The sequence below is a fragment of the Lepidochelys kempii genome, chromosome 24, assembly GCF_965140265.1.
Source record: "Lepidochelys kempii isolate rLepKem1 chromosome 24, rLepKem1.hap2, whole genome shotgun sequence".
Classification (NCBI taxonomy): domain Eukaryota; kingdom Metazoa; phylum Chordata; order Testudines; family Cheloniidae; genus Lepidochelys; species Lepidochelys kempii.
In genome coordinates this window covers 12,381,565-12,451,436 of record NC_133279.1, presented here as the reverse complement: position 1 = coordinate 12,451,436, position 69,872 = coordinate 12,381,565, and the positions used below count along the sequence as shown (strand labels likewise).

Below are 69,872 nucleotides of genomic sequence, written 5' to 3'. Positions count from 1 at the left end.
GATGGTGGGGATCACAGGGTCTCTGTGCTCAGGCGCTGGCCCTTGGATCTGCTGCTCCAACCTTTGCCTCACCAAGCACCATGGGGCATCCAGCCACCAGCCATGCATGGATGCAGAGACACTTGGGACTGGACCCACCAAGGGACTAAGGCCCATACCTGCCTCTTTGGGCGTCTTAATTCCAACACGCAGTCACTGCTGACAGCTGCAATACCCCGGTCAGCAGCCATCTACCCCTAGAGCCACCAGAGCCCTGACGCCGCCCTGCCCTCACTCATGCCTTTGTCCCCCACCCATCTGGCTTGTGGTCCCTGGGCTGAGTGGCATGCTCAGCACACCTCACCCCACACAAAGGGCGGGCAGCATGAAGCACGGCAGACATTTGGGGGTTGTGTCCTAACAAGGTGTTAGCAAAGCTGGATGAATGGCAGGCATGTTCACCTGAGGGGAATCAGAGACCTTATGTGCACAGAAATGTCAACGACAATGATACTTGAACTCATGGTCTCCTGGCTCCCAGCTCAGTGCCCCTTCCCCTGCAAGGGCTACAGGCATTTGAGGGGAGGGTCTCTCTGTCACTCAATATGTGGGATAGTTTACCACTGATACGGGCAAAGGCGTGAGTGTCATCTCTTGGCGGGTCTGTCACACACCCTGCCCCCGCATGCCCTACTCTCACACACCCTTCCCCCTCGTTCCCATTCAGCACAGATCCGGAGCTGGATCACGAGTCTCGCCATATTTGGGTTTCTCTTGATTTCTCGTGATCGCAAGGAAGTTGGTGAATTTTACGTCATTCAGAATGGCCACTCTCTCCCACGCAGTTCAGTGAGGCTCAATCCACTGGCTGCCTGGCTGCCCTGTCCCTGCCCCTGCGCAGATGGCAGGAAGTCTGCCCCAAGGAAAGATGAGCCCTGGCTCCCGTTGTTCGCAGTGGGACAGAAATGACAAGGTGCCCCCAAAGTCAGACGTCTCCCTGCACAGCCCATTGTGATGCAGCCAGGGTGCCTGGCCCCTGCAGCTGGCTGGCCTCCCCAGGGCCCTGGGGAGGAAAGGACAGCAGGGTTCAGTTTTCAGCCTGGGGGTTGGTTTTTCTCCCAAAATGACTTGCCACGCAGTTACTTGCTCTCAGATTCGCTCACTCTCCTTTCTGCGACACAGCTCTGTCTGGCTGCGAGTAATGGCCTCCGAGATTTCCCAGAGGTGCCCTCTGCCTCAGCACTAGCAGCCTAGCTGGAGCTGGGGAGGTAAACTGGAGGCTTTGTGGATGCTTGAGGGCATCCCCCCACTGCTAGGGGTGGTGTCAATCATGGGAACCTACTGAACTTGCAAAGCTGACCTAGCCGGCAAGAGCAAAGGTGAGACGCTGCTGATGTTTTCTCTGTCCTGGCTGATTTCAGGATCCTCTCTGGGTCTCTCCTGCCCTCGCTGGCATCGTGCTCTGTGGGGGTGTGAATGTGTTTAGATCACATCTCTCCTGCCCCAGGGTTCTTGCTGAGGCTCCGCAACCAAGGGCATTTGGCTGTGGCATGTGCCCCACTCAGAACTCTGCCTGCAGCCTCGTCTAGCTGGACACGGAGGACCTGGGGACATTGACAAGGTCAGCTGGCTGCTCCTGTGCTGCCAGGTCTGCATCAGGCCCCCGACTGCATTACACCCTTTACAGCCTGGCAGAGTGGGCACGAGTGCTGCCAGGCAGGCCAGGACCCTGTACCCCACTTTGCAGTGGAGCAAATGACTTCCCAGTGCCTCAGGCCTAGTACTGTCTGCTCCAGGAGCTGTTCTGCAGGCAGGTGGCTGGGATGGGTGGGCCAGAGCTGTGATTCCCCCTCCCCAACCTGCCCTTAGCATGAGGAGCCTTGTCTGTGGCTATTGGTGGTCAATTCCCACTTCCACCAGCCACAGGCAATTCAAGCCCTCTCCTCTCAGCCTAGGCAGGCCCTGCTGTCTCTGTACAGGTCAGCATTAGGGTCCCCAATCCCCGAGCCTCCAAGCATCCCCCTGGAACACCCACTGTGACGTCATTGACATGAACTGGGACCGTATAGATAATTGTTGCAACCAGGGTCCTGTAGTGGCACCAAATCTTGTGTAAAGGGGGTCCAATAAGGTGTCTAAGACAAGGTTATGGTTTGCTGGTTATGATTATGCTGTCTATATGTGTGTATCATTTTTGTAGTTAAAGTTATGAATATTGGCTCTATACTGTCTGTATTTCAAACTTATGCTATGCTTCTGGGTGACATCCCAGACAAGTTGGTGTCAGCTCTGCCTAGCCTGCTTGATGGCCCATTAAGGACCATCAGCTATACAACTGACCCATTGAGAGAAGGCAGATAGGCCTTGTGACTCAGCAAAGTATGCAGGGACTTGCCCATGTGACTCCAAACTCCATTTTGCTGTAATTTTCCACAGTAAGAACAAAGAGGTGTTCTTACACCTAGAAAAGACTATAAAAGGCTGATGCCTCATCTCCATCTTGTCTTCAATCCTGTTTCTTGCCTCTGGAGGGACTTTGTTACAAATGGAAGCTCTAAACAAAGGACTGAAAGACCCATCCCAGCTGCGGATGTTCTCCAGAGACTTGATTGGAACCTGCAGTTTATTCCATCACTGCTGCAAGCCTGAACCAAGAACTTTGCCATTACTGTATGTAATTGATTCTATTTAACCGATTCTAGCTCTCATCTGTATCTTGTTCCTTTTATGAATAAACCTTTAGATTTTAGATTCTAAAGGATTGGCAGCAGCATGATTTGTGGGTAAGATCTGATTTGGATATTGACCTGGCTCTGGGGCTTGGTCCTTTGGGATCGAGAGAACCTTTTTTCTTTTACTGGGGTATTGGTTTTCATAACCATTTGTCTGCATAACGAGTGGCATTGGTGGTGATACTGGGAAACTGGAGTGTCTGAGGGAATTGCTTGTATGACTTGTGGTTAGCCAGTGGAGTGAGACCAAAGTCCACTCTGTCTGGCTGGTTTGGTTTGCCTTAGAGGTGGAAAACCCCAGCCTTGGGCTGTAACTGCCCTGCTTGAAGCAATTAGTCCTGAATGGGCACTCTCAGTTGGGTCCACTGTTCCCTCTAAGCTGTGCACATGTGCACGCGCACACAGATCCTAAAGCCCGCGCACACAGCGAAACACCATGCGCACAAAAATGTGCACAGAAGCACAAAAATTTGCACAGAAGACATTTTTTGCGCACACGGCCTGTCAACAATTAGAGGAACCATTGGTTGCGTCCCACCAGGACCAGCATTGCTACACCCACCCCTGGTGCACTGCACACTCCCAGCAGTCACCAGTGCACTGCTCCCAAAAGACCAGGACATCCCAGCCTAGCAGCCACATGTCAGGTCACTGCTCTGCGTAACACCCAGCCGAGGCAGGAATTTAAATTGGACCACTTTTGGGAGGGCACATTTTGTGCTCCCGCCGCAGCCCCGGGGCCAGAGGAGTTCTGTGCCCCTGCTGATTACTGGGGGTCCATGCCCCTGCTTGCTCTCCTTTTGCATGGCCCTGCACCCAGCACTGTGATATGTTTATAGTGAAAGCAAGTAGAAGGTTATTTAACAAACCAAAGATTCAAGTGCTAGCAAGGAGGAGTGTTGGAAATAGAGGGTTACATATCAAATCCAACCAAAATGTGCACCCTAGAGCCTAGAGTTAATTACCTGGTGTGACGAAGTATGGGAGGGGGTTGAGGGCTCCAGCTGGGGGGTGTGGGCTTGGGGTGGGGCTGGGGATGAGAGGTTTGGGGTGCAGGAGAGGGGTCTGGGCTTGGGGGGGTGGACTCTGGTGTGGGGGCAGGAGGGAGCTGGGGCAGGGCATTGGGGTGTTGGGGGGGTGTGGGCTCCCAGAGGGAGTTTGGGTGCGGGAGGGGACCTCGGGCTGGGGCAGGTGGTTGGGGTGCGGGGGATGGGATGTGCGGGGTACCTGCGGCCCCTAGACACATGAGCAGTCAGGGAGGATCCACATGCTGCTCTTGCACCCACAGGCGCTGCCTCTACAGCTCCCACTGGTCACAGTTCCTGTTGTCGGTAGCCACCGGTGTGGTGCTCCGTTCTTGTTCGATGATGATAACAGTCGGCTGTGTGCATGTTCCCCCTGTGTGCTGCCCCAGCTCTGTGCAGATAGCTAACACAGCAGACCCCGAGAGAACCCCCAAAAACCACAGACTTCTAGTAAGATACGAAGGAACCCAAGCCAGGTTTATTGTCAAACGAAGGACAGTAATAGTTCCCTATAGACTCTACAGGGCATACTATGAATTTGTGCTCCCTGGCAATGGACACAGCTCAGTCAGTGGCGGGACACTCCACTGCCCCCTAGGCTGGTCAAAGATATGTGCTCCAGGACCTACTTTTATACCGTTACAGGACAGATTACTCACCCTAATTCAAACGAATCTATCCATCATGTTGTCCTTTTGACCCTGTCTTTAAGATGCACCTGCCTGTTCCTTGTTATGTCTATGGAGTGTCTTGCTGCCGTCTTGGCACAAGTTCCTCTCATTAGCACTTTCGTGTGTGTGTGTGTGCGCGTGCACACGTGCCTTTAATAACCTTTTCTTGCCAACTTCTGTGAGTGGGACCTGCCTCTGGCTCACAGTCCAGCTTTGCTTATCACTGCCTGGAAGTACTTTGGTTCAGGCTTTACTTTGGTTCAGGCTTCAGGCCTCAGACTGGGCCTCTGATACAAGAACTCATGTTTCAGGGCCTCCTCTTACTACAGTTCCCAGCCAAAGAGAGCAGCCAGAGCTCCCTCGATGCAGGAGAGCCCTAGATGTACTGTACTCAGGGTTGCTAGGACCGAGGGCCTGGAGAGTTTCCTGTGCTGGGTTCAGATACTCAATAAACCCTCCTGTTTTAGGTTGGCTGAGAGTCGCTCCAGTCTAGAGAACAGGGTTGCATTATTCCCTCTGGGAGTGGAGGCCCTGGGGGTCCAGAACAAGGGGACTCCCTTAGGGGGCCCACGGAGACAGACAGGTGTGCTGAAGGCTCAGAGATGTGCGGTTCCAGGAGGCAGAGGGGCCTACGGCTTAACCCCTGAGTGAGAGCAGACCCCCGAGAAGGGCTGTTGCACTGAAAGGGGTTCCTCCCAGGGACCGTACAGAGCCAAGAGAGAGCACGAGTCCTGTGAGTCTGACAACTTGGTAGCAGAGGATGAGTTGGCAAATGCACCCTGTAGACATTTGGCTGCGAGTGGAGGGGCTTTGCAGTGAGTGGCTGAGGGACAAGGGAAGGGAAAGACAAGGGAAATTGAAGGAACCAGCAAGGAAAGGGCCTATAACTAGCTCCCGAAAAGGGACATCGGACATCTGTTCAGAGAGAGAGGGCTGAGTGTCGGGAGGTTTACCCGGGAGCAGCTAATTGCCTGGCTGGTAGACAGTGACCAGTCCGAGGAGTTTCAGATTCCAGCAGGGCTCCTGGGATGCCCGGAGAGCCTGAGAGTAGCAGGGGGGCAATGGGGGTAGCAGCAGGGGGTCCACCAGACATGAGGACATCCCAAACTGGGTTCCCTCCAGTGGAAGTGAAGAGATGGAAACCGGAGCTGAGAGTGAAGGAGCTGGAGCTGGAGGAGCGGAGGCTAGCTGACCACTCGGATCCACGGAAACATGAACTGGAGTTGGTGGAGGCCAAGAGGACTTGCCTGAGGAAAGTGGGGAAGGACTCCAAGATGCCAATTCAGCAGGAAGCCTAGATTCCAAAGTGTGCCCTGGTGTAATGGGGGAGGGGTATCAAAGCCTTCCTCCCCGCCTTGGAGAAGGCTTCTGATTTGAACTCAACTGATCCCACGGACGAGCTCCGCTAAGTCCCCCGCTTGGTTCCGAGGCCATAAAGGCATTCAGAAACTGGGGCCTAGAAATGGTTCTTACAGGTGTGGCTGCTTAATTCTGAACTGATCCCTGAGGCAGGTAGGAAAAGATTCTGAGGTGTATGGAAGGCCCTGGGCGTCACCTACAAGGAGGTCACCACCCTGCTGGGAGAATATCCCCGCCAGTGGAGAAAGGGTGTGGGGCCACTTCCGCAGAGGACATGTATAATCTGGTGGGATTGGAGCAGCTGTATAACATCTGCCATCCAGACCTTAAAACAGGGGTGGGCAAACTACAGCCCACGGGACACATCCGGCCCAAGGGACCATCCTGCCTGGCCCTTGAGCTCCCGGCCGGGGAGGCTTGCCCCTGGCCCTCCCCTGCTGCCCCACTCCCCCGCTGCGATGCTGCCACGCAGGCGGCACGGCTGGCTCTGTCCATGCGGTGGGTCTGCGTGCTCCTGATGCTCTGAGTGGCATGGTAAGGGGCGGGGGTTGGATAAGGGGTAGGGGTCGCAGGGGGCAATCAGGGGACAGGGAGCAGGGGGTGGTTGGGGTGGGGGGTCCTGTGGGGCAGTCAGGGGACAGGGAGCGGGGGGGTTGGATAGGGCGTGGGAGTCCCGGGGGGCCTGTCAGGGGGTGGGGGGGTGGATAGGGGTCAGGGCAGTCCGGGGACAGGGAGCATAGAATCATAGAATATCAGGGTTGGAAGGGACCCCAGAAGGTCATCTAGTCCAACCCCCTGCTCAAAGCAGGACCAATTCCCAGTTAAATCATCCCAGCCAGGGCTTTGTCAAGCCTGACCTTAAAAACCTCTAAGGAAGGAGATTCTACCACCTCCCTAGGTAACGCATTCCAGTGTTTCACCACCCTCTTAGTGAAAAAGTTTTTCCTAATATCCAATCTAAACCTTCCCCACTGCAACTTGAGACCATTACTCCTCGTTCTGTCATCTGCTACCATTGAGAACAGTCTAGAGCCATCCTCTTTGGAACCCCCTTTCAGGTAGTTGAAAGCAGCTATCAAATCCCCCCTCATTCTTCTCTTCTGCAGGCTAAACAATCCCAGCTCCCTCAGCCTCTCCTCATAACTCATGTGTTCCAGTCCCCTAATCATTTTTGTTGCCCTTCGCTGGACTCTCTCCAATTTATCCACATCCTTCTTGAAGTGTGGGGCCCAAAACTGGACACAGTACTCCAGATGAGGCCTCACCAATGTCGAATAGAGGGGAACGATCACGTCCCTCGATCTGCTCGCTATGCCCCTACTTATACATCCCAAAATGCCATTGGCCTTCTTGGCAACAAGGGCACACTGCTGACTCATATCCAGCTTCTCGTCCACTGTCACCCCTAGGTCCTTTTCCGCAGAACTGCTGCCTAGCCATTCGGTCCCTAGTCTGTAGCTGTGCATTGGGTTCTTCCGTCCTAAGTGCAGGACCCTGCACTTATCCTTATTGAACCTCATCAGATTTCTTTTGGCCCAATCCTCCAATTTGTCTAGGTCTTTCTGTATCCTATCCCTCCCCTCCAGCGTATCTACCACTCCTCCCAGTTTAGTATCATCCGCAAATTTGCTGAGAGTGCAATCCACACCATCCTCCAGATCATTTATGAAGATATTCAATAAAGCCGGCCCCAGGACCGACCCTTGGGGCACTCCACTTGACACCGGCTGCCAACTAGACATGGAGCCATTGATCACTACCTGTTAAGCCCGACAATCTAGCCAACTTTCTACCCACCTTATAGTGCATTCATCCAGCCCATACTTCTTTAACTTGCTGACAAGAATACTGTGGGAGACCGTGTCAAAAGCTTTGCTAAAGTCAAGATACAATAGATCCACTGCTTTCCCTTCATCCACAGAACCAGTAATCTCATCATAGAAGGCGATTAGATTAGTCAGGCATGACCTTCCCTTGGTGAATCCATGCTGGCTGTTCCTGATCACTTTCCTCTCATGTAAGTGCTTCAGGATTGATTCTTTGAGGACCTGCTCCATGATTTTTCCAGGGACTGAAGTGAGGCTGACTGGCCTGTAGTTCCCAGGATCCTCCTTCTTCCCTTTTTTAAAGATTGGCACTACATTAGCCTTTTTCCAGTCATCCGGGACTTCCCCCGTTCACCACGAGTTTTCAAAGATAATGGCCAATGGCTCTTCAATCACAGCCGCCAGTTCCTTTAGCACTCTCGGATGCAACTCGTCCAGCCCCATGGACTTGTGCACGTCCAGCTTTTCTCCAACACCTTCAGTCGGCATCTTTGCCGGGGAGGGGCCTGGGACATCATTTGCCAGGAGACAGGGTGTTGGCCATTCTCTGTGTAAACGCCATCACACTGACCCTCTCAGGCTCTGCAACAATCACACACCCTTATACCCCCACCTAGTTACTTAAGAAATGCATAGGGGAAACTGAGGCACCCACACAGTATTCAGAGAAAGCATAAAGAACATTCCCACTTTGTCACAGAGATGCCTATCTACACTCAATGGACTTTCCTGCTATGACTAAGCGAAATCATGCATGGACATGTGAGTTGCCCATGTGACCCCAAACACCATCTTTTACCTGTAATTTTCCACAGTGAGAACAATAGGATTCCCTTCACCTGAGAGAAGCTATAAAAGGCACTGGAAACATCTCCATTTTGCCTCTTTCCTGCTCAGACCTCTGGACTATGACCTCACCTCAGTACCCTCAGTCTCCAGAAAAATCACAGAGCAGGACCTCAAGGAATCCATTTTGAAGCACTTGAAGGATAGGAAGGTGATCAGGAACAATCAACATGGATTCACCAAGGGCAAGTCATGCCTGGCCAACCTGATTGCCTTCTATGACGCGATAGCTGGATCTGTGGATATGGGATGTGATGTACCTTGACTTTAGCAAAGCTTTTGATATGGTCTCCCACAGTATTCTTGCCAGCAAGTCAAAGAAGTATGGATTGGATGAATGGACTATAAGGTGGATAGAAAGCTGGCTAGATCGTCAGGCTCAACAGGTAGTGAGCAACGGCTCGATGTCTATTTGGAAGCTGGTATCAAGCGGAGTGCCCCAAGGGGCGGTCCTGGGGCTAGTTTTGTTCAACATCTTCATTAATGATCTTGGTGATGGGATGGATTGCACCCTCCGCAAGTTCACGGATGACACTAAACTGGGGGGAGAAGTAGATACACTGGAGGGTAGAGAGAGGGTCCAGAATGACCTAGACAAATTGGAGGATTGGGCCAAAAGAAATCTGATGAGGTGCAGCAAGGACAAGTGCAGAGTCCTGCACTTAGAATGGAAGAATCCCATGCACTGCTACAGGCTGGGGACCGACTGGCTAAGCAACAGTTCTGCAGAAAAGGACCTGAGGTTTACAGTGTACGAGAAACTGGATATGAGTCAACAGTGTGCCCTTGTTGCCAAGAAGGCTAACAGCATATTGGGCTGTATTAGTAGGAGCGTTGCCAGCAGATCAAGGGATGTGATTATTCCACTCTATTCGGCACTGGTGAGGCCACATCTGGAGTATTGCGCCCAGTTTGGGCCCCCCAACTACAGAAAGGATGCGGACAAATTGGAGAGTCCAGCAGAGAGCAACAATAATGATTGGGGGCTGGGGCACATGACTTATGAGGAGAGGCTGAGGGAACTGGGCTTATTTAGTCTGAAGAAGAGAAGAGTGAGGGGGGATTTGATAGCAGTGTACAACTACCTGAAGTGGGGTTCCAAAGAGGATGGAGCTCAGCTGTTCTCCATGGTGGCAGATCACAGAACAGGGAGCAATGGTCTCAAGTTGCAGTGCGGAAGGTCTAGGTTGGATATTAGGAAAAAATATTTCACTAGGAGGTGGTGAAGCACTGGAATGGGTTATCTAGGGAGATGGTGGAATCTCCATCCTTAGAGGTTTTTAAGGCCCAGCTTGACAAAGCCCTGGCCAGGATGATTTAGTTGGTGTTGGTCCTGCTTTGAGCAGAGGATTGGACTTGATGATCTCCTCAGGTTTCTTCCAACCCTGATCTTCTATGATCAGCCCTTCTGTGGTATATGAAGGCCCATGTGAAAATGACAAGCTGGCATGTTGACTGGGATATAGGTGCTGTACCTAGGGGTGCTGGGGGTGGTACTGCACCCCCTGGCTTGAAGTGATTTTTGTTATATACAGGGTTTACAGTTTGATTCAATGGCTCTCAGCACCCCAACTATAAAAATTGTTTCAGCGCCCCTGGACTGGGAGGCATAGTGGCTCTGTGGCTGGGGTTGGCCGCCCATCAGTTGTTTTGCAGCGGCGGGCCCCCTGGTGGCCAGCAGAGCAGCAAACGGCTGGCAGGAGGCACTCGGGGGAGATGGAGAGGAGCAAGCACTGGGCACAAGTGGGGGCATCTGGGGTGGGGGCAGAGCAGGGGCGGGAAGAGGTGGAGCAAGGATGGGGCCTTGGTGGAGGGGTCAGAGTGGGTGTGGGGCCTCGGGATGGAGCAGGGGTGAAGCACCCACCAGGAAAAAAAAATTCTGTGACTGTGCTGGGGGGGATTTCCTGGGCCTGCTGTCAGTTAGGGGGCTCTGGCAGGAAGTGTGCAGTCAGTTACTCTGTGAAGAGCCAGCCTGGAACAAAGTGGGGTGAGCACAGGCTCTCTGCCTTGGGAGCAGCCTGCTTTGTCTCACTCTGGCTTTGGGCTCATGTTTTCAGGCTCTGCTGAGTAGCCGCAGGGGTAGATCACACTTCCCGGACTATGCTGTACACTGGGAACGTGGCTCTTGGGGAGAGCCAGCACTGTGGTGGGGCCTAATAATCATTCCTGTCCCCACACTTTTCACAGGTGATGATCATTATGGAAGACATCTTGCTGCTGAGGGTGAGCAGGGAATCAAAGGAGGGTCTTCTCCAAGCCTGCGGCTTCTGCCCTGGCCCCATGCGGTTTGCCTGTGTGCAGCAATGGTTCCCCCACCACCCCTGTGATGGCAGAGTGGCTCAGGAAAGTTACCATTAATGGGGCAAGAAACAAAGCAGCTCTGCCGCGGAACCTGCGGGAGTGGATTGCCCAGTATCTCCACAAGAGTTTCCTGGAGATCTCTGAGGGAGTTTCCCGTGAAGTGAGGGAGTCTATCAACAGCCTGTTCCACCGCTCAGACTAGCCATGCAGTGGGAGACAAGCCTGCTTTCTGCAACCTTCCTGCCCCCAACAACTCACTTTAACAATTCCCCAAATCAGGTCCACTTACCAGGGGCCTCCTCTCCTGTTTGTGCTTCTCCAAGATCCAATTGCTGTGAATGGCTAGGCTCCTCCAGGGTAGAAAAGAGCTCCTGGCTGCATGCATCTCTGCCCTCTGAGTCATCCTCTGCCTCTGGGTCCCCATCCCGCACCTCAGCCAAGATTTCCTCCTCCTGGCTTGGTCCACTCTCGACTGGCACGCGAGCCAACGAAGTATCCACAGGGGCTTTCGCAGTGGAGGTGGGGTCACCGCCAAGTATCGTGTCCAGCTCTTTATAGAACCAGCAGCTCATGGGCACAGCACCAGAGCGGCATTTTGCCTCCTGCGCCTTGTGGTAGGCGTTCCACACCTCCTTCACTTCTACCCTACACTGCAGTGTGTCCCAGTCATATCATCCATCGTGAAATCGCCGTAGGTATCATAATTCCTACAGCTGGAGCGCAGCTGGGACTGCACAGCCTCCTCTCCCCAAATGTCGATGAGGTCCAGCAGCTCGGCATTGCTCCAAGCAGGGGATCGCCGGGTGCGTGGAGCCACCTGGACAGATGCGCTGAGACCACTGTTTGCATCAGCAAGCAAACAGGAAGGGGACTTTCCAATTTTCACAGGAATGTACGGTTGGTCACCTGAGGGCAGGGCAGTAGAGTTCAAACCAATGGCCAGAGAGGTGAGAACAGGCAGTGTGGAACACCTCCTGGAGGCCAATCGCTGGGCTGTAATCACCACGGTGTCTACACTGGCACTGCGGCGCTGTAGACCTGGCACAGGACTAAGACTAAACGTTGTGTTACAGTGCACCCTTCCAGCACGAGGACTCGCTGTTTGTACCTGACTTCTCTGCGAGTGTGCCATGAACATAACACCCTGACTAGCCTCATGGCCCTTCTCAGGAGGGGAGAGAATTTGTCAGTGACCCAGCTTCCATGAATCCCGTCATTTCCCCGGGGGCCAGTGGCTTGATTCTTACCCTTCTGGGGCCAAAGAAGGGCCATTCCCACCATCCTTGCTTGCAGGTCAGGGATGGGCAAACATTCTGGCCTGGGGAGAGGATTCTGGCTCTGCCGTGCAGCCAAGTGAAGAGTGTGGCACAGTGTATCCTCTTCATCCCTCCACCGCCTCAGAGGGTCCCTGGTGAGCAGAGGGGGCGAGGGAGGGGAACACACAAGAGGACTCACACAGCCAGGCTGGAGTCAATAACCACTTTTGCCTTTGGGGGGGCACAGTGAGCTCATATGTTACTCTTCCTCCTTCACCGGCTCCCAGCCACAGACTTTCCCAAAGGACGGTCTCCTCATAGCCCCAGCCCTGAAGCCCTGGCTCCCAGTGTTGTTATTTATTCACTATGTTCCATCTTCTTTTGCACAAGGGGGTGGGCGAGAGTGGAGCAGCTGGAGAGGCAGCACCAAATGGCAGGGGCTGGAGGCGGACCTGCTGCTGAAGGATGAGCCGTGCACCTGCCAGAAGAACATTCAGCAGCTGGAAGCCACGATACAGGAGGAGGCTACCAGGATTGGGAGCGAGGCAGCAGGAGCCATGGAGAGGAAGCTGAGAGAGGCAGGAGATGCTGGAGAACGGCTACAGAGGGAGAGCTGACAGGACTGCAGAAGAGAGCTCCAAGCTGAGGCGGAGATAACCAGACACCCCAAGATCTGTCACAGATCCTAAGGTCTTTGGCATCATTAGCAAAACTCTAAGGCAGACTTTCCCAAACTGTGGTTTAAGACATATCTCTGTGGGGTACTCAGGAGAAATTGTGTAATGGGGGGGTTTATTTATTAACTGTTTTATTTATTGCATTTTCATAACAGGATACTCAGACAAAGCTTAAAAATTGTGGGAATTTGTTATATAAAATACGATAATTAATTTACTTCAAGATGTACCAGTGAGAACCCAGATACACAGAGCCTTCACCTCCAATCACCATACAGTATGGGCTCAGTTTCCCAGCAACTGTCCAGCCTAACTGAGCCCACAACTTAGTCTGGGTTTTTTTTTTTTTTTTTTGGTTGTACACGTCACATTGTAACTATATCTGTACATAACAGTGAAATATGGACAGATGGCTCAAGACAAGTACTGTGAAGAACATACAGAGTATCAGTGATGAGAAGGGTGGAGTACGTGGGCAGCTGGTAGATCTGGAAGGGGGTACACGAGTAGCTGGTAGATCTGGAAGTGGGTACACAGGTAGCTGATAGCTCTGCAAGTGGGTACGCAGGCAGCTGGTAGATCTGGAAGGGAGTCCGTGGGTAGCTGATAGATCTGGAAGGGTGTACGTGAGTAGCTGGTAGATCTGGAAGGGGGTATGCAGGTAGCTGGTAGCTCTGCAAGTGGGTACGCAGGCAACTGGTAGATCTGGAAGGGGGTACGCAAGTAGCTGGTAGATCTGGAAGGGGGTACGCAGGTAGCTGATAGCTCTGCAAGTGGGTACACAGGCAGCTGGTAGATCTGGAAGGGGGTACACACCCTGGGCAGCTGATAGATCTGTAAGGGGTATGTTGGCAGCTCGGGGTATGTGGGCAGCTCGTAGATCTGGTAGGGGGTACATGGGCAGCTGGTAGATCTGGAAGGGGTATGTGGGTAGCTGGTAGATCTGGAAAGGGATACGCAGTAAGAAAAGTTTAGGAACCTCTTGTGATGTTATCTATCAAAATATGATCATGTATATCATTGTTGCTACCACTGTTATAGAATTGAAAGAAATCTTGTACAAAGTATGTCATGTGAGGTGTCAATAGAAAAGTCATGATTTGCTGAATATTATTATCCTATTTGTGTATCCCATTTATGTATCATTTTTGTATCTGAAGTCATGAATATTGACTATGTACCTGTATTGATAATATGTTTGCTCCTGCGGTAACACCCACAAGGTAGTTTACATCCAGTGTAGCCAGCACACTGTGAATGGACTATTCAAGCTGATGGCCCATCAATGAACACAATGGCCCATGGAAGAAGCTTATCGCCACTTGATGGACTTTCATGTGGACTTACCAGCCAGAATATGGGTAATGGCCCCTACTACATAGGTGCTGGAACTAAGAGTGTAGGGAGTTGTAACAATGCTGGTTCTGGCGGGACCCAACTGAGAGTGCCAATTCAGGACAAACAACTTAAAGCATGGCAGTTACAGCCCAAGGCTGGGGGTTTTCCACCTCTAAGGCAAACCAAACCAGACAGACAGAGAGGACTTTGGTTTCACCCCACTGGCTAACCGCAAGTCACACAAGCAATTCCCTTAGACACTCCAGTTTCCCAGTACCCACCACCAGTACCCCTCGTTATGGGGCCAAATGGTTATGAAAACCAACACCCCAGTAAAAGAAAAAAGGTTCTCTCGATCCCAAAGGACCAAGCCCCAGACCCAGGTCAATATACAAATCAGATCTGACCCACAAATCACGCTTTAGATATCTAAAATCTAAAGGTTTATTCATAAAAGGAAAAAGATACAGATGAGAACTAGAATCAGTTAAATTGAATCAATTACATACAGTGATGGCAAAGTTCTTGGTTCAGGCTTGCAGCAGTGATGGAATAAACTGTAGGTTCAAATCAAGTCTCTGGAGAACATCCACAGCTGGGATGTATTTTCAGTCCTTTGTTCAAAGCTTCAGAGCAGCAAAGTCCCTCCAGAGGTAGGAAGCAGGATTGAAGACCTGATGGAGGAGCTGCAGCAGCTTTTTATAGTCTCTTGCCACGTGGTCTCTGCTTTCTTTGTTCCAAAGACAAGCTGTCCATCACATGGCCCGGAAAACCTCAGAGTTCTGTCCATAGGCATGTCCCTGCATACCTTGCTGAGTCACAAGGCGTGTCTGCCTTCTCTCAGTGGGTCAGTTGTGTAGCTGATGGTCCTTAATGGGCCATCAAGCAGGCTAGGCAGAGCTGACACCAACTTGTCTGGGGTGTCACCCAGAAGCATAGCATAAATTTGAAATACAGACAGTATAGAGCCAATATTCATAACTTCAACTACAAAAATGATACACATATATAGATAGTGTAATCATAACCAGCAAACCATAACCTTGTTTTAGACACCTTATTTGACCCCCTTTATACAAGATTTGGTGCGACTACAGGACCTTGGTTGCAACAATGATCTATACGGTCCCAGTTCATGTCAATAACATCACAGGGGTGTTGCAGCACCCCATGACTTGAAATGGTTTCCATTATATACAGGCTTACAGTACAGTTCAAAGGCTCTCAGCACCCCCACTACAGAAATTGTTCCAGCACTGCTGCCCTGCTATGACTCATCGAAGCATGCAAGGGAATGTGACCAGCTCATGTGACACTGGATTCCATCTTGTGCCTGTACTTTTCCACTGACTGTACTGAGAGCAAACCCACCATATGGCAGAAAGTATAAAAGGCCCTGGAAGCATCTTCATTTTGCCTCTTTCCTGCTCTGATTTCCAGACTATGTATTGATACTAATGGGAGCATTCTAAACAATGTACAGAGGACCTTGCAATCTTTTGAAAGCAGCCAGAGACTTAACAAGCCAGTAGTTTATTTCATCCCTGCTTCAGATCTGATCCAAGAACTTTGCAATTATTGTATGTATTTGATTCTTAACCAGTTTTAACTCTCATGTCTTTCTTTTCTCTTATAAATAAACCTTTAGGTATTAAATACTAAAGGATTGGCAACAGCATGATTATTGGGTAAGATCTAAGTTGTTTATTGACCTGGGTATGTGGCTGGTCCTTTGGAATCAGAAGAACCCTTTGTTTGATGAAATTGGTTTTAAATAATCACTCATCATTAAGTCTAGTGTCTGGGTGTTGAATCCAGGACTGGGATTTCAAAGGGGGCTGCAGTTCTGACTTCTTGTTAGCCAGTGTGGTGGTCATTGAACCAAACTGTAAACCCTGTATATGATGGAAACCACTTCAAGCCAGGGGATGTGGCAGCATCCCTGCTTCCAGCACCTCTGGGCCTGACTGGTAGACAGCATAACAAGGGGTTGATCCACCCCCACTGCATTCGGGGGTCTTTTGAGAGGGATTGGAGGGGAGGGGCAGTTCAGGGGCTGCACAGGGCAGCAGCAGTGACACCCTATGACCACTTTGGGGTCCATTGTATTGAATGCAACGCTCTTGTGTTACTGTGGGCCGGACGTCCCCTTGCTGGGAGGGACTGTGAGGGGCTGGGCAGCACACAGGATGAGCCTAGAAAAGTGTCCAACAAGACTGGACTTTGGGGACAATGCAGGGGCAGGGCATGGGCGGTGGGTATCCAGGGGCGGCCCTAGACTAGTTGCCAGCAACTGGTGCCCTAGGTGAACCATGCTATCGGTGACCCCCACCCCCAAACCCCAAGGACAGATCTAGGCTGAGGTTTTTGGTAAACTGGGAAACATTGTGCCTCTTTTTCCCTTTTAATGTTTTTTACACATTTTTTTTTAAACAGAGGCTTAATTATTTGGTTTGTCCATCCGTCCATCTGTCCAACCAACGTTTCTGAGATCAGATAAAATAGAGACACGAAATTTTCAGAATAGATTTGTACACGACAGCCAGATGATATTTCAGTCCGATTTCAAATAAAAATGCATTAAAAATGTTAATTATAATTTTTATTATTACAAATCCAAAATCATCCATTACACTATTCTGCTTTAACTGCCATTTCCACCACATCCAATATAGAAAGAAATAAGAAAACTCTCCAATGAACTTTAACCTGTATTTACAAAACACTCCGAATAAAAAACACTGGCTCAGGTTCAAATTCTGTCGGAAAGTCTATTTCTTCAGCAAGCTCAAGGGACTCTACCAGTGTTCTTTTAAACCCTTCACCACTTCTGAATTCCTCCAGAATATTTTTAGTTTGCTGCAGTTTTTGAATAGCAGAATGTATGTTCAAGTTCTTTTCCTGAAGTTGCTTACCAGTGAGGTTAATCTCGAAAAGGATATTATACCACAAAATGAGTGAAGTCACAAATTTAAACTTGGAAAGGCCATTTGCAAGAGCTTCTAAATGTGAACATGCCGTATTGCCAGATGATCCAATAAAGGTAGTATCATCAGAAATCCAATTAGGGCATCATGAATGTTTCCAAGTTCACAGCGAAGAGGCTTCAAAGCATCAATACGACTCCCCCATCTTGTCTGACTAAGTGGTTTCACAGTCAGAGAATTCATATGGCGAGTCAGAATCTCCCAACAGCATGTTGAGCCTGAGAAAAACACATAAACACGTTGCACCAGGTCAAAGAAACTGCTTTCCTCCAAACAGCATCTAGCAGCATGATTGACAACCAAATTCAGAGAATGCGCACTGCAAGGAACGAAAAAGGCCGTAGGGTTGATTTCCATCATTCTCCTTTGCACGCCTTTGTCTTTACCCTTCACATTACTCCCATTATCATAGCCTTGGCCACATAAGTTTTCAAAAGATAATGACATTGTTTCAAGCTCTTGTAGAATAGTTTCAGTCATAAATGCTCCAGTCAGTGGTACAAAACCCTAAAAATGTTCCTTTATAGCACTTCAACACTATCTTCATCTGCAGACTTTTCCATATCCTCAAAACGAATGATCATCGTCATTTGTTCAACATGACTCGCATCTGGTGTACAGTCCAGTATTATTGAAAAGTATTTTGCAGCTTCTAAAATTTTCTTTTTAATGACATTTGCTAGGATTTGAATCAGTTCATTCTGCATATTTTTTCCTAAATAATGAACCTGTGTTTCATGATCAGTTATTTTACGTAGATGCTTCTTCATGACTGGATCAAACAAAGCTCGGTATTCAACAAATTTTAAAAAGTTTCCATTATCTGGAGTGTATAATTTTTCATTTCTACCGCATCCACGGAATGCTAAATTATGCCCACCGAGAATTCTCACTAAAGCAATCAGACACTCTAATATTTGTTGCCAATATTCTTCTTTTTTCTTGATCACACGTACATTTTGTTCATCGATAGTTTTTCCTTTTTTTCAATCATAATTCAAGTTCTTTCCAATTTTGAAAACATTCCAAATGTTCTGTACTTCTTTCATGTGAAGAGAGAATTGAAGATATATTTTTCCAGCCTTTCGAACCGTTTTCAGTAAGTGATGTAGTGAGGTGAGGCCTCATCTGGAGTACTGTGTCCAGTTTTGGGCCCCACACTTCAAGAAGGATGTGGATAAATTGGAGAGAGTCCAGCGAAGGGCAACAAAAATGATTAGGGGACTGGAACACATGAGTTATGAGGAGAGGCTGAGGGAGCTGGGATTGTTTAGCCTGCAGAAGAGAAGAATGAGGGGGGATTTGATAGCTGCTTTCAACTACCTGAAAGGGGGTTCCAAAGAGGATGGCTCTAGACTGTTCTCAATGGTAGCAGATGACAGAACGAGGAGTAATGGTCTCAAGTTGCAGTGGGGAAGGTTTAGATTGGATATTAGGAAAAACTTTTTCACTAAGAGGGTGGTGAAACACTGGAATGCGTTACCTAGGGAGGTGGTAGAATCTCCTTCCTTAGAGGTTTTTAAGGTCAGGCTTGACAAAGCCCTGGCTGGGATGATTTAACTGGGAATTGGTCCTGCTTTGAGCAGGGGGTTGGACTAGATGACCTTCTGGGGTCCCTTCCAACCCTGATATTCTATGATTCTATGTACCAATTGCTTGATTTCTAAACAACTTGCAGAAAAAGCAAAACACAGAGTCCTTCAACACTGAATGTTATAACCAGTTTTGATTAATTTTTTCCCCATTAATGAGTTTCCTCTTGTAATGCTGAGCAGAGAATTTTCTTTTATTTCCATCCTTAGGGAAGGGAAATTCTTGAACTTGTTCGGGTCCACGTTCCATGAGAATTTGCTGCACACTGTCATCACATCTGGGCCATGAAGCTGGGTCCCCATACTGTAACTTGTTTGTAACTTCCTCATCCTTTCTTCCTTCTACTTCATTTACTTCAATTTCTGCATGTGTCTCTGAAAGTGAATAAATTTTCTCCACTTCCATATCAGTCTGATGCTGTGAGCTGCCTTCACCTGGAACAGAGGTAGGCAAACTATGGCCCGCGGACCACATCTGGCCTGTGGGACCGTCCTGTCCAGCCTCTGAGCTCCCCGCTGGGGAGGCTAGCCCCCAGCCCCTCCCCCACTGTCCCCCCTCCCCCTCAGTCATGCCACTGCCGGGGCAGCGCTCTGGCCTGCTGCTCCTGTAGGGCAGCGTGGCTGTGTGGCTGGCTCCAGCATGGTAAGGGGGCAGGGAGCGGGGGTGTTGGATAAGGGGCAGGGGGTCCTCAGGGGCAGTCAGGGGACAGGGGGCGGTTGGATGGGGTGGAGGATCTGGGGGGGCAGTCAGGGAACTGGGAGCAGGGGGAGTTTGATAGGGGGTGGGGTCCCAGGGGGCGGTTAGGGACCGGGGTCCTGGGAGGGGGTCGTGGCAGTCAGGGGACAAGGAGCATTGGATGGGTTGGGGGTTCTGAGGGGGGCAGGAAGTGGGAGGGGATGGATAGGAGGCAGGAGCCAGGCTGTTTGGGGAGGCACAGCCTTCCCTACCCAGCCCTCCATACAGTTGTGCAACCCCGATGTGGCCCTTGGGCCAAAAGTTTGCCCACCCCTGATCTAGAAGTAAATTTCCATCATCTTGAGTTTCCAAACTGCTTTTTTGTGGATGTGAGCTACCCTCATCTCAAAGTAATATACCTGCATCTTGATGTTCCAAACTGCTTCCATGCGGATGTGAGCTAACTTCCTCTCCGAGTAAAATTCCTTCATCTGGATTCTGTGAAGTGCTTCCATCTTTATTTGGATTAAAGAGAAGATATTTCAAGAAGGATCCCTGCTGTTTTGCTTGGTCCTTTTCCTTCTCAGCCTTTTGTTTCGGATACTCAGCTCCTGTGGGTTTTCTTTTTCCTCTTTCTGCCATGGGGCATTTGAATATTGTTATGTATTGTGCTCCCGACTACAAGCATTGTAGCATTAAGGGATGGCTAACGATTTAAACCACAAAAAGAAAAGGAGTACTTGTGGCACCTTAGAGACTAACCAATTTATTTGAGCATAAGCTTTCGTGAGCTACAGCTCACTTCATCGGATGCATACTGTGGAAAGTTTAGAAGATCTTATTATATACACACAAAGCATGAAAAAAAATACCTCCTCCCACCCCACTCTCCTGCTGGTAATAGCTTATCTAAAGTGATCACTCTCCTTACAATGTGTATGATAATCAAGTTGGGCCATTTGCAGCACAAATCCAGGTTTTCTCACACACACGCCCCCACACACAAACTCACTCTCCTGCTGGTAATAGCTTATCTAAAGTGACCACTCTCCTTACAATGTGTATGATAATCAAGATGGGCCATTTCCAACACAAATCCAGGTTTTCTCACCCCCCCCCAAACTCACTCTCCTGCTGGTAATAGTTTATCCAAAGTAACCACTCTCCTTACATCATACACATTGTAAGGAGAGTGATCACTTTAGATAAGCTATTACCAGCAGGAGAGTGGGGTGGGAGGAGGTATTTTTTTTCATGCTTTGTGTGTATATAATAAGATCTTCTAAACTTTCCACAGTATGCATCCGATGAAGTGAGCTTTAGCTCACGAAAGCTTATGCTCAAATAAATTGGTTAGTCTCTAAGGTGCCACAAGTACTCCTTTTCTTTCTAACACGGCTGTTACTCTGAAACCTGTCATTATGCAAGGCACTGCATTTAGCCGTATGGAGTGGAAATCTATCAACTGCATGAAAAAACTTGTACAGATACAGACAGACATCATCTTCCTTTCCAAATGCAAACAGATGGACCTCGTACCAAAAGGACTGAAGGTAAAAAATCCATTACAATGTACATACCACACAGACTATGCTGACAGCTTGTGCCACACACTCTCTAAGAAACTGCGGAATCACCTGATCAACATCCTCTACAGCAAACAGGGAAAGATTAAGAATGAGCTCTCAAAAATGGATACTCTCATAAAAAACCAACCTTCCACACAAGCTTCCTCGTGGCTGGACTTTACTAAAACTAGACAAGCCATTTACAACACACACTTTGCTTCTCTACAAAAGAAAAAGGACATTAAACTTTCTAAACTACTACATGCCACAAGGGGCTACAGCAATGGTTCCCTCAACCCACCCAGCAATATTGTTAACCTATCCAACTATACTCTCAGCCCAGCAGAAGCAGCTGTCCTATCTCGGGGCCTCTCCTTCTGCCCCTCCACCCCCACGAACATGATACAGTTCTGTGGTGACCTGGAATCCTATTTTCGACGTCTCCAACTCAAGGAATATTTCCAACATACCTCTGAACAACATACTAATCCACAGAGACTTCCCTACCAACACTACAAAAAGAAGGATTCTAGGTGGACTCCTCCTGAAGGTCGAAACAGCAGATTGGACTTCTACATAGAGTGCTTCCGCCGACGTGCACGGGCTGAAATTGTGGAAAAGCAGCATCACTTGCCCCATAACCTCAGCTGTGCAGAACACAATGCCATCCACAGCCTCAGAAACAACTCTGACATCATAATCAAAAAGGCTGACAAAGGAGGTGCTGTTGTCATCATGAATAGGTCGGAATATGAACAAGAGGCTGCTCGGCAGCTCTCCAACACCACTTTCTACAAGCCATTACCCTCTGATCCCACTGAGAGTTACCAAAAGCAACAACAGCATTTGCTCAAGAAACTCCCTGAAAAAGCACAAGATCAAATCCGCACAGACACACCCCTGGAACCCCGACCTGGGATATTCTATCTACTATCCAAGATCCATAAACCTGGAAATCCTGGGCGCCCCATCATCTCAGGCATTGGCACCCTGACAGCAGGATTGTCTGGCTATGTAGACTCCCTCCTCAGGCCCTACGCTACCAGCACTCCCAGCTACCTTCGAGACACCACTGACTTCCTGAGGAAACTACAATCCATTGGTGATCTTCCTGATAACACCATCCTGGCCACTATGGATGTAGAAGGCCTCTACACCAACATTCCACACAAAGATGGACTACAACCGTCAAGAACACTATCCCCGATAATGTCACGGCTAACCTGGTGGCTGAACTTTGTGACTTTGTCCTTACCCATAACTATTTTACATTTGAGGACAATGTATACCTTCAGATCAGCGGCACTGCTATGGGTACCCGCATGGCCCCACAGTATGCCAACATTTTTATGGCTGACTTAGAACAACGCTTCCTCAGCTCTCGTCCCCTAACGTCCCTACTCTACTTGCGCTATATTGATGACATCTTCATCATCTGGACCCATGGAAAAGAAGCCCTTGAGGAATTCTACCATGATTTCAACAATTTCCATCCCACCATCAAACTCAGCCTGGTCCAGTCCACACAAGAGATCCACTTCCTGGACACTACAGTGCTAATAAACGATGGTCACATAAACACCACCCTATAACGGAAACCTACTGACCGCTATTCCTACCTACATGCCTCCAGCTTTCACCCAGACCACACCACACGATTCATCGTCTACAGCCAAGCTCTGCGATACAACCACATTTGCTCCAACCCGTAAGACAGAGACAGACACCTACAAGATCTCTATCAAGCATTCTTACAACTACAATACCCACCTGCGGAAGTGAAGAAACAGATTGTTAGAGCCAGAAGAGTTCCCAGAAGTCACCTACTACAGGACAGGCCTAACAAAAAAAATAACAGAACGCCACTAGCCGTCACCTTCAGCCCCCAACTAAAACCCCTCCAATGCATTATTAAGGATCTACAACCTATCCTGAAGGATGACCCAACACACTCACAAATCTTGGGAGACAGGCCAGTCCTTGCCTACAGACAGCCCCCGAACCTGAAGCAAATACTCACCAGCAACCACATACCACACAACAGAACCACTAACCCAGGAACCTATCCTTGCAACAAAGCCCGTTGCCAACTGTGCCCACATATCTATTTAGGGGACACCATCACAGGGCCTAATAACATCAGCCACACTATCAGAGGCTTGTTCACCTGCACATCCACCAATGTGATATATGCCATCATGTGCCAGCAATGCCCCTCTGCCATGTACACTGGTCAAACTGGACAGTCTCTATGTAAAAGAGTAAATGGACACAAATCATATGTCAAGAATTGTAACATTCATAAACCAGTCGGAGAACACTTCAATCTCTCTGGTCACGCGATTACAGACATGAAAGTTGCTATTTTACAACAAAAAAACTTCAAATCCAGACTCCAGCGAGAAACTGCTGAATTGGAATTCATTTGCAAATTGGATACAATTAACTTAGGCTTGAATAGAGACAGGGAGTGGCTTAGTCATTATGGAAGGTAGCTTATTTCCCCTTGTTTTTTCTATTCCCCCCCTCCCCCCCGAGACGTTCTTGTTAAACCCTGGATTTGTGTTGGAAATGGCCCACCTTGATTATCATACACAATGTAAGGAGAGTAGTCACTTTGGATAAGCTATTACCAGCAGGAGAGTGAGTTTGTGTGTGGGGGAGGGGGGTGAGAAAACCTGGATTTGTGCTGGAAATGGCCCAACTTGATTATCATACACATTGTAAGGAGAGTGATCACTTTACATAAGCTATTACCAGCAGGCGACTGGGATGGGAGGAGGTATTTTTTTCATTCTTTGTGTGTATATAATAAGATCTTCTAAACTTTCCACAGTATGCATCCGATGAAGTGAGCTTTAGCTCACGAAAGCTTATGCTCAAATAAATTGGTTAGTCTCTAAGGTGCCACAAGTACTCCTTTTCTTTTTGCGAATACAGACGAACACGGCTGTTACTCTGAAACCTGATTTAAACCACATTGCAGCCATCCCAACAGGTCTTTTCACTGCTTAAAGGGTCACTGATTAGTAACACACACTCACTTACCTATTAAAACACTTAGTTACAGCATTTCCTCGGAAACAAAATGACCTTTTTTGACGTTATAACCCAACACTGGTTGTTTGGAAAGTAATCCCTTTGCTCATTGTTACCTGCTTGGAGTGTGACGTCATCACTTTCGTAGTCTATTAAGCATTAACGCTTGTTACTTTTCTTTTATGGACCTTATTTGCTACATGTGAACCAGTTATAACAAAGAAAAGTTCATAATTATACAGGCCGATAATAACGCTAAGGTTTAATAATGCTTAAAGAGACTCACATTTTGGATTTATAATGCCGAAAGACATTATTCTTTATTCTTTGGCACCAAGATACACAAATTTCCACAGTATTTGCTTGATTCTTAACCATCTACCTGTAACTTGTGTTAAAACGACCATTTGACATGTATCAACTCATGATATCTCCGTTCTACATGAATTTCTGGCTATGCGACCTTGATGTATATTCGAGTTAGGTGTCACTAGCATTGCAGCTCTTGCCAGTGGCGGATGTGTTTCATTGTGGCTGAGTTATTGCTTATCAAAATTGCAGAGTGGGTCATCTTGACCCTACGTTGCAAATTGAAAAAAAATTCACTAAAATATTATTTATTTTTGCAGTAAATAAAAGATTTGACATATTAATAAATTCTCAGAAATGTAGAGAAATGAATTATAATTCATATTCCTTCCATACATGCATGGGAATTGAAATAATGACATCATTATTTTATTTGTATTTTTTTTTCATCTTTTTCTTTTTTTTTATTTGATTTTTTTCCTCGAATTTGGTGCCCCATTTAACTTGGCACCCTAGGCGACTGCCTAGTTCACCTATATGGATGGGCTGCCCCTGTGGGTATCACAGGCCAGGGAATCCAGACTGCCAGGTGTGACCCTGTCCACACTTCACCCAAGGCCCCCTCCTGCTTCCCATTCTTCCCCTGTGGCCTGGGCTGGGGCTGGGGCTGGGGCTAGAGTGCTCTGGCCTGCAGCTCACCCCTCATGCCGCCAGGAACTCCACGGCTAGGAGCGCTTGTGTGGCCCAGGGCTGGGGCAGGGAGCCTGGCGGTCACAGTGGGGAGGCTCTGGGCTCTAGTGGGGGGTGGGAAGAATGGGTGGGAGAAAGTCAGGGCCTTGTGCAGAAGGGGTGGGTGCGGGGGCGGGGGCTAACCTACCTGAACATGGTTCATACGCTGCCCATGGGCAGGGGAGTATGGGGGGGTGGGAGTGGGTAATGTAAATTCCCCACCTCTGGTTACACAAACTGCCAGGCTTTTGGCCCACTGCCTGGGGAAGGAGTGCCGATCAGCTGGCCCCTCGTTCCCAGAGACTGGCACTGCGCTGCCCAGCCTGGGTCCGGACGCATTGCAGCAACAGGGAAAGCCCAGTGGGGGCTGAAGGCCTGACCTGGCATTTCACACAGTGCCTCAGGACAGTTACATTAAAAAACTAGAAAGGTACAAAATTAACATGGCCCCCAGTGATTGGATTAAAAACTGGCTACCTGATAGGTCTCCGCCCCACAGGTTCCCCTACGCCCCCCCCATATGCTGCCCCCCACCAGCCCACTCCACAGGCTCCCCTCTGCCTGCACCGCACTGCACACCCCACAGGTTCCCCTGCCCCCCCCCCACCATTCTGCCTCCCCCTTCTGGACAAGCTCCTTGTTGTTGAAGTGGTGGCCACCCTCTGACTCAGGGGGGCGAGGGAAGTGGCGGCTGGGCAGGGGGCTGCCCGAGGAGCAGGGGGTCGCGTGCAGAGCAGCAGGTGTGGGCTGGCGCTGGCATGGAGCCGGGCAGGTTGCTGCGCTTGTAGCCAAAGTGCTGTCAGGCTGCCAGTGCCCCCAGGAGCAGCCCTGAGCCACTCAGCACCTGAGCCACGGTCAGGGAGGCACATGGGGCAAGTGTGAGGAGCCAAGCGACCCCTATCAGCCCAGTGGGGAGCTGATTGCTGCTGCTCAGAGGCTGGGGGTGGCAGCTGCTTGGCCTGCTCATAGGTCGACTGGGGTGTCACCACAATGGTGCCTATGGCAAACAGGCCTCTGCAGGTTGGGTCCCCAGACCCACTCGGGCCTGGTCTGACAGCACCTGGGCGGGGACTGTGGAGGCCAATAACCCTGTGGCAGCCCTGGCTCTTGGGAGGCTTGGTGCCCCTAGCCCCATGCTCGCCTCCCCCATGTGTAAGTGTCAGGGCTCCCGGCTCAGGGCTGGATATGCGGCATCTGGTGGGGGCAGCTGATGCCAGGGGGCTTGAGGGGATGCCCCTTCTCCAGAGGTGGCTGCATCTGTGAGCATGGACCGGAGGATGCTTTGAGATCCGACGGGATGGAGGGCATGAGTGAAACATACAGACTCAGCCCTTGGGGGTGCAAGCTCCGATCCAGCCCCATGGCAGGGGACTGGTTGGCTTGAGGGAGGGGGGGACAGGGAAAGGGGTCCAGGGCCTGTCCCCTGTAAAGGGCCCCAGCTCCCATCCGGCCCCATGAGAGGGGACTGGCTGGCTCAAGGAATGAGAAATGGGCCATGGGGCCTTTCCCCCGCTAGGCCTGGCTGGGTCTCTCCCTGTGGTGTCTGCAGAGAGCCGGGTGCCTTGGCACTGTGCCCGTGCAGCTGGGTGTGGCTGGGCCGGTGCCAATGCAGTGTGTGCTGCCAGGCTGATAAGGGCTGGGTAATCTCAGGAGGTGTTTGCTGACAGGTGATTGGATTGCAAAGCAAACACAGGCTCTGCTCACTCCCTGCTGGGCCCTGGACAGGCACCTGGGACACAGACAGCTGCTGTTGCCCCTGTGTGCCCTTCCCCGCCGTTCTGGGGAGGGAAAATGGACCTAGAGGCCATTGGCAAGGACACACTGAACCACTGTCTGTTCAGGGCCTGAAGGGTGGGGGACAGTAGACTGAGATGTCCCAACAGCTCCCAGGCAACCCCATCGCCTGGGGCTGGGGATGGATCGTCCCCTCCCGTCTATTCCCGGGGAGGGAGGAATTGGCCTCTCCCATCCAGTCTATTTCCCGGGGTGGGGGGAGAATTGTCCCCTCCGGTCTATTCTGGGGGTGGGGGAAAGTCTTCCCCTTCGGTCTATTCCTGCGTGTGTGTGTGTGTGGAGGGAGCGTGGGGGAATCGCAGGGGAATCATCCCCTCCAGTCTATTCCCGAAGGGGGGAATCTTCCCCTCTGGTCTATTCCTGGTGGAGGAGGGATCGTCCCCTCCGGTCTATTCCCAGGGGGAAGCAGATGGGGTCTCAGGAATATGCAGGGAATGGGGCGTGGGACTCAGTAAGGTGCGTTGTGCTGCAGGGAACGGGGCCAGGGCTCAGTAGGGGCGCTGTGCTGCAGGGAACCAGGCGGGAGCTCAGTAGGGGGTGCTGTGCTGCAGGGAACAGGGCCAGGGCTCAGTAGGGGGCGCTGTGCTGCAGGGAATGGGGCGGGGGCTCAGTAAGGTGCGCTGTGCTGCAGGGAACGGGGCGGGGGCTCAGTAGGGGGTGCTGTGCTGCAGGGAACGGGTCAAGGCTTTCAGTAAGGGGCACTGTCCCCTGGCAGTCAGAGCTGGCCCCAGTGCTGTGCTGTCTGACCTACTTTGAGTGAAAGGCTAATTCACTCACTGACACCCACGGGCTCTTTCCCAGATGCAGGTGTTTCCCTGGCACCTCAGACCAGCACTCCCGGGTTGCGGTAGGACCTGCCAGGCTGGCCAGTCCTTAGTGTTGTTTGTATTATGTATGGCATTCTCGTTCCCTCCACACCCTGAGTTACAGGCACCAACTTCTGCTCTCGCTGGTGGGTGCTCCACCCCCCTCTACCCCCGGCCCTACCCTGACTCCACCCCATCCCAACCCCTTCCCCAAAGTCCCTGACCCAACTCCGCCCCCTCCCTGCCCCTATTCTGACTTCTTCCCCAAATCCCAGCCCTGGCCCCGCCTCTTCTCCGCCTCCTCCCCCCTCCCTCCCAGAGCTTGCTACGCCACCAAACAGCTGTTTGGCAGCAGAAAGCACTGGGAGGTAGGCAAAGGAGCAGGGACACGGCGTGCTCAGGGGAGAAGGCAGAGGTGAGGTCGGGGGGGGTGAGTGGAGCTTGGCTGCCGGTGGGTGCAGAGCACCCACTAATTTTTCCATTCTACTATGGATGTAGAAGCTCTCTACACCAACATTCCACACAAAGATGGACTACAAGCCATCAGGAACAGTATCCCCGATAATGTCAGGGCAAACCTGGTGGCTGAACTTTGTGACTTTGGCCTCACCCATAACTATTTCACATTTGGGGACAATGTATACCTTCAAATCAGCAGCACTGCTATGGGTACCCGCATGGCCCCACAGTATGCCAACATTTTTATGGCTGACTTAGAACAACGCTTCCTCAGCTCTCATCCCCTAATGCCCCTACTCTACTTGCGCTACATTGATGACATCTTCATCATCTGGACCCATGGAAAAGAAGCCCTTGAGGAATTCCACCATGATTTCAACAATTTCCATCCCACTATCAACCTCAGCCTGGACCAGTCCACACAAGAGATCCACTTCCTGGACACTACAGTGCTAATAAGTGATGGGCACATAAACACCACCCTATATTGGAAACCTACTGACTGCTATACTTACCTACATGCCTCCAGCTTTCACCCAGACCACACCACTCGATCCATTGTCTACAGCCAAGCTCTACGATACAATCGCATTTGCTCCAACCCCTCAGACAGAGACAAACACTTACAAGATCTCTATCAAGCATTCTTACAACTGCAATACTCACCTGATGAAGTGAAGAAACAGATTGACAGAGCCAGAAGAGTACCCAGAAGTTACCTACTACAGGACAGGCCCAACAAAGAAAATAACAGAACGCCACTAGCCGTCACCTTCAGCCCCCAACTAAAACCCCTCCAACACATTATTAAGGATCTACAACCTATCCTGAAGGATGACCCAACACTCTCACAAATCTTGGGTGACAGGCCAGTCCTTGCTTACAGACAGCCCCCCATCCTGAAGCAAATACTCACCAGCAACCACACACCACACAACAAAAACACTAACCTAGGAACCTATCCTTGCAACAAAGCCCGTTGCCAACTCTGTCCACATATCTATTCAGGGGACACCATCACAGGGCCTAATCACACCAGCCACACGATCAGAGGCTCGTTCACCTGCACATCCACCAATGGGATATATGCCATCGTGTGCCAGCAATGCCCCTCTGCCATGTACATTGGCCAAACTGGACAGTCTCTACGTAAAAGAATAAATGGACACAAATCAAACGTCAAGAATAATAACATTCAAAAACCAGTCAGAGAAGACTTCAATCTCTTTGGTCACTCGATTACAGACCTAAAAGTGGCAATTCTTCAACAAAAAAAACTTCAAAAACAGACTCCAACAAGAGACTGCTGAATTGGAATGAATTTGCAACTGGATACAATTAACTTAGGTTTGAATAAAGACTGGGAGTGGATGGGTCATTACACAAAGTAAAACTATTTCCCCATGTTTATTTCCCCCTCCCCCCTGTTCCTCACACGTTCTTGTCAACTGCTGGAAATGGCCCATCTTGATTATCACTACAAAAGGTTCCCCCCCACCCAGCTCTCCTGCTGGTAATAGCTCACCTTACCTGATCACTCTGGTTACAGTGTGTATGGTAATGTAACCCTTCTGCCCATCAGAGTTGGCAGCAACAAGGGCCGGGTTCAATATCTAGGGGATCCATTCCAATAACACAATGCAAACCGGCTCGAGCCATAGCGGCGCTCCGTTCCGCCAGCCGCCCCACAAACTCCTTCGCTCAGCTCCATGGCCCACAAGCAGCTCCTGCCATCCACAAACTGCTCCATGTCAAACTGCTTCACCAGCCATCCTGCAAACTGCTCCACAATATATCTTCAGGCTCCCCCACTACTTAACACAACACTCAGTGATTTCAGCTCTTAGGTGAAGTCAGCTTGTAGTAGGGGAGCCCCAGTGCTGGTGCACTATCAGCCCAAAGTGAGCTCAGCAGCCTATGACTAGACTTCTAATGAAATCAAAATTAGCTCTGATATTCCACAGTGGAGAGAGGAGGAAGTGCGATTAGCATGTAAGACCCCCACCAAGGGGCCCATACCACCAAGTATTAATACTTGTCCCCAACCTCTCTCCATTCACACAGTTTTGGAACCCATGACCCTTGCCTAGCGAGTGCTACTTAGTGGATGGTGAATCCCTCCATCATAACAAAAGGCCACGTACAGTTCCAAGCACAGTTCCCATAATCAGGGTAATAACAATTTATTCTTCCTGCCCCAATAACAGAGACACTGGGGATCCCACAGCAGCCAAAGTGACCATTTGGGCAGCTATGGTCTCATTCTATGCGGGGTGGGTGTGCCTATGCAAATGAGATCGGCCCCTGAAGTTCTTTTCCACAACTTGCCACTCCTCACCACCAGATGTCAGGGTGGAGCTCATCCTGACACTGCTTACAGTAACACCCATTGTTTCATGTTCTCTGTGTATATAAAATCGCCCCACTGTATTTTCCACTACATGCATCCGATGAAGCAAGCTGTAACTCACAAAAGCTTATGCTCAGATAAATTTGTTAGTCTCTAAGGTGCCACAAGTACTCCTGTTCTTTCCCCCTATGTGTTACTCAAGTATCTAGGTGGTGGGACAGTGTGTGTGATCATTGCAGGGACCCCTAGAGGGCAGGTCTGACTGCTGACTGGCTGCAGAGAACAGCTCACACTCTGGCCTGGCAACTGATGGCTGAGCCTCTTCCTCTGCCAGAATCAGCAGGAGGTGTTGGAGAACAAAGAGACCAGGTGACCTGCTGGCCAGGGAATGAGACAAAGGAAGGAGGAGGGGCGATGGGCCTGATGGAGGCCAGGTAGCTGGAAGGTCAGTCTCCTGTTTTGGGACTCAGGGGAACGGGCACCAGGGCCCTGGATGCCCTTCCCCAAGATGTACTTTGCTGAAAGTTCCTGCTCTCTGTGCTAACAAGCTCTGTTCTATGCTGTAATAAATCTTTTGTGTCAACACTGGCTGAGTCCCTGTGACTGGGGAACTGGGTGCATGGTCTCTTTGGGGGCATGTGAGGCTTACCCAGGTGTCCTAGTGGGGTGGACTCAGGTGAACAGGGGGCTGAACGCTCCAAGGTCAGACCCAGGAAGCACCGAAGCCGCAGAAGCTTCTTGCCCTGGTGTACGGGTGCCCTGATGGGGAGATGCTGCACCAGAGTCCGGGCTGGCTTCATTTAAAGCAGTTCTAGAGCACAGAACTTGTGACTCCTGGACACAGGGTGGGTGTGGGCTGCGTGGCAGCATGCATGGCAGCATGTGACTGTGGCAAGCCCCCCTGCCCGTTGGCAGGTGTGTTGCCACCAGCTGAGATGGCCCCATGGGGCCAGGGGCTGCTGAGCCCTAGGCCAGAGGTGCTGGTTTCTGACAGTGCCATCCCAGCCAAAGCCCTGCATGGCATGGATGTGTTCTCCCTTCGAGGTGTGGGTACCAGCTTCACTGGCGGTGGCAGGGCATTGGCTGCTCCCAACAGCCATCTTACCCAAGAACCCACTCGGGCCAGCCACCAGCCTGCTCCACACTTCCCAGCCCGGAATGGATTGTTTTCACCCCTGCCCGGCAGCGTAGTGCCAGCTGAAGAGCCATGTGGTTGCAGTTCTGCCAGCCCTGGGGGCTTTGCCACTAGGGGCCAGGGCCCCAGGGACATGGCTGAGCTGGGGGCACTGGCGCTGTCCTGCTGGGACACTCTGGGATGGCTCTATGGGAGCTCCGGTCCAGCCATGCCAGCAGATCCTCCCTGGCGCAGACTAGGCCCTGCTGGGTTTGTCCCGCTTTAGCTCTGGCCCCTTCCCCTGGCCAGCATCAAGTGCCGCCCATGTGACGCAGCGGGCAGCTGGGGTGGTGACAAAGGTCCCCTCTGGCCTGGGAACCACTCGGTACTGACCTCTCTGCCCGCACCGTGGCTGGGGGCAGCAGGAGCTAAGCAAGGCGGGGAACAGAGGGAACTGGGCATGATGGGAGTGAAGGCACAGAGTTGGGGTGGCAGGATTGAGGGTATGGGGCTTTCAGGGAGTGAAGGTGCAAGGCTGGGGGGTGAGGGTGCAGGACTGGGGGTGATGGGGTTGAGGGAGCAGGGCTGAGAGGTGATGGGGTGAGGGTGCAGGACTGTGGGAGGCGGGTTGACGGCGCAGGACTAGGGGTGGCAGGGGATGAGGGCGCAGGACTGGGGAAGGCAGGGTTGAGGGCATGGGGCTGAGAGGCAGCAAGGGGTGAGGGTACAGGGCTGATGGTGGCAGGGGGTGAGGGCATGGGGCTGGGGACGGTGGGGTTGAGGGCATGGGGCTGACGGTGGCAGGGGGGATGGCACAGGGCTGGCGGTGGCAGAGGATGGTGGTGCAGAAATGGACATGGTGGGCACCAGGGGCTGGGTGTGCTTGTGCTGCTGGAGCCAAGCCCTGCTCTCTGGCCTCCCCGGCGCCGGGGGCATTGCCGCTGTGGGGTTCGGCTGTGCTGGGGCCAAGCTGGTGCCAGTGGCTGAGGGAGCCCCATGGCCCATCTGATCCGGGCCAGGTGCTGCCATCGTCTGCCTTCCCTAGGGTTGTGCACCCCACCCGCATCCCAGGGCCTCAGGGTGGTGGGGGGCAGGGAGTGGAGCCCCTGAGCTGGGTGCAGCACCCGGCCCAGAGGGCCCCGCTCCCCGCTGGGTGCTCTAGACCCAGCCCTCAAGAGCAGCCCCTCCCTGCCATGGGGTGCGGTGCCTGGCCGAAGGGGCCGCGCGCGGGGGCGGGGGGCGGAGCTGGGTGCATGGCCGGGGGCTCTAGGGGTGCTGCTTCTCTCCCCAGTGACACCGGTGCTTGTATGGGGCCGGGGGGCCTTGGCGCATGACCGATGTGGCTGGGGGGGCTCGGTGCGTGGCCGGGGGCAGGACGGTGCGTCCCTCGGGGGGCTGCTCTGCCCAGTAACCCTGTCCTTGTTGTGGGGCGGAGGCTGCCGCCCGGGAGGCGGGGGCAGGTTTGAGGGGTTCTCCTGGGAGCCTCCGCTGCTTTCCAAGGGGTTGGGGGAGTTTCCAGAGCCAGAGAGAGAACCCAGGCGTCCTGGTGCCCAGCCCCCACCCCCATCCTTTGTGCAGCGGGCGGAGCGCGGAGAGGGGGAGGGGAGGAAGCCGCCGGGTCTCTGGCTCCTTCCTCTTCCTCCGCGGGGAGGCAGGGCCGCTGGCCGGCCGGGCCGGGACACGGGCCATGTTCGAGTAAGGGGGCGCCGGGGCAGGGGGTGTGGGGTGGCGTGAGTGGGGGATGGAGGTGAAGGAAGTGGGCTCTGGTGTGTTGGAATTGGGGGGAGGGGTGTCTGGGATCCAGGACTCCTGGGTTCTCCCTGGCTCTGGGAGGGGAGTGGGGTCTAGTGGTTAGAGGGGGGAGGGCCGGGAGCCAGGACTCCTGGGCTGTTATTGCCCTGCCCTCCCTGTTCCGTGCCCCCCAGCGGCCCGAACCCCCTTTTCTGCTCCCCAGCAGGTTCCCAGGCTCTGCCGAGCGAGTCCCCGGCCCTGAGCCCAGCGCTGCCCGGTGCCCTGCGCTGAGCTCCTGGCTGGGGATCTTGGGCCGGGCGCAGGCCTTTGGGATTTGCTCTAGCCCTGGGGGTCTGGGTAGCGATGGGCCCTGTGGAGAAACGGGCATCTGTAGCACCCTCCCCTGCACTCAGCTGAGCCGGACGCCTGGGTCCCCCTCCCAGCTTGGTGCCCGCGTCGGAGCTCACAGAGCTGCCTTAAGACAGGGGTTCTCCCTTTTTCTTTCCCAGCCCCCAACATGCTATAAAAACTCCATGGTCCAGCTGTGCCACAACAATTCTGCATATAAAAGCCAGGGCCTCGTTAAGGGATAGCAAGCAGTCTAATGCCAGCCATGCTTGATGGAGACCCTGAAGCCTGCTCGCGGCCCCCCAGGGGGCCCTGGTTGAGAACCAGTGCTCTAGGAATTGGTTTGCCAAGCAGTGCCCGGGGTCGTGGGTGCCTGCAGCAGGGAGATCCCAGAGAGCCTGGAGCCAACGGGCCATGGAGGATGCCAGCATCTCATCGGGTCTGTGCCGGCCCAGAGCACTGCAGGAACAGGGCAGGCCAGGCCTCACTAGCCCCCAAATCCCTCTGCAAGCCCGGCAAGGGCTGATGCCCTCCCATGGTGGGTGAGGGACCTGGGTGTCTTGAGTGCCCGCCCTGACTGCTCTGTGCTCCTGGAGATTCCTGGGAGGGCAATGGGCAGGGCAGGGGGCCCTGCGCTCAGGGGCCTCTGTGCCCAGCTGGGACACAGCCCCTTTAACAGGCTGAGTGTCTGCCCCCTACGGCATTAGAACCCAGGCTCAAGGGGCTCTGAGACAGGAAATGCCCATCTTCCCCTTCCCTCTGTGCCCCCAGGGCAGGGCAGAGTAGAGGGGCAGTGGTGGAAGTGTGGGGAGCCCAGGTCTGGGATAGCAGGGGCTGCGGGTCAAGAGTGAGGGGTGGTGACTGTTTAATATGAGTCGATATAACTGTCCAGCTAGGAACAAAGAGCGCTGGCCACACGTGGGGGACTCTGTCCTGGGGAGCAGGGACACTGAAAAGGACTTGGGGGTGGGTCATGCAGCCCTGGGTGCGCAAATGGGAATCTCGAGGAGGAGCAGGGAGGCTGGGTTTGTCCCTGGTGTGACGTTGCTGGGCCCTTGTGTCCAGTTCTGGTGCCCACAGGTCAAGGAGGATGGTGATGAATTGGGGAGGAGTCTGGGAAGAGCCCCAAGAATGAGGAAAGGGTCAGGAACCCTGCCTGAGAGGGAGAGGCTCCCGTTTGGCCATGCTGCAGGGGTGGGGTGGGGGGCTCGGCTCAGACACCCCAATCATGACCCGATGGCTGGAAGCTAAAGCTGTATGAATTTAGACGGGAAATGAGGCATTCATTTGAACAGGGAGGGGAATTAATTGTTCCAATAGTTCCGTGTCACTGGCCATTTTTAAACCATGAGGGGCTGTTCTTCTCAAAGCTCTGTGCTAGGGATTATTTTGGGAAATCTCTCTGGCCAGACTAGATGATCGCAATGGTCCCTTCTGGCCCAGGAATCTATGCAGCCCAGAGCTGGACTAGCAGGGGCTGCGGGTTGGAAGTGAGGGGCACCGGCAGAGCTGGGTCGGGGGAGCCCAAAGCTGTGCTGGAAGGGGGCTGCAGGTGAGGAGTGAGGGGTACCAGCAGAGCTAGGTCGGGGGAACCCAGGGCTGGGCTGGAAGGGGGCTGCGGGTTGGGAGTGAGGGGCACTGGCAGAGCTGTCCTGCATGGTCTGTCCTACCTGGGCTGAGGGATGCTCTCTGGGCTCCCCCCCAACGTCAGACGGGGCCAGAGGTTGCTGGCAGTCACTGGCCAGGCGTGCATCTCCTCAAGCCCAGCCAAGCTAGCAGGATCTGCCCCATATTTACCTCCCTCCTCCGCCAGCTGGCACCAGGTCTTGGGCCAGCCATTCTCCTGCAGCCAGGGGCCCCATGTGCCAGGGCTGGGACCGGCAGCATCTTGCTGCATGTGACAGGCCCCAGTCCCTCCTGTCACTTTGGGCCCCCAGGAGCCACCAGAGTCCTACAGCCCAAAGGCTCAGCCCAGCTGACAGCACTGGCTGGGGGAATCTCAGGTCCTTCTGGACCCTGGTAGGTGGCCAGGGAGTGGGGCCAGGGCTCAGCAAGGGGCACTCTTCCCTGGCAGTTGGTGCCAGCCCCAGTGCCCCAGCTTGGCACTAGGGGGCCTGTGCTGTAGGGGGTGGAGGGGTCAGCAGGGGATGCTCTCCCTACAGCCTGGCACCCCCCCCCCCGAGCCCCAGCCACATTCCCTGCAGCACAGCACCCCATAGCACTGTATGGGGGCATTAGGGCCAGTGCTGGCCGTGACCCCCTGCCTGCTTGGCCTGAACCCTGCTGGGGGGAGGCATGGGTGGCTCATACTGCCCCTGCCCCCCAGCCCTGGCTGTGTTGGGTGCTCTAGGCCCCCTCTCCCACATGCGCTGGCCCACAGCAGCTGTCTCAAGTCATGCTAGCCCTGGTCATCTGTTGGGGGGGAGGGGCGGGGCAACAGTAGCCAGATCTGGAGCTGCCCATGAAATAGCGTGCTCCCCCCATGCTGCCCTTGCCACTAGCCTGAGTCCCAGGTGGCCAGTAAGTGTCGGGCATGGGGGGGCATGTGATGGGCAGGGGGAGGGGGAAAGAAGTTTTGGGGGCAGCAGCATTGGTAAGTCTCATCCCTGTCCCCAGCTCTGCTGGTGCCCCTCACTCCCGACCTGCAGCCCCCTACTATCCCAGCTGTGGGCTCCCCTCCCCCCAGCTCTGCCGGAGCCCCTAACTCCCGACCTGCAGCCCCTGCCACTGCAGTTCTGTCTCTTTCCCCGGGCTCTGTGTGTGCTGTGGGGTGTCACTCTCCCAGTCTCCGGGCACCAGTGGGAGGCACCAGGCCCTGGGGGGCTGGGGTCAGGCTGGGGGTGGACGAGGGTGATCGAGCCATTTGGCTGCACTGGGGAGTGGAGTCGGGATGGAGCTCAGAACAAAGAGCCGTTTGTGAGATGGGTGGGTCGGCTCCAGCTCAGTCCCACTGCACTGGGAGTGGGGCTGACTCCTGCCCCCCCTCCCCAGCTGGCACTACCCCCATTAGACCCACGGCTCCCCCCCAGCTGGCACTACCCCCCATCAGACGCACAGTCTGTCCCCCATGTCTGGCATTACCCCCATCAGACCCACAGCCCCCACCCCAGCTGACACTACCCCCCATCAGACCCATGCCCCCCGGCTGGCACTACCCCCCCATTAGACCCACGGCTCCCCCCCAGCTGGCACTACCCCCATTAGACCCACGGCTCCCCCCAGCTGGCACTACCCCCATTAGACCCACGGCTCTCCCCAAGCTGGCACTACCCCCCATCAGACACACAGTCTGTCCCCCATGTCTGGCATTACCCCCATCAGACCCACAGCCCCCACCCCAGCTGACACTACCCCCCATCAGACCCATGCCCCCCGGCTGGCACTACCCCCCCATCAGACCCACAGGCTCCCCGCCAGCTGGCACAACCCTCCCATCAGACCCACAAGCTCCCTCACATGTGGCTCTGCCTCCTTGGGGGTCTCTTCTCCTGCTCTGAGCTGTCCCCCAATTTCGGGCATCCCCAGGTACCCCTTCTTTAATCAGAGTCATGTCACCCCATGGGGCAGCATTTCCTGTTTCTAGTCCCTGGCCCCAAGAACAGCCCTGTCTTGAGCTGGGGGAGAGTGGTTTACAGGATCCCCAGGGTACAACCTGGAACTGGGGTACCGCTGTGCCCCCTTCACTCTCCAGCCTGGACTTTCTCTCAGTATGCCTTGCTAGTGACAAGCGGCAACCCGCGCCCCTGTATCTAGATTGCATGGAGGCACCCAAAGCCTCTCATGACTCACACAGCGAAAGGCACCAGCCAGTTCCCCCCAGCTCCCCGACCTTGCCCCCCTGAGCTGCACTGTCCTGCCCTGGGCAGAGCCTGACCAGTGGAAGTTTATTACCCAGTCCGCCCCGCCCTCAGTGTGGAGAGCACACGCAGCAGCTCTGGTCCGAGCTAAGGTTTCCCCAAGCACTTCAAGCAAAACCCATTGTTTGAGGTAAAATATAAACCAGGTTTATTAACTACAGAAAGATGGATTTTAAGTGATTATAAGTGGTAGACATAAAAGGACAGATGGTTACCAATGAAAATAAAAATAAGCACACAACCTAAATCTTAAACTTATCATACTTGGTAGTATTTAGATCAGGGGTTCTCAAACTGGGGATTGGGACCCCTCAGGGGTTCTCAAGGTTATTACATGGGGGGTTGTGAGCTGTCAGCCTCCACCCCGCTTTGCATCCAGCATTTATAATGGTGTTAAATATATTTTAAAGTGATTTTAATTTATAAGGGGGGGGTCACACTCAGAGGCTTGCTATGTGAAAGGGGTCACCAGTACAAAAGTTTCAGAACCACTGATTTAGATAAAGCAATTTGTTCGCCCCACTGGATGTTACAGTTCATAATTAAAGCTACGATTTAGGCATGGTGTCAGAGTAACAGCCGTGTTAGCCTGTATTCACAAAAAGAAAAGGAGTATTTGTGGCACCTTAGAGACTAACCAATTTATTTGAGCATGAGCTTTCGTGAGCTACAGCTCACTTATTTGAGCATGAGCTTTTGTGAGCTACAGGCATGGGTATTTTTAGTAGAAGTCACTGACAAAGGTCATGGGCAATATCCAAAAAGTCATGGCCAGTGACTTGTCATGACTTTTACTAAAAATACCCCTATGTAAATCTTAGGTGCTGGGGGTGGGTGGGGTGTAGGGATGCTCCAATCGATGCTGCTGCTGGGAGGGGGTGCTCCAGCGGTTGCTGCTGCTCCTGGGGGTGGGTGGGCATCCTGTGGCCAGTTAGCTCAGCTGGATAGAGCATGGTGCTAATAACGCCAAGGTTGCAGGTTTGAGCCCCATACGGGCTGTAGTTGCTTTGGGGAGAGGGATAGCTCAACGGTTTGAACATTGGCCTGCTAAACCCAGGGTTGTGAGTTCAATCCTTGAGGGGGCCATTTAGGGATCTGGGGCAAAAATTGGGTTTTGGCCCTGCTTTGAGCAGGGGGTTGGACTCAATGACCTCATGAGGTCCCTTCCAACCCTGATAGTCTATGACCACCGCTGCTGTTCCTTCGGGCAGGGGTGGCCTGGGGCGCCACTGCTGCTTGGGGCAGCGCCTGGGACCAGTGGCTTGGGGCTGCCGAAGTAGCAGCTAGTGCAGCTGGCCCCAGGACCGCCCCAGCTGCTTGGGCCACACTGGGCTCAGCCGCATCAGCCACTGCAGCTGTGGAAGTCACGGAGATCCTGGAAAGTCACGGAATCCATGACCTCTGTGAAAGACTTGCAGCCTTATTCACAATACATAGGTTTCTCCCTTAAACCTGGGACCAGTCTCCTCTGCTGAAGTTCTTTGTCTTCTCAGGTCCTTGTTGCTTGTAAGTGGGGGAGGAGAAAGGCCAAAGCATGATGCCATTGTTCCCTATTTTATATCCTCAGTCCACGTGCCTGGAAGACACTTGCCTAGACGGGTCCTGGTGGGCTTTGCTGAGTCACAGGGTTGAGCGATCCCTTGGTGTGGTGCTTGCACAACTGTTGTTGAATTGTAAATTGCTTGATTACAATCCCCCTACTGATTAAAGGTCGATTAACACCCTCCTGGGCTGGGGTCACCACCCGTATAGTACAAACTCTCAAACTTAGAACATATTTCAGTAACAACCGTATAGCACAATCCCATAACTTCATACTCACTGAGAATATACATTTGTGGACAGAACAAGGGGTTTCAACAGATCATGACCTTTCATATGAGATCATACATGCCATGCTTTGTATGAAATATCACAACTATATATGAATGATGAATATGGGGGTTACAGGGTGCTGTTTTGAGGTACAGTGTGCCACAGGCGGAGATGGGGAACAGGGGATGAAAGGAGGCACTGGAGGGCCCAGCAAAGGGGAGCAAAGGGGGAGAAGAACCCTGGGAGGAATGGGGAGGGGAACTGAAGGAAAATGTGGGGTCCCCCTCACTCTATCTTCCCCCAGCACAGGCAGCCCCTCTCCCTGGAGCAGCCCCAGCAGCTCTCCGTCCTTGCGGAAGCGCGTACTGCTGACCCCCCGGACCTCCCCGGACCTCCCTGCAGATGCCATGGTGGAAAAGAGCACAGAAAGCACCCCAGAGCGGGGCCCCTTGTCCACCCCCCTCAACTACCCGCTAAGCGCCAGGAGTTTCATCCGCAACAACAAGGTGAGGGGGGCTGGATTCTGGGGGTCTGTGGGTGTCTGGGGGGGTGCCAGGGTATTGGGGACTTTTTGGGTGCCCCTGCTAGCCCAGCCCTGGGCTCCCTTCCCAGGTCTACCAGTGCCCCTCAAATCTGACCCGCAGTCCCTGCTATCCAGCCCTGGGCTCCCCCCAACTCTGCCAGTTTCCCTCAATCCCGACCTGCAACCTGTCAAGGTTCCTTCCCCACTCTGAACTCTGGGGTACAGATGTGGGGACCTGCATGAAAGACCCCCTAAGCTTATTCTTACCAGCTTAGGTTAAAAACTTCCTCAAGGTACAAACTTTGCCGTGTCCTTGAACCCTATGCTGCCACCACCAAGCGTGTTAAACAAAGAACAGGGAAAGAGCCCACTTGGAGACGTCTTCCCCCCAGAATATCCGCCCCAAACCCTACACCCCCTTTCCTGGGGAAGGTTTGATAAAAATCCTCACCAATTTGTACAGGTGAACACAGACCCAAACCCTTGGATCTTAAGAACAATGAAAAAGCAATCAGGTTCTTAAAAGAAGAATTTTAATTAAAGAAAAAGTAAAAGAATCACCTCTGTAAAATCAGGATGGTAAATACCTTACAGGGTAATTAGATTCAAAACACAGAGAATCCCTCTAGGCAAAACCTTATGTTACAAAAAGACACAACAACAGGAATATACATTCCATTCAGCACAGCTATTTTTCAAGCCATTAAACAAAAGGAAATCTAACGCATTTCTAGCTAGATTACTTACTAACTTAAGGAGTTCTGACCTGCATTCCTGATCTGTTCCCAGCAAAAGCATCACACAGACAGACAGACCCTTTCGTTTCCCCTCCACTTTGAAAGTATCTTGTCTCCTCATTAGTCATTTTGGTCAGGTTCTTAGCTTCTTAACCCTTTACAGGTGAAAGGGTTTTGCCTCTGGCCAGGAGGGATTTTATAGTTCTGTATACAGAAAGGTGGTTACCCTGCTAGCCGTGTGCTGGGCTCCCCTTCCCCAGCTCTGTCAGTGCTCCTAAATCCCGACCTGCAGCCCCTGCTAGCCCAGCCCTGGGCTCCCCACCCCCAGCTCTGCAGGGTATTGAGGAGTTTGGGGGACTCCCTGGATTCAGGGCTGTTGGGATCCCTGTGAAGAGGCTCTGCATTGCAGTACTGAGAGCTCTGTGGGGGTCCTGGGCATTCTGGGGAGTTATTCCCTGGGGGGCCAGCATCTGGGGCATGTTTGGGGGCCATTCCTGGGGGCCAGCCTCTGGGGAGTTCTGGGAGGTATCCCCTGGGGCATCATGCTCAGGGGAGGGCTCTCGGGGGGGGGGCAAGTACTCAGGGGCTTGTGGGAGTATCCCTGGGGGAGCAGGCTTTGGGATGCGTCTGGGGGTCCTGGGAGAGCAGGGCTTTGGGGGTACCGCAGGGAACTGGGGGGGTCTTGGTGGGAGCAGGATTTGGGGGTGTATCCCTGTGGGGAGCAGACTTTGGGGTTGTACCCCTGGGGGAGCAGGCTTTGGGGGTGTACCCCTGGGGGACTCCTGTTCTAACCCATCTCTCTCTTTCCCTTGCAGAAAGCACAAAGCTGGTACAGCGTGAGTCCCCCTGCCTCTGCCTGCAGCCCCAGCACCCCACACATTGCCCAGCTCCCAGGGTTCAGCCCGCACCCCCCACCCCGGTCTCCCCAATTTCTGCCTCTGGCAGCTGTGGGAGCGGGTGGCATGAGGGTCTCTGTGGACCTCCCCATCTGAGCACAGCCCAGAACTGGGCGCATCCCTGGGGTAGGGCAGACAGGCCCTACAACACCCTTCAGCCCTGCCATCGCTGCGCACCTCACCCCCTCTCTGGGCTTTGTCTTGCCCCCATTTGCTGGGGCTGAGCCTGGCCCCCCCTGCTCCCTTCAGAGACCTTCCTCCCACCACGCTCAGCTACAGCCCTACTGGAGATGGGGGGGCAGTGAGGAGGAGGAGTAAGAAGGGGGGTGGGAAGGGGCTTGGTTCATGTTCCCCTCTCCCCCCATGGTTTCTGATGTGGAGTTGGGTGTGGAGGGGCAGGGGGAGGAGCATGGCTGGAGCGGGAGGGGCAGGAGGTACTCTGAGCTCTCTCCTTTCCCTGCTAGCTCTGCTTCAGCCCCAGCCAGGGCCCAAGCCCGCTGTGGGTGGGGGAGCCACAGCCTGACCCTTCCCCCGCTTTGTTTCCTGTGACGGGGGAGGGGGAGCAGCCAATGGCTGGGCAGGGGGGGCCAACTTGGGCAGAACTTTCCTAGCCCCTCAATGCCGCCCTTCCCGGATCCCCCCACTCCCAGAGTCCCCCCTGCGCCTGGCCTAGGGACCCCCTGGGACCCTCCCCGGTGCTCCTGCATGTTCCAAAACCGTAGCTGAGGGCGGGGCCATGGAGGGGGCAGGGCATGGCCCTCTGCACCCCTGATGGGCCTGATCCCCCCACAGATGCTGAGCCCCACGTACAAACAGCGCAATGAGGATTTCCGCAGGATCTTCAAGGGGCTGCCGGAGAGCGAGCGGCTGCTTGTGGGTGAGGAGGGGCCATGGGGGAGGGGCACCAGGGTGGGGCTGGCATGGGGGGGTAGGGCCAGGGGAGGGGTGCGGGACATGGGAGGGGCAGCAGGGGCCAGCAGGGCGGGGATGCAGGAACAAAACAGTAGGCTGAGCAGGGAGGGGGGCCGTGGAACGAGGCCCCCGCATCTTCTCACTCGTCCCTCAGCTGTTTTCACAACTATTCCCCACCCTCCTCCAGTCCCTGGTCACTCAGGGGGACTCCCCCTGTGTGTCTGGGGGGGCTGTGCTGGCACTTGGCCCTGTGGTTCCTGCTGTACCCACTCCGCACCACCTATTGCCCCCCCTTTCCATAGGCCCCCCACACTGGCAGCTCCCTTCCCCCCATAGACCTGACCTGCTCCCTGCGCTGTCAAATGGGAGTGTCTCTCTCCTCTCCCCCCAGCTCAGCCAATGCCCCTCACTCCCGACCCGCAGCCCCTGCTAGCCCAGCCCTGGGCTTCCCCCTAGCTCAGCCGGTGCCCCTCACTCCCGACCCACAGTCCCCCGCCCCCTCCCCCCCCGCGGCTGGCTCTGACATCTCCCCTCTCCCCAGATTACTCCTGTGCGCTGCAGCGTGACATCCTGCTCCAGGGGCGGCTCTACCTGTCTGAGAACTGGCTCTGCTTCTACAGCAACATCTTCCGCTGGGAGACAGCAGTGAGTGACCCCCCTTGGGCGCCCTGTGGCCCTGCTCCCGCCCTGCACCTCCCCCACTGTCCTGGTCTCTGCTCCTGCCCCCCTGTGTGCCCGTGGCCCCACCCTATCCCCCCAGGTGCCCCCGACCCTGCACCTCCCCTCGCTGCCCTGGGCCACTGCCCCTCCCCCCCCGGTGCCCCTGAACTCTGCCTTGCCTCTAATGCCCTGGACTGCCTCCAGCTTCCCATCCCCCAGGGGACTCCAAGCCCGTACCTCCCACCACTGCTCTGGGCCCTGCCATCTTCCCTTGCCCTCCCCAGCTACGCCATGGCCCTGCTTCGCCCCCCACCAGGCACCTCTGAATCCTGTACCAACCCCCACTGTCCTGGGGCAGCCAGCTTCCCCTGGCCCCCGCAGCATCCCCAAATCCTGCACCTTCCCTGCTGCCCTGGGCCGCTGCCCCTCTCCCCCCAGTGCCCTGAGCTCTACCCTGCCCCATCTGCCCTGAGCTGCCTCCAGCTTCCCATCCCCTCAGGGGACCCCAAGCCCTGCCATGTCCCTGCTGCCCTGGGCCACCTCCAGCTTCCCCTGCCCCTCCACCTAGGGGCCCAGAACCCTGCCCCTTCTTGTCACAGGTGCACAGTCTGGGTGCTCTGGACAGCTCTGAGTGAAGTTCAGCAGGGCCCTCAAGTAGTGTGACACCCTCAGGCCACCAGGGTCAGTTTCTTCAGCTTCAGCGCCTGCTGGGTCTGACCTCAGGGTGTTCAGCTCCTGTTCACCCCATGAGCTCCCTGCAGGGAGTCTGCCCGACTAGGACACCTGGGGAAGCCTCATGCCCCAAGGGGCCCTGCACCCAGCTCCGCACTCAGCAGGGACTCAGCCTGACACAGTGTGTGACACAGAAAGTTTAATAGCCACCTGAACACAGCATAGGACAGATCTTATTAGCACAGAGTGCAGCAGAGTCCATCTGGGGGAGACGCAGAGCCTGGGCTCTCTCCCAAGTCCCAAAACCAGGAGACTCCCCAGTTTCAAGCAGCCCAGCCTCAGTCACGCCCAGCTGCCCTCCTCCATCCTTTGTCTCTTTCCTGGGTAAACTGGCCACCTGGCCTCCACCTCTCGCTTTTCTTCAACTTCTTGTAGCTGGCTCTTGCAGAGGATGGGCCCCGGCCATCAGTTGCCAGTATACAGAGTGTCGGCCATTTTCTGTGCCCAGGCAGCCAGATGGCAGTCACGCCTGCCCACTAGGGGGCTCTGCAAAGATCACACACTTTTGTCCCACCACCTAGAAACTTGTGCCACACGTAGGGGAAATGAGGCACGCATAGTATTCATACAAACCATGAAGATCATTCCCACTTTGTCACATCTCTACCCCCTTTGAGACCAAATGAGCGGGGTCACTTCAGCCAGTGACCTGGGGAAGTTTGAATCCACCGTTCCCATAGATGCCCCAGCACCTCTCCCATTCCTTGGTGTGAGTTACACCAGTCCCTTCCAGTTCCACGCCCTCCCTTAGGTATGGTCTGCTTGATGACACTCGCAGGCCACATGTGGGGAGGTTTTATGGGGCTCGTGCCCTTTTGCCACCCCAAAGCCTTTGGGATTCAAACTGGAATCGGGATGTCTCCTGGCCCTCCGTCTGGAATGCTGGGATTCGGGCTCTCAGGGTTAATTGCTCCCATCTTTGCCTTGACCCCACCTCTGACCCCCATCTGACCAGCCCTTCCAGTTGCTTCCCCCTTCCCTGGGGCCTCTCACACCTCTGAACAAGGCAACCTGGGTTGGCAGCTGTCCTGCTCTGGCTGTGGTTCCCCGTGCTCAGCTTCTCCCCGCTGTCCCAGTGAGGGCAGGCAGCAAGCCCGCTGCTTTGCTCACAGCATTGCTACGGTGAGTTATCTCTCCCCTGCAGTGGGCTGCTGGACCAATCCTCTGTCCCATCCCACTCAGCTCCAGGGCTCTAGTTACAGACAGGCAGGTATCCTGAGCTTAGCAGCTCCTCCCCTCCGCCAGCCGGGTCATCTGCATTTTCACTGACTGCTTCAGTCTCAGCCACTTGGTTCCCTGGATTCAAATTCCGCTCTTTGGCCCTTACAGGAGAAGGGCCTGGATCCTGTCTCAGAGACACAGTCATTCCCCAAGAGTATGTCAGAGCTGATGTCCTGGAGAACCCTAACTACTAGCCACCCCAGTCCCTCCTGTGGCTGCCCCAGGGTCTGAGCCGTGGCAGGGTGAATGGCTTCATCCCTGGGACCTTCACCCTGGTCACGCAGCCCCTCAGCATCGGGGGGGCTGCACCCCCAGGGCCTGATAACCGTTCTCTCTGTCCCAGAGTCTCACCACACCAGGAATGTCTCCCCATTGACCACCACCTTCTGCTGCACTGGGGATCAGAGGGGCCTGAGCCCAGTAGAATCCAAGCAGATATACATGCTGGGGTCTGTCAGAGAGACAGCCCGCTCTCTGAGCCTGCCTTACAGGCTGTCTTCCCTTCACCAAGTTAACCCTTTGAGGGGTCTTGTGACCCATGCTTCCTTGACCTTTGGGCACTGCGTAGCCTTATGGCCATCCTGCCTGCCGTAATTAAATCTCAGGTCCCTGAGGCCCCCGGAGGAGGTTCACCTCCTCAGCCTCTCCCACAACACCAGGTTCACACTGGGGATGCCTCCATGGGCTCCCCTTCCTCGGACTTGTCCCTGGGCTAGTCCCCTAGTGGTCCCTTCCCATACTCAGACCTGCTGTCCACAAACTCATCGGCCAACCTGCCTGCCCTCCACAGGTCTTGGGGCTTCCTGTCCACTAACCAACTGTAAGATCCAGAGAGCAGATCTACAGCTGCTCCAGCCCCACCAGATCCTATACGTTCTCCATGCTGGTGACCCTGGGACTTTTCCCCATTTGCAGAGAGATTTTCCCAGCAGGGTGGTGATTTCCATGGAGGTCACCCCCAGGGTCTCTCGTACCTCCTGGAGCCTTTTCCCGTCCACCTCAGGGCTCAGCCAAACTTAAGCAGTGGAGCTTTCTTGACCAGTTCCTGGTCTCCTGTTTCCACCCCATCCACTGGCTTGAACGCCTCTATGGCCTTGGGACCCAGTAAGGGAGTTAGATACTGGTGCCTTTCTGCAGGGTCAAGCTAGTTCACATTACAAGCCTTCTCGGAGGCAGTGAGATCAGCATCCATAGCCCCCCTCCTTAAACTGGGGCAGCAAGTTAGTATCTAGGTTCCCTAAGGAATTAGCATCCCTGGGTCTATCCCCACTCACCACTGGCGGGTCCCTCTGCCTCAGTTCCAATTCCATCCATTTCAGATCCACCAACGGGGGACCCTGTCATGAAGACCCCTTGCTGGACAGGGGAAGTGGGTCTTAGGACCACCCTGCCGCTGCTCCGGCTGCTCCCAGTCCCTCTTGTAGCCCAGTTTGTGTCAGGAACTGGCTCCTTAGATCTATCATCCTCCTCCAGCTGCGCAATCAGCTGCGCCTTGGTGAACTTTCCAATGCGTAGCACTCTCCCTCTGCACAGCTCGACAGTGCCCGTCTTATGGAGGTGGTTCTCTATCATTTTCATAGAATCATAGAATCATAGATTATCAGGGTTGGAAGGGACCCCAGAAGGTCATCTAGTCCAACCCCCTGCTCGAAGCAGGACCAATTCCCAGTTAAATCATCCCAGCCAGGGCTTTGTCAAGCCTGACCTTAAATACCTCTAAGGAAGGAGATTCTACCACCTCCCTAGGTAACGCATTCCAGTGTTTCACCACCCTCTTAGTGAAAAAGTTTTTTCTAATATCCAATCTAAACCTCCCCCACTGCAACTTGAGACCATTACTCCTCATTCTGTCATCTGCTACCATTGAGAACAGTCTAGAGCCATCCTCTTTGGAACCCCCTTTCAGGTAGTTGAAAGCAGCTATCAAATCCCCCCTCATTCTTCTCTTCTGCAGGCTAAACAATCCCAGCTCCCTCAGCCTCTCCTCATAACTCATGTGTTCCAGTCCCATAATCATTTTTGTTGCCCTTCGCTGGACTCTCTCCAATTTATCCACATCCTTCTTGAAGTATGGGGCCCAAAACTGGACACAGTACTCCAGATGAGGCCTCACCAATGTCGAATAGCGGGGAACGATCACGTCCCTCGATCTGCTCGCTATGCTCCTACTTATACATCCCAAAATGCCATTGGCCTTCTTGGCAACAAGGGCACACTGCTGACTCATATCCAGCTTCTCGTCCACTGTCACCCCTAGGTCCTTTTCCGCAGAACTGCTGCCTAGCCATTCGGTCTCTAGTCTGTAGCTGTGCATTGGGTTCTTCCGTCCTAAGTGCAGGACCCTGCACTTATCCTTATTGAACCTCATCAGATTTCTTTTGGCCCAATCCTCCAATTTGTCTAGGTCCTTCTGTATCCTATCCCTCCCCTCCAGCGTATCTACCACTCCTCCCAGTTTAGTATCATCCGCAAATTTGCTGAGAGTGCAATCCACACCATCCTCCAGATCATTTATGAAGATATTGAACAAAACCGGCCCCAGGACCGACCCTTGGGGCACTCCACTTGATACTGGCTGCCAACTAGACATGGAGCCATTGATCACTACCCGTTGAGCCCGACAATCTAGCCAGCTTTCTACCCACCTTATAGTGCATTCATCCAGCCCATACTTCCTTAACTTGCTGACAAGAATACTGTGGGAGACCGTGTCAAAAGCTTTGCTAAAGTCAAGAAACAATACATCCACTGCTTTCCCTTCATCCACAGAACCAGTAATCTCATCATAGAAGGCGATTAGATTAGTCAGGCATGACCTTCCCTTGGTGAATCCATGCTGACTGTTCCTGATCACTTTCCTCTCATGCAAGTGCTTCAGGATTGATTCTTTGAGGACCTGCTCCATGATTTTTCCAGGGACTGAGGTGAGGCTGACTGGCCTGTAGTTCCCAGGATCCTCCTTCTTCCCTTTTTTAAAGATTGGCACTACATTAGCCTTTTTCCAGTCATCCGGGACTTCCCCGGTTCGCCACGAGTTTTCAAAGATAATGGCCAATGGCTCTGCAATCACAGCCGCCAATTCCTTCAGCACTCTCGGATGCAACTCGTCCGGCCCCATGGACTTGTGCATGTCCAGCTTTTCTAAATAGTCCCTAACCACCTCTATCTCCACAGAGGGCTGGCCATCTCTTCCCCATTTTGTGATGCCCAGCGCAGCAGTCTGGGAGCTGACCTTGTTAGTGAAAACAGAGGGAAAAAAAGCATTGAGTACATTAGCTTTTTCCACATCCTCTGTCACTAGGTTGCCTCCCTCATTCAGTAAGGGGCCCACACATTCCTTGGCTTTCTTCTTGTTGCCAACATACCTGAAGAAACCCTTCTTGTTACTCTTGACATCTCTGGCTAGCTGCAGCTCCAGGTGCGATTTGGCCCTCCTGATAACATTCCTACATGCCCGAGCAATATTTTTATACTCTTCCCTGGTCATAAGTCCAACCTTCCACTTCTTGTAAGCTTCTTTTTTATGTTTAAGATCCACTAGGATTTCACCATTAAGCCAAGCTGGTCGCCTGCCATATTTAGTATTCTTTCGACTCATTGGGATGGTTTGTCCCTGTAACCTCAACAGGGATTCCTTGAAATACAGCCAGCTCTCCTGGACTCCTTTCCCCTTCAAGTTAGTCCCCCAGGGGATCCTGGCCATCCGTTCCCTGAGGGAGTCGAAGTCTGCTTTCCTGAAGTCCAGGGTCCGCATCCTGCTGCTTACCTTTCTTCCCTGCATCAGGATCCTGAACTCAACCAACTCATGGTCACTGCCTCCCAGATTCCCATCCACTTTTGCTTCCCCCAATAATTCTACCCGGTTTGTGAGCAGCAGGTCAAGAAAAGCGCCCCCCCTAGTTGGCTCCTCTAGCACTTGCACCAGGAAATTGTCCCCTACGCTTTCCAAAAACTTCCTGGATTGTCTATGCACCGCTGTATTGCTCTCCCAGCAGATATCAGGAAAATTAAAGTCACCCATGAGAATCAGGGCATGCGATCTAGTAGCTTCCGTGAGCTGCCGGAAGAAAGCCTCATCTACCTCATCCCCCTGGTCCGGTGGTCTATAGCAGACTCCCACCACTACATCACTCTTGTTGCACACACTTCTAAACTTAATCCAGAGACACTCAGGTTTTTCTGCAGTTTCGTACCGGAGCTCTGAGCAGTCATACTGCTCCCTTACATACAGTGCTACTCCCCCACCTTTTCTGCCCTGCCTGTCCTTCCTGAACAGTTTATAACCATCCATGACAGTACTCCAGTCATGCGAGTTATCCCACCAAGTCTCTGTTATTCCGATCACGTCATAGTTCCTTGACATCACCAGGACCTCTAGTTCTCCCTGCTTGTTTCCAAGGCTTTGTGCATTTGTATATAAGCACTTGAGATAACCTGTTGATCGCCCCTCATTCCCAGTATGAGGCAGGAGCCCTCCCCTCACAGACATTCCTGCCTGTGCTTCCTCCCGGTATCCCGCTTTCCCACTTACCTCAGGGCTTTGGTCTCCTTCCCCCGGTGAACCTAGTTTAAAGCTCTCCTCACTAGGTTAGCCAGCCTGCTGGCAAAGATGCTCTTCCCTCTCTTCGTAAGATGGAGCCCGTCTCTGCCCAGCACTCCTCCTTCATGGAACACCATCCCATGGTCAAAGAAACCAAAGCCTTCTCTCCGACACCACCTGCGTAGCCATTCGTTGACTTCCACGATTCGATGGTCCCTACCTAGGCCCTTTCCTTCCACGGGGAGGATGGACGAGAACACCACCTGCGCCTCCAACTCCTTTATCCTTCTTCCTAGAGCCACATAATCCGCAGTGATCCGCTCAAGGTCATTCTTGGCAGTATCATTGGTGCCCATGTGGAGAAGCAGGAAGGGGTAGCGATCCGAGGGCTTGATGAGTCTCGGCAGTCTCTCCGTCACGTCGCGAATCTTAGCCCCTGGCAAGCAGCAGACTTCTCGGTTTTCCCGGTCAGGGCGGCAGATAGATGACTCAGTCCCCCGGAGGAGAGAGTCCCCGACCACCACCACCCGCCTTCTCCTCTTGGGAGTGGTGATCGTGGAACGCCCAACCTCAGGACAGCGCATCTCATGCCTTCCAACCAGCGGAGTCTCCTTCTGCTTTCTCGCCCCAGACATATCATCTGGTCCACTCTCCGCAACGATACCTGTGGAGAGAACATGAAAGCGGTTAGTTACCTGTGTCTGTGTTACTGGAACCCGGACATTCCGCTTACCTCTTCTGGAGGTCACATGTTGCCAAGCTTCTTCACTGGCCTCTTGGCTCCTGTGTGCAACCTGCTCTATATCTGTAGAGCTTTGTGCCCCTAGAAGCCTATCTTGAGTTTTGTCCAGAAAATCCTCAGTTTCTCGTATGCAACGCTCTTCCCTCTAATTCCCTGTGTTTTTCTGCACCCAGCCACTTACTGCAGGATGCTCCCAGTGCCTTCAGAAGCCAACCGTCCACGGGGTGCAGCATATCCCACCTCACCCACCAACTGCCACGGGAGCAGGCTCAGTGCTCTGAAACCGCTCTGAGTGAAGTTTAGACAGGACCTTCTTGTAGTGTGACACTCACCAGGGCCAGTCTCCTCGGCTTCAGCACCTCCTGGGTCTGACCTCAGAGCGCTCAGCACCCCTGTTCCATGCTGTGAGCTCCCCGCAGGGAGTCCACCTGACTAGGACACCTGGGGAAGCCTCACATGCCCCAAAGGGCCCTGCACCCCAACTCCGCACTCAGCCGTGACTCTCAGCCAGAGAGCAGGAAGTTACAGCAAAGTCCATCTTGGGGGGATCCAGAGCCCTGGGCTCTCCCCCCAAGTCCCCAAACCAAGAGACTGACCGGCTTCCCTCAGCCCAGCCTCAGTCATGCCCAGCTGCCGTTTTCTGTGCTTTGTCTCTTTCCCCAGCAAACTAGTCACCTGGCCTCCACCTGTCTAACTCCTTCGCTGGCTCCATGCAGAGGATAGGCCCCAGCCTTAGTTGCCAGGATACGGAATGTCTGACCATTGTCTGGGCCAAGGCAGCCAGTTGGCAGTTGCACCCACCCCCTAGGGGCCTCTGCAACTATCACCACCTAGGTACTTATGTGACACATAAGGGAAACTGAGGCACACACACAGTATTCATACAAAACATTAAGAAAATTCCCACTTGGTCACTTCCCTGCTACCCTGGGCTGCCTCCAACTTCCCTTTTACCTGCCCCCCCAACACCAACCCTGTCACTTCTGTCCAGCTTCCCCTCCCCATAGGCACTGCCCTGGGATGCCTCCAGCTTCCCCTCCACCCCCAGGCGCCTCCCTGCCCCTCCCACTGCTGTCTTGGGCCACCTCCAGCTTCCCTTTTATCCCCCCAACCCCACATTACCTGCATCTTCTGCTGTGCTACACCCTGACCGCTGCCCCCTGCAGATCTCTGTCCCACTGCGGGAGGTGAAATGTCTGAAGAAGGAGAAGATGGCCAAACTGATTCCCAACGCCATCCAGGTCTGCACTGCGGCCGACAAGGTGAGACAGGGCTGGGGCTCCCCCCCACCCCAGGGCCCCTCTCCTTGGGGGGCAGCCCCATGCCCTTGTCTGGCCTCCGCAGAGCCCCTCCCCGCAGGACTATGGCATCCCAGGTGCCCCTGCCCGATGCAGGGTAGACGCAGAGACAGCCGGGTGGGTCCCCTGGGGGCAACCCCACAAGGAGAGGGGACAGGTCCTGCCTGCCACTTTGTGTGGGTGATGGCATCCTCACCTGAGGAGGGGTCAGGTGGGGACCTGATCCTCAAGAGGCGGGGCTGGGGAGTACCAAGGGGCCAAGCCCCATCCCTGCCCCTCACAGAAGTGCTGCCCCAAGGACACTGAGTCTGGCCACTCCCGGGTCACTCTGAGTTGGGACCTGGGGGGAGGGGGCTTTCCTTGCCCCTGGAGGCCACTGTCTGAGCAGCATCAGTGCCCTGCTGGGCCCCCTTCTGGGCAGGAGTGGGACAGGTGTGGGGGAGCCCAGAGCTGGGCTGGCAGAGGCTGCGGGTCAGGAGTGAGAGGCACCAGCAGAGCTGTGGAGTGGGGGAGCCCAGGCTGGGCTAGCAGGGGCTGTGGGTTGGGAGTGAGGGGCACCAGGAGATCCAGGAGTCGGGTCTCACTTCCCCCTCCCCCCAGCATTTCTTCACCTCATTTGGAGCCCGAGATCGCTGCTTCATGCTGATCTTCCGCCTGTGGCAGAACGCGCTGCTGGAGAAGGTACAGACGCTGGGAGGGGGTGGGGGGGTAGTTTGGGGATGAGGAGCTGGGGATGGGATTCTGGGGGGCGCAAACGCTGTCCCTTTCCCCAACACTGCCCCCCCCAGATGCTGTCCCCTCCCCCGACGTTGTACCTTCCCCCCGACGCTGTCCCCCCCTCCAGATACTGTCCCTTTCCCCTGACACTGTCCCCTCCGACACTGTCCCCCACTCCAGACGCTGTCCCTTTCCCCCAACGCTGTCCCTTTCCCCCAACGTTTTCTCCCCCTCCAGATGTTGTTCCCCCAGTGCTGTTCCTTCCCCCCCAGAAGCTGTCACCTGCCCCCAGATGCTGTCTGCCCCCAACGCTGTCTATCTCCCCTGCAGACGCTGTCACCTGCCCCCAGATGCTGTCTGCCCCCGACTCTGTTTCTCTCCCACCTCAGATGCTGTCTGTCCCCCGACGCTGTCTCTCTCCCCCCCAACACTGTCCCCCGACGCTGTCTCTCTCCCCCCCAACGCTGTCCCCCCAACTCTGTCTCTTTCCCCCCTGACGCTGTTCCCCCCCGACATTGTCTCTCCCCCACCCCAGACGCTGTCCCCCTGACGCAGTTCCCCACTGCAGACACTGTCTCTCTCTCCCCCAGACACTGTCCCCCCAGGAGCTCTGGCATATCGTCCACCAGGGCTATGGTGCTGAGCTCGGCCTCACCAGCGAGGACGATGACTACGTCTGTCCCGTCCCCACTGACGAGCTCAATGGCCTGGGGTGAGTGTGAGCCTCCCCCACCCCTGACTTGCGTGGGGCCAGCCACAGGCCTCCGACCTCTGCTGCAGGTCCCTCAGGTCTGGCTGCCCCTCCCTGCACCTTCCCCCATCGCCCCATGAGAGAGTCTGGGTCCTCTTGCCCAGGGGGAGCTGGGAGGGCGTTGTCTCCCCAGGAATAGGTTGGCCCCACCCGAGTGTTGGGAGTGCTGGGACCCCTGTAGACTGGGAAGCGTCTGCCCTGCCCCCCCCAGGATGAGCTGGTGCCTGACCTTCCCCCCCCACCCTGGGACAAACTGGCACCCTCCCCCCCCACCCGTGTGTCTGACCCCGAGACTTGCCCTGGTGCGATCCCCGACCCTACGGGACCCAGTGACCTCAACACTTGTGCGACCCCTGGCACCCCAGTGACTGCCCCCCTCCAGGCCAGCCAGGGAGCTCAGTGACATCATCGAGCTGAGAGACCTGGCCTTGCCCTGCACAGCTGACCTCAAGGTGGACCCCAGCCCCAAGCTGGCCAGGACAGCTGCCAGTCAGAGCTTCCACTCACTGGCCAGCAGCAGCGATGGGGCCGCCTCGGTGAGTGGGGGGAAGGGTTGGTGGGGGCGGATTAGGGAGGTGTCAGGACTGGGGTGGTTCGGGGGATGGGGTTGGGGGAGGTGTCAGGTGCCTGGAGTGACTCACAGCTGAGAAAGCCAAACTCAGGACAGAAACCCCAGGCTGGGGGTGTATTCTATCATTTGATTTCACCCAGCACTGAAATGTACCCCTGGCTCAGTCTACCCATTTTACCATGGAGCACAGACGGCCCCTTGGCATTCCAACCCCTCATTACCCCCCAGAGAACCTGCACTTTGTGATGAAAGGTGATTAAATCCACATTCCCCACACATTAGGTTCATCCAGTCCCAAAAGACTCGTCACTTACCTCAGGTCAGATCTCCCCATAGACAGCACAGGTAACCGCTTGCTTTAGTGTCGAAAGCTAGCTAAGAAAATAACCGAGCATTATTCAAAGTCAGAGCAGATAAAACACATTACAGGTGAATGAGACTGTGAGAGTCCAGTTGTTAGCAGAGATTTAATGTCGGCAAATTCTCCATAAGTCTCTTAGAGTCCTTCCACGAATCTTTCCGGGTGTCCTGTTCTCTGACCAATGGCTCAGACTCCCTGGTCAGTTCAGCAGATCAGAGGTACTGGCTCGGGCCAATGAATGGGGTATTTATGGCTCTCCTGTGCACAGAGCCAGCGGACAGGTGTCCTCACAGAAAACCTGTCACAGCATGTGATGGACACTTGAAGCTGTGAAAAGTCCCAGTAACGCTTGCTTTGAAGATCAAATGCTTCAATCTGAGGCTTCAGTCTTGTGAACACCCTATAGCCATGACATGCCCTAGCCAAACGGTTCTCTGGTCAGTGAATTCACCCTCCATGCTAGCTACAGGCCTTTGCATCTACTGACACCTGAGCACAGCTGCATACAGGATGTGCAGGTAATAAAGAGCGACAAGAGGTGAAAAGGATTTTGCAGGTAACAGTTCTTTGGTTACAGCCACCAGGATGTAGGTAAATACAGTTCTTGGTTTCTGTCAACACAAGTGCATGGGCTTGTCTTAGTTAGCCTAGTTAACAGACCTTTGTTACCCACACGCAGTAAATTAACCCCTCAGGTTAATTAATCAGGTCCTGCCCTGAGCTGGCCAGCTGCCAGCGTCATAGGAGGTGTGTGTGTGGGGGTGTTGGGGAGGAGGCAGGGGCTGGGAGACCTTCTGGGGAGTTGGGGAAGGGAAGGGGCAGGGCCGGGGGAGGTTTTGGGCCCAGGTTGGGCCCCCTCACTTTCCCTTCTCCCCAGCTGGCAGATGACCCAGAGGAGAATGTGGACAGCCGGGCGGATGCTGTCTCCAACTGCGCAGCAACACTGGGGCTGGAGCCTCCGAAGGCTGCGGCACTGGGGGGGGGCCCGCTGCCTGCCCTGGGGGACCTGCTGCCCCCTGAGGAGCTCCCCACTGACACCAGCAACTCCTCCTCCTCCTCCTCCTCCACACAGGATGAAGGTAACAGCCCAGCATTGCCCAAACATACCAGCCCTCAGCTTTAACCACTAGGCCCCACCCGTCTCCTAGAGCCAAGGAGAGAACCCAGAAGTCCTGGCTCCCAGTCTCCTGCTCTAACCACTAGGCCCACTTCCTTCCCAGAGCCAGGAATAGAATCCAGGAGTGCTGGCTTCCAGCCTGCCTACTCTGATCCCATTGTCCTCCCAGAACTGGGTTAGGACCCAGGCAGCAACTCACCCCTCTCTCCCCACAGCGGAGGTGGACGCCTTCTCGGACCTGCCCGGGCGGCTGCTGCTGAACTGCGTCTATTGCCTGGGGGCTGAGCGGCTGCAGCAGATGCTCTTCACCGACTCGCTGTTCATGCAGAGTTTCCTGGGCCAGCGCAAGTTCACAGGTGGGGTGGAGCAGGGGCTGAGTCTTCCCTGGGGCTGCGAGCTGGCTGCCCCCTGCCACCCGCCAGATGACGGCTGGGTTGGGTCTGGCTCACTGCCCAGGACACCCATGGGGCGCTGCTGGCCTGAGTCGAGGTGTATGGGGCAGGGGACCCGGTAGCTCCAGGCCAGGCAGCCTGGCGGAGATCCCAAAGCTTAGCGGAGGACACACACCCTGTGCTGGCCAGGCCGAGGGTGTTGGGCATGTGTGTGATGGGCACAGGAAGGCAGCGTGGTGGGGGGGGGTCACCCAACACCTGGGACTCGCTGCCCTCGGAGAGTCTGGGCTTGGTGCTCAAGGGAGCTGCCAACTGCAGCGCGGGGGAGGCCTTGGACTGGGCACCAGGCCCACGCCTGGCACTGCACACAACCCGTGTAGCCTGTGCCGGCTGGAGGACATGGGTCTCCAGCCCTGGCAGCTGCTGCCCATGGCAGCACTAGCCAGGCGTTTGCTCTGGCCGGAGGGGAGCAAACTTGCTGCAGGGCCCAAGAGGGAAGGGGCCATGGCAGAACACTGGGTCAGGTGTTCGTGCTGCTGGACACCCCACTGGGCCACACCAGTTTAATGCCACCAAGAGCAGGGCCCTGCAGCTGGGAGTCGGGGATAAGAGGGACGTGTGGGGGGACATGGGGGAGGCCCCTGAGTGGGGGATCCCCCTGCCCTGAAATACCCCCTGCTCTCCCCAGACGTGACCCTGACCTCATGGAGCGACAAGACCAAATGCCGCCAGCGCCGCGTCCTCTCCTATACCATCCCCCTCAGCAACCCGCTGGGCCCCAAGGCAGCTGCTGTGGTGGAGACACAGGTGAGGGAGGGGGCAGCACAGCCCCAGGAGGGTGTGAAGGAGCAGATACAGGGAAGCTGGATGGGAGGGCTGGACTGCGCGGTGGGGGGCGGCAGGTCAGGGGTGGGGCTGGACTGCATGGTGGGGGGCTGCAGGCGTGGGTGCTGGACTGCGCGGTGGGGGGCGGCAGGTCAGGGGTGGGGCTGGACTGCATGGTGGTGGGAAGCAGGCATGGCAGCTGGACTGCGTGGTGGGGGGCAGCAGGTGCAGGATGGCAGCAGGTGTGGGGGAACAAAGCGGGGCTGTCTCTGGCCTGTGATGGGATGAGTAGAGCTGGCCTCCCCCCAGACCCTGTTCCGTGCCAGCCCCGAGAACGGTGCCTATGTGGTGGACTCGGAGGTGATCACTCAGGGCATCCCCTACCAGGATTACTTCTACACTGCTCACCGCTACTGCATCAGCACACTGGCCACAGGCACGGCCCGCCTCAGGTACCGACTAAGCTAAGAGCCCCTCTGCAGTGCGGGTTTGGGGGGTTATTCCCCCCCCATCCAGAGAGTGGTGCTGGGAATTCCTCTGGTGGCTGGCTCTCTTTGTTTCATGGCTGCTCCACACTATGAAAGTCAGACCCTTTGAAATCAGCAGGTCAAGATAACTTGCATCCAAGAGTTTGAAAAGAGCTGGCTTAGGAACTCACTGGCCCATTAAGGTTGATTTTCAATGAGTCTTAGAGCACTGGGGAAGTTCCAGAGGCCTGGTAGAAAACTACTATTGTGCTACTCTTTTAAAAAGGGTAAGGGGGATGGTCTGGGTGATTATAGGCCTGACAGCAATCCTGGGAGAGAGAAAGGAGCAGCTGATATGGACTCAGTTAATAACAAATTAAAGGAGGGGGATGGAATTAATGTCAGTCGCCATGGGTTTATGGAGAATAGATCCTGTCACTAACTTGGTCTCTTTGCCAAGGCTGGTGGCAGGAGGGAACAGTGTTGATGTAACACACTTGGGTCCTCTACAGCCTTTGACGTGGGACTACATGACATTTAAAGTGACAAACCGAGACTGATATGAAATCGGGACGGCTTGGTGAGCTGGCCATGAGCACACAGTGTCTTGTAATATGGTTCCATGTAACTGTCCAGCTAGGCACAAAGAGCGTTGGCCACACACTCAGGCCAGAGGGACTCTGTCCCTCCTCTGTGTGGAGCATGGATGGTGAAAAGATTTCGTGGAGTCCCCCATCCCAGTGGCTCTGTGTCAGTGACCTGGCCCCTGCATTATTTCCTGCTCCCCCAAAGTCTGTGTCTTCTGCTAACGCTACCAGGGACGAATTGATATTTTCTTTCAGGTCACTGTGATAAAGCTGCAAATAGCACAGGCCAAGACCTGATCCGTACAGGACCACCCCAGAGACACCCCCGTCAAGGTCTGGTCCCCCTTTACAGGTTCATTTTGGGCCCTCTCAGTTAGCTGGCTGTGAATGCTTTCAGTGTGGGCCATGCCGATTTCGTATCAGTCTCGGTTTGTCATTCTAAATGTCGTGTGGTCCCAAGTCAAAGGCTGTAGAAGATCTAAGTGTGTTACGTGAACAGTGTTCCCTCCTGCCACCAGCCTTGGCATCTCCCAAAGAGATACCAGCTGAATGCGAGCTTCCCATGCAACACTGGGGCCAGAGGAACTAATGCAGCCCTGGGTGCACAAATGGGAATCTTGAGGAGGAGCAGGGAGATTATTTTCCCTCTGGGTTTGGTCCTGGTGTGATGTAGGTGGGCCCCTGTGTCCAGGTCTGGCGCCCACAGGCCAAGGAGGATGGTGATAAATTGGGGAGGGGTCCAGAAAGAGCCTCGAGAATGAGGAAAGGGTCAGGAACCCTGCCTGAGAGGGAGAGGTTCCCGGAGCTCTAGCTCTTTCACTTAACCCAGAGTAGGATCAGGGGTGAGGCTCCGGTCTGGCTGCGTGGGGTCAGACACCCAGTGCTGGGCTTGTCTCTCTAGCAGACGAAAGTCCAACACAAGCAGCCAGCGGCTGGAAGTTGAAGCTGGACTAAATCAGCCTGGAACTGAACTGTGCCCAGAACTCAGCCCTGGAACAATATCCAAGGCCGTGCAGATTCCCCCTCACTGCCCATCTGTAAAGCCCACATAGGGCTGGCAGGTCCCCAGCCCAGCAGGCAGTCCCATCTCAGCACCCCTTCCAGGGACATCCTGAGCTCTGTCTGCAACAGAACAGGTTCCCCCAGCTCCTGGGGGCTGCCCCAGACTCTCCCACCTCCAGCCGTCAGAAACTGTTTTCTCCCGACACCGCCGCAGGCGCCTGCCCAGTTTGGCCCCACTGGGCCTTGTGCCAAATGGGCCTTTATCCCCCTAGTTCTTCCCTGCCCTGCTCCCACCCCCTGCTGGATTTATGGGGTGCACATGGAGCCTCTCGAGCCTCTCAGCATGCACTGGGGGCTAACCAAGCCCAGCTCTTCCCGCCCCTCTCAGGAGCTAGGCCTGAGTGTGACTGCAGCCACCTGCATTGGCCGGGTGGAGCTGATCTTTCTTGGCCCTGGGGGGCTAGAGTTGGAGCCAGGACCCCGCTGAGGCCCTGCTGCAGCCATGGGGCGGGGGCAGGCGTTCATTTGTGACAGGCCCATGCTAGGGGTAGCTCAGCTCAGATGAGCACAATGGTGCCTTCTGGCCTTGGGATCTGTGACGGAGGGGCCTGCTGCTGGGAATCTCTGGGAAACAGGCCCCCACCGCATCTGCTCTAGAGAGCTGCTTCCCAGCATCCTGGCCTGGCAGCTCCCGTCCCCCACCAGTGCGCCTCAAGGAGCAGGTCACTGACACGGCCCCCTCCCTGCCCCCTGGCTCTGCCTTCTCCAGAGTCTCCTCTGAGATCCGGTACCGGAAACAGCCCTGGAACCTGGTGAGAGCCCTGATTGAAAAGAATACATGGAGCGGCGTGGAGGAGTACTTCCAGCACCTGGGTATGGGGCATCCAGCACCTAGGACGGGGGGCGGGACGGTATGGATGGGGCCTGCGAGGGATGACTGGCACCGGGGTAAGGGGGCAGGTGCAGAAGAGTGCGCCCAGTGCTGGAGTCTGGGAGTGCTCTGGGGCCTCAGAGGTGCCTATGGGGGGGAGGGGGGCCTGGAGGGGCAGGGGACTGTCAGAGGGTATTGGGCAGGGATGGAGATACGGGGAGGCTACTGGGGGAAATGTGGATGGGGCTGCATGGGTGGCTGAGGCGAGGAGGGTGACGTGGGCGGGTGGCGGGCAATATGTGGGGGGCTGGGTGGGTGGGGCCGTGTCACAGGCTCGGTGCTCTTGAACAGCTCTGAATCAAACCCAGGCAGGACCCTGTTCAGTGTGACACCCCCAGACACTCTCAGGGGAGCAAGAAGCCTCCTTGGCTTCAGCGCCTCCTGGGTCTGAGCTCAGAGCGTTCAGCCGCAGGGAGTCTGCTTGGATGGGACACCTGGAGAGGGGCCTTGCACCCCCACTCCACAGTCAGAGTGACTCAGCCAGCGTGTGACACAGAAGGTTTATCAGCCGTCCCGTAGGCATGCCCAGTTGTTAGCACCGAACCCAGGAAATTCCAGCCACGTCCATCTTGGTCAGACCCAGAGCTCCAAGCCCTGCTCTCCACCCGGGACCCTGACAGGAGGCTGAGACCCACTTCCAGCAGCCAACCCTCGGTCATGCCCAGTTGCCCCTCCTCCATCCTTTGTTCCCCTTCAGGGCAAAGAGGGTCACCTGGTCTCCACCTCAGCTTTGTTCTCCCTTGTCCTAGCCCCCGGGTCATCAGTTGCTGAGTTATAAAATGTCCAGCCATCTTCTGGGTCCAGGCAGCCATACAACAGTCCCACCTAGTTCTCTGGGTCTTTGCAAAATTAAACTCCCTTTCCCTCCAGCTAGGTAAACATGCAGCACACTGTGGAAACTGAGGCACACCCAGAACTCATACAAAATACTAAGAAAATTCCCACTGTGTCATATCCCATGTGTGGTTGCAGGAGGGGGGCAGGCAAAACGAGGGGGCTGGGGAGGTGATGTGAAGGGGTTTGGGTGGGGCAGGCCACCAGTCAGAGGGGGTTTCCCAATAAATCCATTGTTGGGTGGGGGTGACACAGCTGGGCAGCTGGAGGGACACAGTTGGGACAGACCCTGGGCTCCACGTGACTCCCTCCCCCTGGGCCTTATGGGGTGTGTGTGCCCTTCCCCCGCGGGCATCTCACCCCCCTGGCATGGCGGGGCTGGCATGGTGGGGCTGGCGTAGCGGACATGGGCATCACCCCCTAGCATGGTGGGGATGGCGTGGGTGTCTCACCCCCCCTGGCATTGCAGGGCTGGAGTAGCGGGCGTCACCCCCCAGCATGGTGGGGCTGGCGCAGGCATCTCACCCCCCTGGCATGGTGGGGTTGGTGTAGCGGGCGTGGGCATCTCAGCCCCCGGTGTGGTGGGGCTGGCGTGGGCATCTCACCCACCCTGGCATGGCAGGGCATAGCATGGCAGGGCATAACGGGCATCAGCATCTCCCCCCCGGTGTGGTGGGGCTGGCGTGGGCATCTCACCCACCCGGGCAGGGCATAGCATGGCAGGGCATAACGGGCGTCGGCATCTCCCCCCCGGTGTGGTGGGGCTGGCGTGGGCATCTCACCCACCCTGGCAGGGCAGGGCATAGCATGGCAGGGCATAACGGGCGTCGGCGTCTCCCCCCCGGTGTGGTGGGGCTGGCGTGGGCGTCTCACCCACCCTGGCAGGGCATAGCATGGCAGGGCATAACGGGCATCGGCGTCTCCCCCCCGGTGTGGTGGGGCTGGTGTGGGTGTCTCACCCACCCTGGCATGGCAGGGCATAACGGGCATCGGCGTCTCCCCCCCGGTGTGGTGGGGCTGGCGTGGGCGTCTCACTCCTCTTGGTGTTGCAGGGCTGGCACTGGCACGGGCGGAGAAGACGCTGCTGGAGGAGAGTGGCCGTGGGACGGAGCCGCGGGGGCTGCTGGCTGGGCTGCACCGCAGGAAGCGCACGCTGAGCTGGAGGGCCCCCCATGCTGAGCCTACCCTGGCCACGCTGCCCCCCAGAGATATGGGGCCCCGCCCCCTGCACCCCTCCAGTAAGGAAAACCCCACCCAATCCCTGCCCATGTCCAGAAGGAACCTGTTCCCCCCCCCTCGGGTAAAGGGGAACCTGCCCCCAACTCTCTACCCACAACCCACCCCCCATCCAAAGGAAATATGCCGCCTCCTGTAATCTGCCCCCCAGAACCCGTCCCAGCCCCATCTCCAGCACAAAGGGAACCCGCCCACCCAAATGCACCCCCATCCCTGTCCCCCCACTCCCAGGTAAAGGGGAACGCACCCCCATCACCGCCCCCCCCGGTAAGGGGGAACATGCCTTGTCCGTGACGATCCCCCATGAGGGAGCGTGTGAGGGCAGCTATTCCTCCCCGCCAGAGGATGGGAGATGGGCTGTTGCAGTCCCCTATGGGGAGCAACTCATGGGCACATGGGGCTGGCTCGGCCTCCACCTAACCTGCCCCTTCTTCCCGCAGGCAGCCTGGCAACCCGGCTGTCCCAGCAGCTGGTGGAGCGAAGCCGGGGCCCTACCGTGTCCACCCTCATCCTCATCGTCAGCCTGGTGTAAGGGGCCTGTGGGGCTGGGCTATGGGGAGGTGGAGGGGTGGGCGGTTGAGCTATGGGGGGATGTTACTAAAGGGGACTGGGGCTCTTTGGAGGAGTGATGTAGGGGGCCAGGCAGGGCTCTAGGGGTCATAATGCGGGAGGCGGGGCAGGGCTCTGTGGGGAGGGTTGATGTGGGGGGCAGGGTGGGGCAGGGCAGGGCTCTGAGGGGAGTAATGCAGGGGTGGAGCTCTGGGGGGGGTGGAGGGTCCAGGATTTGGGACACACAGCTGGGCTCAGGCTGGGCTCTGGGGGTGATGTGAAGGGGTATGGTCTGGGGAGCAGAGCAGGGGCACCCCCTGGGGGCAGAGCCACAGACCCTTTCCCGAGTTGGGATGTGGGAGTTGGACTGGACTGGGCTGTGAGCTGCTCTGTGCGTAGCCAGGCAGGGGCTATTGGTGGGAGGAGCTGTGTGTTGGGAGAGGGAGGCTACACATGGAGGGAGCTATGGGGTGATTCTCTGGGGTGAGGCTTCACGTGTCTCTTTCCTTCCTTCTGTCTCTGCTGCCTCACAGGATCTGTGTGAGGTATGGTGTGACCCCCCCCTCCGCCCCCAGGCTGCCATGGACCCCCTGACCCCACCCCCTTGTGCCCCCAGACACCCCCCCCCATGGACCACTGGCTCTGCCCCGCCTGCCCCCAGCACCACCCCTGCCCTGCCCCTAGTGTTCTGAGCTTTGGAGCGCTGACTGAGGTGGCATGATTTGCATACTGCGCTCTGATTGGCCAGCATACCACGGACATGATGGGTAATAGCAGGTCTCGGCTCCGGGCCCCACCAATCAGAGTGCAGTATGCAAATCTGACAGCCTGCCTTGAGTGTGTTCTGGGCAGGGAGATGGGGTCTGAGACAGCCACACATGTACCTGTGGCGCAGGGACAGGACTCCTGGGTTCTCTCCCCAGCTCTGAGAGGGAGAGGGGTCTAGTGGTTTAGAGCAGGGGGGCCAGGACTCCTGGGTTCTCTCCCCAGCTCTGGAAGGGAGAGGGGTCTAGTGGTTTAGAGCAGGGGGGCCAGGACTCCTGGGTTCTCTCCCCAGCTCTGAGAGGGAGAGGGGTCTAGTGGTTTAGAGCAGGGGGGACAGGACTCCTGGGTTCTCTCCCCAGCTCTGAGAGGGAGAGGGGTCTAGTGGTTTAGAGCAGGGGGGCCAGGACTCCTGGGTTCTCTCCCCAGCTCTGAGAGGGAGAGGGGTCTAGTGGTTTAGAGCAGGGGGGCCAGGACTCCTGGGTTCTCTCCCCAGCTCTGGAAGGGAGAGGGGTCTAGTGGTTTAGAGCAGGGGGGCCAGGACTCCTGGGTTCTCTCCCCAGCTCTGGAAGGGAGTGGGGTGTAGTAGTTTGAGCAGGGAGGCTGGGAGCCAGGATCCCTGGGTTCTGCTCCATGTAACACAGGGCTGTGTCCTAGGGACACTGGGTGACCCTTACCAGCATCCGGCCTGGGGCGGGGCTTTGTCCGCCCCTCACTCTCCCTCTCCCCCCAGCCTGCTGATCCTGGTGGTTCTCAATGTGATGCTGTTATACCGGCTGTGGGCGCTGGAGCACACAGCCCGCGCCTTCCAGGCCTGGCAGGCCCCCGCACTGGCCCGAGGGTGAGTGATCCCAGCAGGGGCAGGGTGGGTGGGTGGAAGAATGGGGAGATTTCTGGCAGTGGGGGAGGGGTAGTGAGGGGAGCACAAGAGGTGAGGGGGGTTGGGTATTCTTGGAGCAGGGCTGAGGTGCCAGGGGAGGGGTCCCAGCAGCTGGCGTTGGGGGCCTTGACCCCCACCTCAGCTGGCCATGACCCCCTGCCCCCCCAGGAAGCTGCCCCAGACAGCAGGCGAGTGGGCCGAGGTCCTGGAGCTGCAGCGCCGTTTCCATGGCGCCGAGGTGCGGAAGTGGAGGCAGATCCTGGAGGCCTCTGTGGAGCTGCTGGACGAGGTGATGCTGCAGTGCCGGGCCGGGCTCACTGTGCTCTTTAGGTCCCTGCCCAGTGGGGGCTTGCAGCTCTGCTTGCGCGGCCCCCTGGCCTGGATCTCCCCTGGGCCTGGCTCCCCCTGCCTGCTCTGCAGCCCTGGGGCCAGCAGCACTAATGCACAGTCACCCAGCCCCAGATCCCTGCACCCAGAGCTGCTTGGGGCGCCGCCTGCCTGGCAGCAGGACCCAGCCTAGCTGGTGATCCGGGAGCCCGAGGAAAGAGGAGGCACTGGGGAAAGTGTCATCTACTGGTTAGAGCAGAGGTGCTGGGCACCAGGACTCATGGGTTCTCTCCTCAGCTCTGGGAGGGGAGTGGGGTTAGTGTATGTGGGGATCTGGGCACCAGGACTCCTGGATTCTCTCCCTGCTCTGATGGGAGTGCAGTCTAGATGGGGGGAGGGGTGGGCTGGGAGCCAGGACTACAAGGCTGAAGCCCTCTTCATGGACTGTCAGCCATTCAGGAATAACTGGTACCTCCTCCCCCCGCTGCCCCCCAGATGAAGGTCTCCCTGGAGAAGCTGCACCAGGGCATCGCGATGGCAGAGCCACCCCCGGAGCCGGGCCAGGCTGATGCTGTCTCCTGAGGCTGCGCTGGCCACCAGGGGCCATGGGAGACTGACCTGGATCTGAGAGTGCGGCCGGGTCAGCGCTGCCCAGACGCCCCTCGTCGGCCAGCTCCCTTGGCCGGCTCAGCTCTGTCCGGCCGCCCCTCGTCGGCTGGCTCCCTCGGCCAGGTCAGCGCCACCCGGACGCCCCTCATCGGCCAGCTCCCTTGGCCGGCTCAGCACCGCCCGGACGCCCCTCATCGGCCGGCTCCCTCGGCCAGGTCAGCGCCACCCGGACGCCCCTCGTCAGCCAGCTCAGTGTTGCCCCATCCTTGGCTGATGGACGCCTCCTAGGGTCAGCTTCTCCTGCTGCGTCAGCAGCACCCAGCCATTGGCTGGCGTCGGCCCTGGCTTGGGCTGCTCCACTCTCCTGCCACCCCCTGGCGGAGCAGGTCTCTGTGGGGACAGCTAGGTGGAGGCTGCACCGTGGGACACATGGAGGATCTGCTGGGGGCCGACTCTGCCCCCCGTGATCCGCCCGCTGGCTGCAGCCCAGGACAACAGTGGCTGGACTGTGGCTGCCAGCTGGGTCCAGCCCCCCATGTCTGCTGGCTGGGAGCCTGTTGTGACCTGGGGAGAACCCATCCAGTCTGGGCTGGGAATTGACTTTCTAGGTGGTCTAGCTGCATGGAGTTACTGTGAGGAGTGGCCAGGGCCGTTCCCCCATCCCCTTACCTTGGAGCCAGGACTCCTGGGTCCTCTCTGTGCTGGAGAAGGGGCACTTTTGGGGCAGGCTCCGTGCGCTGCAGGGGGCAGTGCCCATGTCTCTGCCCCCTTCCCAAACACTTGATTCCTGGAGGGCTCGGTGCCCACCAGGCATTGGGTTGTTGTCTCCCGGCCTGGGCCTCTTGCCTTTCGCCGTTGTTGGGGGGGAAGGGGCTGTGTGTGTGTGTGAGCACCCCCACCAGCCTGCACGCTGTCTGCTCCCTCCTATCCTCAGTGTTATGGGGCTCTGGCCCCACCCCACTATTTATTAGCTGATTAAAGAGAGTGGCTGGGACAGTGCCACCCAAAACAAGTCTCTGTGTCTGGGGATGAGGGGACCACAAGGGAAAGAGGCCCCCTCAGCATCCCTGTCCAACTCTGCCCAGCGCCTCCCCACAGCCAGAGCCTGCTCCCATCCCTCCCCCCAATGCCCCCCAGGTAGCGCTCCTCCCCCTCCTCCTGCTGGCCCCCAGCCAGCACTCCTGCCACTGCCCCCATCACCCCCCCACATCCCTGCCCCACTCTTTCCAGTGACCCCCCACAGCCAGAACCTGCCAAGGCTCCCATCCCTCCCCCCACTGCCCCCCAGGTAGTGCTCCTGCCCCTCCCCCTGCTGCCCCCCAGCCAGCTCTTCCCCAGCCAGTACTACTGCCCCTGTCCCATCAACCCCCTGCATCCCCACTCCACTCCACCCAGTGCCCCGCAGCCAGCGCTCCCCCCTGCTCCACAGCCACTTCTTCCGCCCCTATCTACCCCCTGCATCCCCGCTCTGCCCAGGGCCCCCCCAGCCAGCGCTCCCCATACTCCCCCCCCAATCAGTGCTCCCATCCGCCCCCCAGCCAGTTTTTCTGACCCTGCATTCATGCCCTGCTCTGCCCAGCTCCACCCCCCCACTGCCCCCTAGGCAGTGTTTCCACCCCAGCTGCCAGGAGGGGCGCGTGCGGATGAGCCAATTACTGTCCCCATGTCCTGTCCCATTCCCCTCTGCAGTGGAGCTCAGCTCCAATACTGCTCAGGATCCTTCCCAGGCCAATGTACACCTACCTCGCCCCCCTGCTCTGCTGCTGCCTGGCCCCACTGACCACATCTCACTGCTCTGCCCTGCCAGGCCCCCTCCCTGGGGACAGAGATGGGCCCAGCAGCTTTCTGCAGCCCACCCAAGGACACATCACCTGGCGTGACCCAGCTGCAAGCAGAGACCCCTTTGCAGTCCTTAGACATTGGCCATAGGCACAATCCTGACCCACAGCCCTACTAGTGCCCCACACTCCTGACTCGTATCCCCCTGACAACCCAGCCCTGTGATGCCACCTCACTCCCAACCCGCAGCCCCCTGCCAACCCAGCCCTGAGCTCCCCACCCAGCCCTGCAATGCCCTTCACTCCTGTCCCACAGCCTCCTGCTAGTCCAGCCCTGGACTCCCCTCACCCAAGATCTGCTGAGGCCCCTCACTCCTGACTAATAGCCCACTGCTCACCCAGCCCTGGGCTCCACACCCAGCCCCACTGGTGCCCCTCACTCCTGACCCACACCCCTGCTCTCCCAGCCTTGGACTACCCCCCAAGATCTGCCAGGGCCCCTCACTCCTGACCCACAGCCCTGGGCTACCCCCAGAAGATCTGCCTGGGCCCTTCACTTCTGACTCACAGCCCACTGCTCGCCCAGCCCTGGGCTCCCCACCCAACCCTGCGGTGCCCTTTGCTGCTGACCCACAGCCTCCTGCTAGCCCAGCTCTGGGCTACCCCCCTCCTCGTGGCTCGAGATGGCTGGAGCCTGCAGCTGGAATCCCACCCATCTGCTTCTGTAACCGGCACTTCCTTGGCCAAGGCTGCCTTCAGCTGTCGAGAGTGTGCTGCGTTGGCCAGGCGGCACCTGCAGGGGGCAGCACAGCATGATCCTCAGGGTGCTGGGGAAATATTGTACAGGGCTGAGTGCAGGGGTAGTGCTGGGGGTAGTATGGGGCAGGGCAGTGCAGTGTTGGGGGCAGTATGGGGCAGGGCAGTGCAGTGTTGGGGGCAGTATGGGGCGGGGCAGTGTTGGGGGTAGTATGGGGCGGGACAGTGCAGTGTTGGGGGCAGTATGGGGCAGGGCAGTGCAGTGTTGGGGGTAGTATGGGGCGGAGCAGGGCAGTGTTGGGGGTAGTATGGGGCAGGGCAGTGCAGTGTTGGGGGTAGTATGGGGCGGGGCAGTGCAGTGTTGGGGGTAGTATGGGGCAGTGCTTAGGGGCAGTATGGTGAAGTGTTGGGGCAGTGGTGACAATGACCCAGATTCTTCTGTGACAGGGCTCTTCCCCCATACTCCAGACTTGTCTCCCAGCCCCACTGCTGGGTTGCAGCCCCACGGAGCCCCTGTGAGGGGCCGAGTGAGGTGTGCTGAGCCTGCTTCACACACCCAGCCTCAGCCCACAGCTGCGGCTGTCACTCCCTGAGCCCAGAGGCAGCTGGGCAGAGACGAGCGGTGCCCTTAGAATTCCAGAGCCATCAGGTTTGAAGGGACCACAGGGGTCTGGTCCAACCCACGCCAAGGTGCAGGATTTGTTGGGCTAAACCATCGCAGACAGATGGCTCCAGCCTCCTTTTGAAAACCTCCAGTGAAGGAGCTTCCACAACCTCTCTACGCGTCTGCTCCATTGTCCTTCTGTTCTTACCGTTAGGAAGTTTCTCCTGAGATTTAATCTAAATTGCTCTGCTGTAGTTTGAACCCGCTGCCTCTTGTCCTGCCCTCCGTGGCAAGAGAGAGCAACTTTTCTCCATCTTTTTAATGGCAGCCTTTCAAATATCTGAAGATCGCTATCATGTCCCCCGTTAATCTCCTCTTTTCCAAACTAAACCTACCCATTCTTTCAGCCTGTGGTCAGATGGCCTGCATTCCCTCCCTCTGCTCATCTTTGTCACTCACCTCTGGATCATTTCCAGTTTCTCTACACCCTTTCTATACATTGGTGACCAAAACCAGACCCAGTACTGCAGATGAGGCCTCGCCCCACTTGAGACCTTGCTTTTAGCGACCCAGCTGTGCACCTAAAAGTCACACAGTGTAGCCGCTGTTTGTCAGCTCTCCTGCCAACATAAAACTTTGTGGGCAAAACTTTTGTCTTTTGTGTGTGTGTGTGTGTGTGTGTGGGGGGGGTTAACACCTCTGAATGACAAAAGTTTTGTTTTTCACTTGCCAGCGTAGACATAGCCCTCCTTCCATCCCTTATGGGGTGTTCCCTCCAGCCCCTGCTCAGTCAACCCTCTGCCCTGGGCCGGACAAGGGATAGCGCCATCTAGAAGGGAGAGGCCCCATGTCCCATACCCCTGAGGCACTGCTACACTTGGGAGGCGGGAGGGAGCTGAGTGCACAGGGAGCCGGCCCCTCCGGGCAGGCGGACAGGGAGGGAGAAACGGGAGTAGTTGGATCCCTGCACACCTGACGTTAGCTCTACAAATGAAGGCAGGTGCACTGAGGAAGGGAAAGGTGGGGGGAGCCCAGGCAGCACCAGCACCAAAGCAGCCTCCACCTACTCTGACTCACCCACTCCACAGAGCAAAGTGGCCATCCACAGGGGAGCCCAGGGCTGGGCTAGCAGGGGTTCTGGATTGGCAGTGAGGGACACTGGCAAAGCTGAGGGGTAGGGAGCCCAGGGCTGGGCTAGCAGGGGGCTGTGGGTCAGGAGCGAGGGACACCGGCAGAGCTGGGGGAAGCCCTGGGCTCGCTAGCAGGGGGCTGCGGATCAGGAGTAAAGGGCACCGGCCGAGTTGGCAAGAGCCCAGGGCTGAGCTAGCCAGGGGCTGCAGGTTGGGAGTCAGGGGCACTAGCAGAGCTTGGGTGTTGGGGAGCCCAGGGCTGGGTGAGCAGTGAGTTTTGAGTCAGGAGTGAGGGGCACTGCCAGACCTGCGGGGGTGGGGAGCCCAGGGCTGGGCGAGCAGTGAGTTTCGAGTCAGGAGTGAGGGGCACTGCCAGACCTGCGGGGGTGGGGAGCCCAGGGCTGGACTAGCCTAGGCTAGCAGGGGGCTGCAGGTCAGGAATGAGGGGCACAGGCAGAGTTGGGGGGCTGGGCTAGCAGGGGGCTGCGGGTTGGGATTGAGGGGCACCAGCAGAGCTGGGTCTTTGGATCCGTCCTCATGACTCTCTCCTCCGTCCCTGGATGTGGCCGCTGCCCCCAGTGCTGTCGGTCCCGTCCCCACGTGTGTCCCGGGTGGGCGGGGACCGGCCGCTGCGTCCCGCCCCCAGCCCCGCGCTTCCCGGCCTGCCGCCGGCGCATGCTGCAATGCATCAATCCACACCCGCCCTCTGCGCTTGGCGCTTCCATTCCTTCGCAGCTGCTCGCCGCAGCCGGCTCCCCTGCAGTGCACCGGACAGGGGCTGAGCTGCAGGGTCCCCGCGCGCCTTCCGCACCGGGCCCCGGCTGCATCGCCCCCTCCCGGCCTGACTGGGCGCCGGCTTCATCGCCCCCTCCAAAGTGGGCACTGGCTCCATTGCATCATCCCTACTGGACACAGGCTTCATCACTACCTCCCTATTCCAGCCTAGTGGGCAGTGTCGAGGTCGCCCTGGGCATCCCCAAAGTGGGCGTGATTCCGGCAGGGCACCATGCCCTGATCACCGTTGGAGCTGGGTCAGGGCTGTTGGCTGGGTGTGGGCACCACCCAGGGATTTGCTGAGTGGCCAGTTTGCAGCTCTGCAGTGACACTGAGACAGCGGCTGGACCGGACCGAGCTGGGACCGCAGTGACCCCCCCCCACCAGGACTCCAGGCACCCAGTCCTGACAGCACCAGTCCCAGGCAGAGCAAGTGCATCCCTCGTGAACCTGAGTCATTTCATGGG

General features: G+C 55.7%; 2 protein-coding genes across 8 annotated transcripts in view; both read left to right on the top strand.

Annotated features, from left to right (window-relative positions):
- The first annotated feature begins 32,999 nt into the window (after window positions 1–32,999).
- On the top strand, window positions 33,000–65,375 carry GRAMD1A (GRAM domain containing 1A). Of its 6 annotated transcripts, none has more exons than XM_073322709.1 (19): window positions 33,000–33,128; window positions 39,494–39,690; window positions 41,260–41,280; window positions 42,133–42,217; window positions 42,794–42,897; window positions 51,314–51,409; window positions 52,046–52,126; window positions 52,753–52,874; window positions 53,296–53,449; window positions 54,723–54,924; window positions 55,178–55,318; window positions 56,043–56,161; window positions 56,489–56,631; window positions 59,005–59,108; window positions 61,053–61,238; window positions 61,677–61,764; window positions 63,281–63,388; window positions 63,596–63,716; window positions 64,250–65,375. In XM_073322709.1, the coding sequence occupies exons 2-19, from the start codon at window positions 39,592–39,594 to the stop codon at window positions 64,334–64,336; spliced, it is 2,061 nt and encodes a 686-aa protein (XP_073178810.1). In that variant the 5' UTR covers window positions 33,000–33,128; window positions 39,494–39,591; the 3' UTR covers window positions 64,337–65,375. The 6 variants fall into 6 exon arrangements, with proteins under 6 accessions (XP_073178810.1, XP_073178805.1, XP_073178806.1 ...); XM_073322704.1 differs by having other exon boundaries at window positions 33,045–33,128; window positions 39,489–39,690; XM_073322705.1 differs by lacking the exon at window positions 41,260–41,280 and having other exon boundaries at window positions 33,045–33,128; window positions 39,489–39,690.
- Window positions 65,376–69,282: 3,907 nt separating this feature from the next.
- Window positions 69,283–69,872, top strand: part of SCN1B (sodium voltage-gated channel beta subunit 1) — a 7,951-nt gene continuing 7,361 nt past the window's right edge. Inside the window, exon 1 of one of the 2 annotated variants that reach the window (XM_073323022.1) lies at window positions 69,283–69,872. This exon is cut by the window's right edge and continues 545 nt beyond it. The gene's annotated coding sequence lies outside the window, so the exon portion shown is untranslated. The other variant, XM_073323021.1, reaches the window with a different exon arrangement.

Coding starts and splice junctions, on each gene's coding strand:
- GRAMD1A (XM_073322704.1), top strand. Junction 56,162..56,488: donor CTGCTGTGGTGGAGACACAG/GTGAGGGAGGGG, acceptor GCCTCCCCCCAG/ACCCTGTTCCGTGCCAGCCC. Junction 63,389..63,595: donor GCCCCCGCACTGGCCCGAGG/GTGAGTGATCCC, acceptor CTGCCCCCCCAG/GAAGCTGCCCCAGACAGCAG.